At 37.9% G+C, this 72089-nt stretch overlaps 1 non-coding gene across 1 annotated transcript; it reads left to right on the plus strand.

Annotated features, from left to right (window-relative positions):
* Positions 1–21685: 21685 nt before the first annotated feature.
* Positions 21686–21789, plus strand: LOC112798977 (small nucleolar RNA R71). Its single transcript, XR_003200569.1, has one exon. It is a non-coding gene; the product is annotated as a small nucleolar RNA R71 (small nucleolar RNA).
* Positions 21790–72089: the final 50300 nt, after the last annotated feature.

The following is a 72089-nucleotide window of genomic DNA, read 5'->3' on the forward strand; positions in this document are numbered from 1 at the left end:
TATTTCTGTAGATCGCGCAGGTCACGCGTACTCGTTGGTCACACGTGCGCGTCATTCAGCGATTTTCCATGTCACGCGTACGCGTCGTCCACGCTTGCGTGTCATTCTTGCAGACTCCAATCCACGCGTATGCGTTAGGCACACGCACACGTCGCTACGACTTTCTCCATTCCACGCGCTCGCGTGAGCCACACGTGCGCGTTGATGCTCGCTGGTTATCTCATTAGTTTCTTGTGTTCCTTCTATTTTTGCAAGCTTCCTCTCTATTCTCTAAGCCATTCCTGCCCTGTAAAGCCTGAAACACTTAACAGACGGATCACGACATCGAATGGTATAAAGGAGCATTGAAATACACAAATTAAAGATCTCTAGGAAGTAAGTTTTCAACCATAGAACAAACTTAGGAAGGGATTGTAAAATCATGCAGTTCATATGAATAAGTGGGTAAAGACTTGATGAAACCACTCAATAAAACACAATATAAACCATGAAATAGTGGTTTATCACAATCCCACATCAAACATAGAAAATGTGTGTCCACAATTCAAAATCAATAACCGAGAGTATTAGTCCCGAGTCGTTCTCCCTAGGAGTTGCCTTAAGATGCACATCATTGGTTAGGAGTTCTTTTGTTGTTTTGGAGTTTAGTGCAAGAAATCAAACTAATAAAAGTGAATAACAATTAATCAAGATAAAAGCCTTGGCTAAGGGTGAGAATTGGAAGATCTATCATTATAGTTTCTATCAATTGTGACAACAATTGGTCATTACTTCACTTAGTTAACCTCTAACTATGGAGGAAAGTCAAGTGAAAATAATCAAATTGAGTCACAAGTCCTAGCCAAACCCTGGGGAAGTCTAGCTTTAGTGACATACAAATCAATTAGCAATTTCCAATTGAGTATCAACAAAGGACATTAACAATTCAAGTGTCTCCAATAACTCAACACCCAAGCCAAGAATGAAGAATCTACTCCATAGCTAAAGTTGACATTTTCTCAAACAATTGGTGAGCTATAGTGAAAGACATAGTGAAGTTGAGAAGAGAATTAGAATTCAAGCTATGTAATTCAAGCAATTAACAACAATAAAATAATTGACATCAATGAACATGAAATAACTCAATGCATTAATAGAAATCAAAGTAAGAAAATCCAAATCTAAGATCCAAAGTAACTTGAACAACAAGAACGCTAATTGGAGAGTAGGAGAATTAGATCTACAAATTGAATCAAAGTAAAATTAAATTGACAATTGATCTCACCAATGGATCTAAGAGGGAGAAACAATCTCCTCTGCTACTGATTCGGTTGATTCACGTGCAGGTAACATGGCAGCACCTAGGAGAGTTACTATCCAGGAAGCTAGAGCCCTAGATTTTACACTGCAACCGTATCAAGCGCATCTCCCAGCGGTGGCTGCAAATTTTGAACTAAAGACTGCGCTACTCAACTTGATGCCCAAATTTCATGGCTTACTTGCTCAAGAGCCTATCAAGCACCTTAGGGATTTCCAGACATCCTGTTCTACTGTTAAGCGTGATGGTACAGATGAAACTTCTATTCTGTTAAAAGCCTTCCCATTCTCTCTTGAGGAAAAGGCGAGAGAGTGGTACTACACTCAACCTGGAGCGACTGTTGCTAACTGGGATACGCTTAGAAGAGAATTTTTGGAAAAATACTTTCCAGCTGAAGTTACTGATAGATTGAGGAAAGAAATTTCCATGATTATTCAAAGCGAATCTGAGACTCTCTACGAATATTGGGAGTGCTTCAAAAATCTTTTGGAAGCATGTCCCCACCACATGATTGACAAGTTGGTGTTGCTCGGCTACTTCACACAGGGCATGAAGCCTCAAGATAAGACCACATTGGAAGGTGCTAGCAATGGGTCTATGAAAAAGTACAAGACCACTGATGAAGCATGGCAACTGATGAATGTCTGCAACTCCAATAGGAAGACAACACTGTGGCAGCCACTCGTAACTTCTATGACCGCCCAAATCAAGGATACAATCAAGGTGGCAGCTATAACCATGGATGGCAGGACAATTCCAACCAAGGTTGGAGAGATAATTCTAACCATGGTTGGAGGGACAATCATAACAGAAGAGGCAGAGATAACAATGAAAACCAGAGGTGGAATAACAATAACAACATCGACAGCAGAATTAAAATCAGGCCTATAGAGTACCTCATCTAAAGCAGCCCCTAGCATCTCAGCAGACCCCTCAGATCACTTATCCATCTTCATCTTCTAATGATGAGTTATTATAATCTATTGATCGGAGATAGCAGGCCATGGAAAACAACCTTGCTTCTACTCTAAATGGTCTAAACTCTACCTTGCAAGCTCTTGTCTCACAGATTGGATCACTAAATAACTCCAACAACCAGTCTTTGAGCTCCAGTGGAATCCCCTCTCAACTATTACCCAATCCCAAGGGTGGCATCAATGCCATCGCCTTAAGGTCTGTAACCACACTACAAAGGAGGAATCCTGAGGAGCCAAGCCCGCTAGAACACGCCCCAGCTGAAGACATGGTTGAGGTAGAGGACGTTGAAGAAGAAGATGAAGCACAAGGCATGGCTGAAGAAGAAGCAGCCCAACCAAGGAATGTAGAACCCCAGCAAGTTGAAGCTGTAAGAAATGCCACTCCTATCCCATTTTCACACCTTGCTAAGAAATCCAGAAAGCAGATGGAACTTGATCCCAAAATGGTAAAAATCTTCAAAAAGGTTGAGGTAACCGTTCCTCTATTTGATGTTATTCAGCAAGTACCTAAATACGCAAAGTTTCTAAAAGATTTGTGCATACATAAAGATAAAATTAATGAATTAGAAACTATTCCTTTAGGTAGTTCTATATCTGCTTTAATGGGAAATATACCCGAAAAATGTAGTGATCCAGGTCCATGTATGGTTAACTGTACCATTGGAGGCGTAAATTTTTCTAACTGCATGTGTTATTTAGGAGTGTGCGTGAGTATTATGCCTTTGTCTATATATAATGCTTTAAGGCTCCCTCCCTTAAAAAGGTCGGCAGCTCATTTTATGTTAGCAGATAAAAGCATTATTACAGTGGTTGGAATTGCTGAAGATGTGTTAGTGAGCATTAAGGGGCTCACATTTTCCATTGACTTCTATATCTTGGAGATGCCCCAAAATGACTCAGGAACACCATCATCAATCCTGCTTGGAAGACCATTTTTGAAGACTTCGAAGTTCAAGCTGGATGCCTTTTGGGGAACCTATTCTTTTGAGATAGATGGCAGAACAATGAACTTCAATCTGGATGAAGCTATGAAGAATCCCCCGGAAGATCACTCCATATTCCAATTTGACATCATTGATGAAATTATAGCTGCAATTGATGCCAGGGCATCTTGGCCAGTTTCACTGACCCTTTCTTTACTATTTTAGGGTAGTTTCATGCATTTTCTTAGTAAATAAGCAAGTTTTAGATAAAAATACACTTACATATTGATTCAAGCAAACATTGTGAACTTTACATGATTTTCTGAGAATTATGCAGGAATTGAATGATAAAATGGATAATGCATGATCTCATGACTTGGAACAGAGATTTGATGCACTTTATTTGCTTGATTTCAGGATAAAGGAAGCAAGGAAGAGCCATGTTAGCAGCCACGTTAATCTAATTAACGTGACCACTAACGTGGAATGGGAATAAGCTTGCAGCGTTAATGGAAAAAGTGATTGCCAATAACGCCTTCGAAGCCATCATAGCCCACGTTAGTTGCCACGTTAATTACATTAACGTGGTAGCTAACGTGGAGGAAAAGGGGAGCTCCAACGTTAGTGGTAAAAGTGAATACCACTAACGTTCCAAAAGGGCACACTTAGCCACGTTAAGAGTCACGTTAATCCAATTAACGTGAACTCTAACGTGGGAGGAGAAAGCAATCGCCAACGTTAGTGACACTCACCTTTGTCACTAACGTTGGACTAAGCCAATATTGCCCACGTTAGTGGTCACGTTAAGACCACTAACGTGAAGGGTAACGTGGAGCAAGGAATGATAGGCCAACGTTAGTGACACTCACCTTTGTCACTAACGTTGGAGATGGTAATCACCACCACGTTAGTGGTCACGTTAATGCAATTAACGTGAGGCACTAACATGGGAAGAAGGGGCGTTTGAAGCGTTAGTGACAAAGGTGAGTGTCACTAACATCCTCGAAGCTTGGGCATGCCCACGTTAAGGGCCACGTTAGTTACACTAACGTGGATCACTAACGTGGGGAAGAGAAGCAAAGAGCAACATTATTGGTAAAAGTGAATGCCAATAATGTTTGCGAAGGACTAAGAGGCAACGTTATTGGTAAATGTGAATTCCAATAACGTTTGTGAAGGACAAAGAGGCAATGTTAGTGGTCACGTTAGTGAAAAAGGTTATCGTCACTAACGTTCTCGAACCCACATTTTCACTTAACATTAACACCACTAACGTCCTAACTAACGTCCACCTATGCCTGACTCACACTCTTTCTGCAAGCAAAGCTGAGCCCACTAAAGATTGTAACTGCTTCAACTCAAGATCAAAGGCCCATATCCAAGACTTGAAGAGCTAACTAGAAGATCAAGAAGAGTAGTATATATAGGAGTAGTTTTGAACTAGAAAGGGAGCTGGGCATTTTGGAGAACTACACTCTGTATATTTACTTTTCCTGCAATTTCTAGTTTACTTTAGAATGTACTCTTCTCTATCATCTTCCATTTCCAGAGCTATGAACAACTAAACACCTTTTCATTGGGTTAGGGAGCTCTGTTGTAATTTGATGGATCAATTATAGTTTTCATTCTTCTTCCTTTTCCTTTTCTCTTGATTTACTAGAAAGCTTTCGATCTTAAAGCAATTGGTTAGTTGTCTTGGAAAAGAAACTCTCCATAATTGGATCTCCTCTGAGCCTTGGAAAAGGAATGAGGAGATCATTCTAGAAATGCTTTCTCATGTTGGACCAAATTGGGGTTTGGACGGATACAGTGACATATAATCCTCCCAATACTTTGATTTGGAAATACATGTAGTATAATCAGTGACCATATTTCATCTCTTCCCATGAGCAATTAAATCAAGGAATTGGGCAATTTTTCAAGCTTAAAGAGATTGGGTTGTCAAGGAATTGGGATCCAATCACCTAAGATTGCCAAGGAGATCAATGAATGCATTAATTGAGGGAGAGATGAGAATGAACCTGATCCAGAGAATGCAACATCTCCTAAGCTCAATGAATCCCCCATTTCTGATCTTACCCATTCTCTTTACATTCTGCCATTTACTTTTATGTTCATCTCCCCAAATCCTCATTTAAGATTTTGCAATTTACTCTCTGCAATTTACTTTCCCGCCATTTAATTTTCTACAACTCTCAACTCAATTTCTGCTCAGCTCAACTAGAACATTCCTCTAACTAAAGTTGCTTGACCAATCAATCCCTGTGGGATTCGACCTCACTCTATTGTGAGTTTTTACTTGACGAAAATTCGGTATACTTGCCGAAGGGAAATTTATTGAGAGACAAGTTTCTGTGCATCAGCAATTCACCAGGAAGAAATGGAAGAGAAGCACATGGAGCAAGATTCAAGTGTGGGGACACCCGCTGAACCTAATGAAGATTCTTTTCCATTTTCACCAGCCCCAGATGATACAGAGCCAAGCAATGAGCAGAAAATAGAATTAAAGCCCCTTCCTCCACACCTCAAGTATGCTTACCTTTAGGACAAGTAGAAGTTTCCAGTTATCATTGCAAGGGAGCTCACTTCCCAACAAGAAGAACAACTGCTTAGTGTATTGAGGACGCATAAGAAAGCAATTGGATGGAGCTTGGCGCATATAGTAGGCATCAGCCCTCATGTTTGTGAACACCGAATATTCTTAGAAGAATGAGCAAAGCATGTCCGTCAACCTCAAAGAAGATTGAATCCAACCATCTTAGAAGTTGTCAAGAAGGAAGTAACCAGACTACTTGAAGCAGAAATCATTTACACCATTTCAGATAGCGAATGGGTCAGCCCATTACAAGTGGTGCCCAAGAAGTCTGGAGTCACAACAATAAGAAATGAGCATGGAGAACTTCTGACTACCAGAGTGCAGAACTCATGGAGAGTTTTCATTGACTACAGGCGTCTCAACCAAGCCACTCGCAAGGATCATTACCCCTTGCCATTCATTGATCAGAAGCTTGATCGCCTGTTAGGTAAATCTCATTACTACTTTCTAGATGGTTATACAGGTTATTTTCAAATCCATATAGCTCCTGAAGATCAGGAAAAGACTACTTTTATATGTCCTTTTGGGACTTATGCTTATAAGAGAATGCCCTTTGGCTTATGCAATGCACTAGCTACTTTCCAAAGGTGTATGATGAGTCTTTTCTCTGATCTCATTGAGAACTGTATGGAAGTTTTTATGGATGACTTTAGCGTATATGTGGTGGACGAAATTGTGATCCATATTCTCTTCAAGTTGTTTGTCTTTGTATGAAATCATTATTATGGCACTGGTTGAATTCACAACTCCGTTCAACTAACCAGCAAGTGTACTGGGTCGTCCAATTAATAAACCTTACGTGAGTAAGGGTCGAATCCACAGAGATTGTTGGTATGAAGCAAGCTATGGTCACCTTGCAAATCTCAGTCAGGCAGATTAAAATTGTTTATGGGTTTTCGAAAATTGTAAGTTAAGGAATTAAACAATAAAAGGGATAGAACACTTATGCAGATTCATTGGTGGGAATTTCAGATAAGCGGATGGAGATGCTGTAGAGCTCTCAGACGCCTGCCCTCCTACTGCTTCTACTCAATCCTTCTTACTCTTTTCCATGGCAAGCTTTGTATAGGGGTTCACCATCAACTGTGGCTACTTTCTTCCTCTCGGGGAAATACCCTGTGCGGCTGTCACTCGCACAGCTAACCAGTCTGGAGGCATCACCCATGGCTAATGGCTACATCCCATCCTCGCAGTGAAAACTAATGCACGCACTCTGTCACAGTACTGCTAATCACCGGTTGGTTCCCGCTCCTACTGGAATAGAATCCCTCTTTTGCGTCTGTCACTAATGCCCAGCAGGTTAAAGTTTGAAGCACGTCACAGTCATTCATTACCGGAATCCTACTCGGAATACCACAGACAAGGTGAGACTTTCCGGATTCCCAGGATCCTACTCGGAATACCACAGACAAGGTGAGACTTTCTGGATCCTCATGAATGCCGCCATCTATCTAGCTTATACCACGAAGATTCTGTTGGGGAATCTAAGAGATACGCATTCAAGCTCTGTTGCATGTAGAACGGAAGTGGTTGTCAATCACGCGCGTTCATAAGTGAGAATGATAATGAGGGTAATCTGACTCATAACATTCATCATGTTCTTGGGTACGAATGAATATCTTGGAATAAGAATAAGATAGAAACCGAATAAAAGATAATAGAATTTCATTAATACTTGAGGTACAGCAGAGCTCCACACCCTTAATCTATGGTGTGCAGAAACTCCACCGTTGAAAATACATAAGCAAAGAGTTCAGGCATGGCCGAATGGCCAGCCCTCTCTAACGTGATCAATGATCCCCTAAGATGAAGAATAAAACAAAACTGAGATCAAAGATGTCTAATACAATAGATAAATGTCCTATATATACTAGACTAGCTACTAGGGTTTACATGAGTAAGTAATTGATGCATAAATCCACTTCCGGGGCCCACTTGGTGTATGCTTGGGCTGAGCTTGATCATTCCACGAGCTAAGGCATTTCTTGGCGTCAAACTCCAGGTTATGACGTGTTTTGGGCGTTCAACTCCGGATCATGACGTTTTTCTGGCGTTTAACTCCAGACAGCAGCGTGTACTTGGCGTTCAATGCCAAGTTACGTCGTCATTATTCGAATAAAGTATGGACTATTATATATTGCTGGAAAGCCCTGGATGTCTACTTTCCAACGCCGTTGAGAGCGCGCCAATTGGAGTTCTGTAGCTCCAGAAAATCCATTTCGAGTGCAGGGAGGTCAGATTCCAACAGCATCAGCAGTCCTTTTGTCAGCCTTCTTCAGAGTTTTGCTCAAATCCCTCAATTTCAGCCAGAATTTACCTGAAATCACAGAAAAACACACAAACTCATAGTAAAGTCCAGAAATGTGAATTTAGCATAAAAACTAATGAAAACATCCCTAAACGTAGCTCAAACTTACTAAAAACTATATAAAAACAATGCCAAAAAGCATATAAATTATCCGCTCATCACAACACCAAACTTAAATTGTTGCTTGTCCCCAAGCAACTGAAAATCAAATAGGATAAAAAGAAGAGAATATACTATAAAATCCAAAATATCAATGAATATTAATTTAATTACATGAGCGGGACTTGTAGCTTTTTGCTTCTGAACAGTTTTGGCATCTCACTTTTTCCTTTGTAGTTTAGAGTGATTGGCTTCTCTAGGAACTTAGAATTTCAGATAGTGTTATTGACTTTCCTAGTTAGGCATGTTGATTCTTGAACACAGCTACTTTATGAGTCTTAGCCGTGGCCCTAAGCACTTTGTTTTCCAGTATTACCACCGGATACACAAATGCCACAGACACATAACTGGGTGAACCTTTTCAGATTGTGACTCAGCTTTGCTAAAGTCCCCAGTTAGTGGTGTCCAGAGCTCTTAAGCACACTCTCAACCTCCCACTTGAAATTGCTGAATTTGTTGAGCCCTGCATTGTACGAAGACACTGGGGATTCCTACAGAGACAGCCATGGTAGGTTAATCTTTCATGGGTAGTTGAATTCTACTCCAATTTCTACTTGCCAACCCTGCAGTCTGTCTATGTCCGTCAGAAGCAAGTCCCCATTACAGAAGAGGCCATTCAACGAGCTTTAGATCTTTTCCCTACTCCAGAAGAACTGGACGCATTTCAAGAAGTCGCACTCAAGCGCCAGACATACCAATTTGACTGGGACGCCATTCTCAAAGTTATCGCACAACCTGGCAGCAGATGGATTTATAGATACCATCATTCCCGACCTAAGGGAATATCGGCTTCCGCACTTACCTTGGAGGCTCGCGTATGGGCACAAATTATGTCCCATTACATCTTTCTGAGCACTCATGAGTCCTCCTTCACTACAGACATGGCCATTCTACTACGGTGCATCCTTACAGACCAGCCTTTAAACTTACCAAGCCACATTCGGAGTGCTATGGGACATGTATAAATTGCGGGCAACTTACCTTTTCCCGCATTGATTTCAGATCTTGTCTCAGCAGTCGAAGTTTCCTATAGAGCTGGGGACACCAAAGCCATGCTTCCAGGGGATGATCAATATGTTCCTAACGGCAAATATATCAGACCGCCAACAACCACTACCAGCCAGCCTGCAGAACAAGCTGCAGACATTCCTCCTTCTACACCACAAGAAACTTCAACAACTCAGCTGCTCCATCATATACTGGAGAGGTTGGACCGGCAAGAATAGAAAGTGAAGCTACGAGAGCGCAACAACCAGTGCTGATTCAAATACCTCAAGGAGCTACTTATAGGAAACCACAGACCTAACAAAGACCCAAACACTTCGGACTCCACTTTATTTACTAGTACAGGGAGCCTTGACGGTCCCAACTGTGGAGATACTTGATGAATAAGCATTGCTCGATGGTCTAGAATTCCTCTCATAAAAATAAGGACTACTTCGTTGTAAGCATAGTTCTAAACCAACAAACAATTCTCGCATAAAAAATTTGAGTTGTCACAAGTACAAACCCCAAATAAGAATTAACCGAAGTATTTCAACTCCGAGTCGTCTCACAAGGAATTGCAATAAAATGCTCAATTATTGGCTTTGAGGATGTAAGGGGGTTTGATTTTCTATTTTTGACAAGAAAGGTAAATAACAAGAAAGTAAATGAACAATGAACTAACAAAAGAAATAGAAAAGTACTCTTGGCTAGACATAGGTAATTGAGATCACCATCCTTGTCTACAAATCATATATTGATAATTATGAGAGGCCAACCTATTAAGTCTACTTCCAAAAGCCTTAAGTATGCAATATCTACTCCTAGGCTTGAAGTACATCAAATAGGCTTGATCACATCAACCCATAAGGTCTAACCTCACTACTAATTAACCTAGTAGTAGGCTAGTGTCAATGGCTATCAAATTGATCACCAAGGGTTCTCAAATCACCAATTCATTGAGACCCAATGACTCAAGGTCACTCAATTTCCTTAGCCTAGGCCAAGATTAAAGGAAACTACTCAAACACTAGTAAAAGTAATTTAACAAACACCTAGAGTGCAAGAAAAGTAAACATCACAAAATTCTAGAATTAGTGAAACCCATGACTACCACAAGCAAGAAATCAACAATAGGAAATGAAGTAAACATCAAGAGACATAGAAATATAAAATTGCATTAGAAGAAATCAAGATCCAACAATTGTTCATCAACATAAGAGAAGGAAAAATAAGAAATTAACAAGAGAAACTAAGATGATTAAGACAGTAGAACACTGAAATATAAAGAGAATTGAAATCAAAACAAGAATTGAAAGAGAAATTTGAGAGTGATTAACCTAACTTTACCTTAATTTCTATCCTAAATCTAGAGAGAGGAGAGAGCCTCTCTCTCTCTAGAATTCTACTCTAAAACATGATGAAAACTAAACTATGTCTACTTGGTTCATTTCCCCTTCAATCATTGGGTTCAATAGCATCAGAAATGAGTTGGATTGGGCCCAAAATGAGCTACAAATCGCTGGCCACGATTTCACTTTAGTGAACCACGCTGATCCATCGGCGTGCACGCATACAGTGCGCATGCGCGTCCCTAGACGTCAGGCAACTATGGCAAAATTTATATCATTTTGAAGCTCCGGATGTTAGCTTTATAACGCAACTAGAGCCGACTCATTTGGATCTCTGTAGCTCAAGTTATTGTCGATTGAGTGCGAAGAGGTCAGGCTTGACAGCTTTACGGTTCCTTCATTTCTTCATGAGTTCTCCCACTTTGCATGCTTTTCTCCTCACTCCTTCCATCAAATACTTGCCTTATGAACATGAAATCACTCAACAAATATATCAAGGCATCGAATGGAATTAAAGTGAATTAAAATCACCAATTTTAGCACCTAAAAAGCATGTTTTCACATTTAAGCACAAATCAAGGGAGAATTGTAAAACCATGCTATTTCATTGAATAAATGTGAGAAAAGATGATAAAATCCCCCATATTAAGCACAAGATAAACCACAAAATCGGGGTTTATCAAATCTCCCGATACTTAAACCGAGCATGTCCTCATGCTAAGAATAAAGAAGGATAAGAAAAGGGTTATGAACATTTATTCAATGCAAATAAACTATATGCATCTATCTATATGAATGTAACTGAATGCAAAATGATTCTACCTACTTGGTTAGAAGTAAATCAATCCACAATAGCACATATGCACATGTAGGGCTAAGTAGTATGATGATTCATGAATCCTATCAATTTGGATATCAGAATAAAGCACAAATATACTTGCCAAAAGAAAATCTCATGAAACCCAGGAACAAGGAATTGAGTATCGAACCCTCACCGGAAGTATATCCGCTCTAGTCGCTCTAGTGTATAGGGTTGATCACTCAATTCTCTTCTACTCTTGCTTTCCAAGATTTGTTTTTCATCTAACAATCAACAATTGTTCAATGCATGCATATATTCATCATGAGGACTTATTCATAGGTTGTAATGGGGCTAGGGTAAAGGTAGGGATGCATATGGTCAAGTGAGCTTGAAATTTTGATCTTTGATTAACCTAAGCTCTCACCAAACATATATAACAACCTATACAATTCTAATACACAACCTAGCTACCCATGATTCCCACTTTTTCACATACCCATACATTCTCTTTAATTCACCACACATATGCATTGATTTTTATTGAACTTTACCTTGGGGCATTTTTTGTCCCCTTTTTATTTCTTTTTTCTCTTTTTTTCTTTTTCTATATATATATATATATGTTTTTTTTTCTTTATCATCATTTTTTCTCATTTTTTTGTTTTTTTTCAAAAGTATATACAAACGTATCAATGCATATGGTTTTACATATAGTGCATGAATATGTACCCAATTCCCAATATTTTCAACAAAAATACAAAAATTATAGTTTTACCTCAACCAATGTCCCAAATTTCCCATACCCAAATGATACACACCCTCACTAGCCTAAGCTAATCAAAGATCTAAATTAAGGACATTTATTATTTTTCACTTAGGGGTAGTGATGTGTTAAAATTAAGAACAAAAGGGATTAAATAGGATCAAATTTGGCTAACAATGGTTGATGAAAGGTAGGCTATTTGGGTAAGTGAGCTAAATGAAATGATGGCCTCAATCATATAAATGCATGTATACATGGAATAATGGACATAAAGAATCAAACAAATCAAAGATTACAATCATAGAAAGAGAACAATGCACACAAGAATGAAAATAAGTGGTTATAAGATGTAACCACACAATTTGGCTCAAAACTCACATGCTGGTGTTCTTAGCTCAAAAACCGTGTCCCAAAATAAATTCTCCAAACAAGTTTGTCACAAAAAATTTTTCAAATTGGTAGGGTGCCGCAAAAACAATTTTCTTGGAAAAGAAATCATCACCCTAACCAAGTAGTCCTAACGTAAAAAGAAATGGTGAAATATGTACAAATTCTAACTAACATACAACCTATCATGCAATGCAACAACTAACTAATCAAAGACAAAAATTAAGAATTGGTGTTGAAAGAAAGAAATTGTTACCCATGGAGATCGGTCGAACAACCTCCGCACACTTAGAAATTTGCACCGTCCTCGGTGCATGCAAAGAAGAGCAATGTGTATGGGTTGCTACAATTGATGAGCTCCATCAAAAGGTTGTACGGGTGAACTTGTTTGTTGCCCTATTTAGAAGTCTTTCCAATCCTTTCCTTCTTGGTGACCAACCTAAAAGGAAAGAGAAAGAAGGATAATTAAGCCTACATCAAAGGTATTAAAGCAAGTAGAACATAGGCGAGGGCTAATGCCAAATGAGAGTAAGGTTCTCACCACATGTTAGCTACGCATGTAAGTGAGAAAACAATATAAGCTAAGGCATATCAACTAATACTTGATGCAAGAGTAAAGTCAAAGCATATGTACATGACATGAAGAGCATGTTGCATCAAGCTTAATCAACAATTGACACAAATAAGTCAAATAAGATTAGTCAAAGCATTTGGTCCCATCCTAACTCAATGATGATGAGGTACAAAAACAAGGGATCACGAGTCAGGAAGGACTAAAGCACTAATCTTGTGTGTAGAGCAAATTTAATGCCAAACAAGTCATGAAGCACCAAGAGTAACCAAGAAATTCTCAACAATTGAGTAAGAGCATTCAACACCATTATTAAAATAAGAAACTTAGAAAATAGAAGGGAAAACAAGTTACAAAAATAAAATTAAAATGCAATGAATGAAAACAAGCAAATGCAATAAAAGAAAATGGAAGAATTGAATTTTTTTTACATTAGTTTATTTATTTATTTATTTTTATTTTATTTTAATTATTATTTTTTTTAGAAAGATATTTTTTTTCAAGAGAGAAAGAAGAAAAAGAAAAAAAAAAGAAAAAGGAAAAAAATAGAAAGAAAGAAGAAGAAAAGAAGAAAGAAGGAGAAAGGAGGAAGGAGAAAAATAGGGAGCAAATCCGCGCGCGTGCACCATGCGTGCTTATGCGCGGATGCAGCAGGGACAATCTGCGCGCGCGCCATGAGTGCTTATGCGTGGATCGCCTGGCAAAAATTGGGCATAAAGTGGGCACAACTCTCGGGTTTTAGTACTAGGAGTTATTAAATCACACCGGCGCGCGCGCGCACAGCGTGCTTGCGCGCCGATGCCCTTTTTTTTAAATCACAAAAACAGAATTTAACCCTCTCCTAACCAATAAATATTCTAAAGCAACCAAAATTCAAATTTAACAACAAATCTTTTTGGTTTTTCAAAAATTTTCAAATAAACTAAAAGCAAAACTTACACTTCAAGTAACCTACTTAATCAACAATCTAAACTAATCAAAACACACTACTACAACCTATCATCGAAACAGAATGTATAAGAGTACAGAAAAGAAGAAAACTACCTATAATGGCAACTTCAATCACTTATTTAACCAAATCTAAAAGAGTGTGGAAAGAGTTTACCATGGTGGGGTGTCTCCTACCTAGCACTTTTAGTTTAAGTCCTTAAGTTGGACATTTGGAAGGTTCCTTGTTATGGTGGCTTATGCTTATACTCATCTTGGAACCTCCACCAATGCTTGGACTTCAAGTAAGCTCCAAAATTCAAAACCAATAGCACCAAGCTTTGATGAGTTCCACACAAGCTAAGGGCTTCCAAAATTGATCTTCATCTATTCCCGGGTCCCAAATCTTATTTCTACACCCATCTTCAAGTTGATTATCACAATTCCAATTGGGTGAGAAGGCTTGTGAATTCTCAATTAGGCCTCTAAACATTCTCCTAGACCCATGCAATTTGGTTCTACACCAACCATTGCTATTCAACTTTGAGCATGCAACCATCATGAACTTAGAGTCATGTTTCCAACCACTACACAACTCTCTCTTACTCCTAACTCCACAAAGAGCTCTAAGTTGCCCATCATTTTCAATCAAACTATATTCAAGTGGGAAGGTAAAGATTAGAGATAAGAATTTTACCCACTTGAATGTTGTGTAGGATGGTGACTTAGGAAAGGGGACGTCCCTACACTTAGACAATGCGAGGTCTACTCCCTTGTGCTCTTTCTTGACTACCTCCATCTCCTTGCAACTTTCCTCAACTTCAACCTCTTCCTCTTGGTGGCTTGCTTCCAATTCAATTTTTTCTTCATTGCTCACCAAAGGCATGAGAGGTTGTGCATCTTCTTCATTGTCCTCAAATTCAAGCCCAATGGGAGAGGATTCAATTGTAGATAGGAACTCCTCAATAATTGAATCCATCTCTTGATCAACCTCTTCAAAGTCTTCAATCAAGTTATGCTTTGAAGGTTGTACACCCTCTTCAACGTCAATATCAAGCTTCTTGGAAGAGGTCTCTCTAAGGCTACTGGTGCACGAAATTGTGATCATCAACAATGGAGCCAAAGACTTGGAGCTCTCAAACATGAATCACACTTTGTCACAACTTCGCACAACTAACCAGCAAGTGCACTGGGTCATCCAAGTAATACCTTACATGAGTAAGGGTCGATCCCACGGAGATTGTCGGTATGAAGCAAGCTATGGTCATCTTGTAAATCTCATTCAGGTGGATAATAATGGTTATAATGGTTTTCAAAAATAAAGATAAATAAAGCATAAAATAAAGATAGAGATACTTATGTAAATCATTGGTGGGAATTTCAGATAAGTGTATGCAGATATTTTGTCCCTTCTGAATCTCTGCTTTCCTACTGCCTTCTTCCAATCATTCTTACTCCTTTCTATGGCAAGCTATATGTAGGGCATCACCGTTGTCAATGGCTACTTCCCATCCTCTCAGTGAAAATGGTCCAAATGCTCTGTCACAGCACGGCTAATCATCTGTTGGTTCTCGATCATGTCAGAATAGAATCTAGTAATTTTTTTGCGTCTGTCACTACGCCCAACACTCGCGAGTTTGAAGCTCATCACAATCATCCCATCTCAGATTCTATTCGAAATACCACAGACAAGGTTTAGACTTTCCGGATCTTAGGAATGACCACCAATAATTCTAGCTTATACCACGAAGATTCTGATTAAGGAATCCAAGAGATAAACACTCTAGCTCTCGCTTGTAAAATGGAAGTGGTTGTCAGGTATGCGTTCATAAGGACGGATGATGATGAGTGTCATGGATCATCACATCCATCAGATTGAAGTACGAGTGATATCTTAGAACAAGAATAAGCTTGAATTGAATAGAAGAATAATAGTAATTGCATTAATACTCGAGGAACAGCAGAGCTCCACACCTTAATCTATGATGTGTAGAAACTCCACCGTTGAAAATACATAAGTGATAGAGGTCCAGGCATGGCCGAGAGGCCAGCCTCCAAAACGTGATCAAAGGATCAAAAGATAATCCAAAGATAAGACCAAGATGTCTAATACAATAGTAAAAAGTTCTATTTATACTAAACTAGTTACTAGGGTTTACAGAAATAAGTCTAAGTGCAGAAATTCACTTCTAGGGCCCACTTTGGTGTGTGCTTGGGCTGAGCTTGAGCTTTACATGTGCAGAGGCTTCTTTTGGAGTTAAATTCCAAGTTGTAACGTGTTTTTGGCGTTTAACTCTGGTTTGTGACGTGTTTCTGGCGTTTTACTACATAATGCAGCATGGAACTGGCGTTGAATACCAGTTTGTATCATCTAAACTTGAATAAAGTATGAACTATTCTATATTACTGGAAATCCTTGGATGTCTAATTTCCAAGGCAATTGAGAGCGCACCATTTTGAGTTCTGTAGCTCCAGAAAATCCATTCCGAGTGCAGGGAGGTCAGAATCCAACAGCATCAGCAGTCCTTTTTCAGCCTGAATCAGATTTTTGCTCAGATCCCTTAATTTCAGCTAGAAAATACCTGAAATCATAGAAAAATACACAAACTCATAGTAAAGTCCAGAAATATGAATTATGCATAAAAACTAATAAAAACATCCCTAAAAGTATCTAGATCCTACTAAAAACTACCTAAAAATAATGCCAAAAAGCGTATATATTATCCGTTCATCACAACACCAAATTTAAATTGTTGCTTGTCCCCAAGCAACTGAAAATCAAATAGGCTAAAAAGAAGAGAATATACTATAAATCCCAAAATATCAATGAATATTAGTTCTAACTAGATGAGCGGGACCTGTAGGTTTTTGCTTCTGAACAATTTTGGCATCTCAATTTATCCTTTGAAGTTTAGAATGATTGGCATCTCTAGGAATTTAGAGTTCAGATAGTGTTATTGATTCTCCTAGTTAAGTATGTTGATTCTTGAACACAGCTACTTTATGAGTCTTGGCCGTGGCCCTAAGCACTTTGTTTTCCAGTATTACCACCGGATACGTAAATGCCACAGACACATGACTGGGTAAACCTTTTCAGATTGTGACTCAGCTTTGCTAAAGTCCCCAGTTAGAGGTGTCCAGAGCTCTTAAGCACACTCTTTTTGCTTTGGATCACGACTTTAACCACTCAGTCTCAAGCTTTTCACTTGGACCTTCATGCCACAAGCACATGGTTAGGGACAGCTTGATTTAGCCGCTTAGGCCTAGATTTTATTTCCTTGGGCCCTCCTATCCATTGATGCTCAAAGCCTTGGACCCTTGCCTTTTGTTTTAGGGGCTATTGGCTTTTTCTGCTTGCTTTTTCTTTTTCTTTCTTAAAATTTTTTGCCACTTTTTTTTCGCAAGCTTTGTTCTTCACTGCTTTTTCTTACTTCAAGAATCAATTTTATGATTTTTCAAATCATCAATAACATTTCTCTTCTTCATCATTCTTTCAAGAGCCAACAATTTTAACATTCATAAACAACAAGATCAAAAAATATGCACTGTTCAAGCATTCATTCAGAAAACAAAAAGTATTGTCACTACATCAATATAATTAAACTAATTTCAAGGATGAATTTGAAACTCATGTACTTCTTGTTCTTTTGAATTAAAAAAATTTCTCATTTAAGAAAGGTGAAGGATTCATGGAATTATTCATAGCCTTAAGACATAGACACTAGACACTAATGATCATGTAATAAAGAAACAAACATAGACAAACATGAAGCTTAAAAAACCAAAAAAAAACAGAGAGATAAGAACAAGGAAGTAAAGGAGTGAGTCCACCTTAGTGATGGTGGCGCCTTCTCCTTGAAGGACTAATGGTGTTCTTGAGCTCCTCTATGTCTCTTCCTGGACTTTGTTGCTCCTCCCTCATAGCTCTTTGATCTTCTCTAATCTCATTGAGAATGATGGAGTGCTCTTAATTGGTTCATGTCATGACTCAATGCTTCTAGAGAAGGATTGAGTTGTTCCCAATAGTTGTTTGAAGGAAAATGCATCCCTTGAGGCATCTCAGGGATTTCTTGATAATGAGCTTCCTCGTGACTCTCTTGAGATCTATGAATGGGCTCTCTTGTTTGCTCCATCCTTTTCTTAGTGATGAGCTTATCCTCTTCAATGAGGATGTCTCCTTCTATGACAACTTCAGCTAAGTAGCATAGATGGCAAATGAGATGAGGAAAAGCTAGCCTTGCCAAGGTGGTTGGCTTTTCGGCTACTTTGTAGAGTTCTAGAGAGATGACTTCATGAACTTCTACTTCCTCTCCAATCATGATGCTATGGATCATGATGGCCCGATCCACAGTTACTTCGGATCGGTTACTAGTAGGGATGATGGAGCGTTGGATGAACTCCAACCATCCTCTAGCCACAGGCTTAATGTCCAGTCTTCTTAATTGAACCAGCTTACCCTTTGAGTCTCTTTTCCATTGAGCTCCTTCCATACATATGTCCATGAGGACTTGGTCAAACCTTTGATCAAAGTTGACCCTTCTAGTGTAGGGGCGTGCATCTTCTTGCATCATAGGCAAGTTGAATGCCAACCTTATATTTTTCGGACCGAAATCTAAGCATTTCCCCAGAACCATTGTAAGATAATTTTTTGGATTCGGGTTCATACTTTGATCATGGTTCCTAGTGATCCATGCATTGGCATAGAACTCTTGAACCATTAATATTCCAGCTTGTTGAATGGGGTTGGTAAGAACTTCCCAACCTCTTCTTTAGATCTCATGTGGATCTCCGGATACTCATTTTTCTTGAGTATGAAAGGGACCTCAGGGATCACCTTCTTCTTGGCCACAACTTCATAGAAGTGGTCTTGATGGGCTTTTGAGATGAATCTCTCCATCTCCCATGACTCGGAGGTGGAAGCTTTTGTCTTTCCTTTCTTCTTTCTAGAGGTTTCTCCGGCCTTAGGTGCCATCAATGGTTATGGAAAAACAATAAAAGCTATGCTTTTACCATACCAAACTTAGAATATTGCTCGTCCTTGAGCAAAAGAAGAAATAATAGATGAAGAAGAAGAAGAGATGGAGGAGAGGGAGAGTGATGTAGGTTTCGGCCAAAGGGGAGAAGAGAGGGTGGTGTTGTGTGAAAATGAAGAAGGATGGGGGGTTTATATAGTGGAGGGAGAGGGGTAAAAGTTCGGTCATTTAGGGTGGGTTTGGGTGGGAAAGAGATTTTGAATTTGAAGGTAGGTGGGGTTTATGGGAAAGAGTGGATGGATGTGAGTGGTGAAGAGGTGATGAGGAAGAGTGATTGAGGTGATTGGTGAATGATGTTTGGGGAAGAGTGTTATAAAAAAGTGTGAGAGAGAGGGAGAATGTAGGTGGGGATCCTATAGGGTCCACAGATCCTGAGGTGATCCTGTGGGGTCCACAAATCCTGAGGTGTCAAGAATTTCTCATCCCTACACCCTTTAGGCGTGTAAAATGCCCTCTGTATGCAATCTTGGCATTTAACACCAGACTGATACTTGTTTCTGGCGTTGAACGCTAGCTTTATACTTGTTTCTGGCGTTAAACGCCACTTTGCTGCTTGTTTCTGGCATTTAACGCCAGCTTTCCTCAGGGTGCAATTCTAGCGTTTAAACGCCAGAGTGTTGCTTGTTCCTGGTGTTCAATGCCAGCTTCATGCTCTTTTCTGGCGTTAAACGCTAGCCAGATGCCCCTTACTGGCGTTTAAACGCCAGTAAGCTCTTCCTCCAGGGTGTGCTTTTTCTTCTGCTATTTTTGATTCTGTTTTTAATTTTTGCAATTGTTTTGTGACTCTACATGATCATAAACCTAATAAAACATAAAAGAATAATAGAAATATAGATAAATAAAAATTGGGTTGCCTCCCAATAAGTGCTTCTTTAATGTCAATAGCTTGACAGTGAGCTCTCATGGAGCTTCACAAAGGTTCAGAGCATTGTTGGGACCTCCCAACACCAAACTTAGAGTTTGAATGTGGGGGTTCAACACCAAACTTAGAGTTTGGCTGTGGCCTCCTAACACCAAACTTAGAGTTTGACTGTAGGGGCTTTGTTTGACTCTGTATTGAGAGAAGCGTATCGTGCCTCTTTTCTATGGTTGTAGAGAAAGATCCTTGAGCTTTAAACACAAGGTAGTCCCCATTCAATTAAAGGACTAACTCTCCTCTGTCAACATCAATCACAGCTTCTGTTGTGGCTAGGAAGGGTCTTCCAAGGATGATGCATTCATCCTCATCCTTCCCAGTGTTTAAGATTATGAAATCAGCAGGATTGTAAAGGCCTTTAACCTTTACCAACACGTCCTCTACCAATCCATAAGCTTGTTTTATTGACTTGTCTGCCATCTCTAATGAGATTCTTACAGCTTGTACCTCAAAGATCCCCAGCTTCTCCATTACAGAGAGTGGCATAAGATTTATACCTGACCCCAGGTCACACAGAGCCTTCTCAAAGGTCATGGTGCCTATGGTACATGATATTAAGAATTTACCAAGATCTTGCTTCTTTTGAGGTAGAGTTTATTGAACCCTTGTATTTAGTTCACTAATGAGCAAGGGAGATTCATGTTCCCAAGTCTTATTATCAAACAACTTGGCATTCAGCTTCATGATGGCTCCTAGATATTGAGCAACATGCTCTTCAGTTACATCTTCATCCTCTTCAGAGGAAGAATAGTTCTCAGAGCTCATGAATGGCAGAAGGAAGTTTAATGGAATCTCTATGGTCTCTATATGAGCCTCAGATTCCTTAGGTTCCTCAGTTTGGAACTCTTTTTTGTTCAGAGGACGTCCCAAGAGGTCTTCCTCACTAGGATTCACGTCCTTCTCCTCCTTTGTGCATTCGGCCATGTTGATTATATCAATGGCCTTGCACTCTCTTTTTGGATTCTCTTCTGTATTGCTTGGGAGAGTACTAGGAGGAGTTTCAATAATTTTCTTACTCAGCTGGCCCACTTGTGCCTCCAAATTTCTAATGGAGGACCTTGTTTCACTCATGAAACTTAAAGTGGCCTTAGATAGATCAGAGACTATGTTTGCTAAGCTAGAGGGGCTCTGCTCAGAATTCTCTATCTGTTGCTGAGAAGATGATGGAAAATGCTTGCTATTGCTAAACTTGTTTCTTCCACCATTATTAAAGCCTTGTTGAGGCTTTTGTTGATCCTTCCATGAGAAATTTGGATGATTTCTCCATGAGGAATTATAGGTGTTCCCATAGGGTTCACCCATGTAATTCACCTTTGCCATTACAGGGTTCTCAGGATCATAAGCTTCTTCTTCAGAAGATGCTTCTTTAGTACTGATGGATGCATTTTGCCATCCATTCAGACTTTGAGAAATCATGTTGACTTGCTGAGTCAACATTTTGTTCTGAGCCAATATGGCATTGAGAGCATCAATTTTAAGAACTCTCTTCCTCTGAGGCGTCCCATTACTCACAGGATTCCTCTTAGAGGTGTACATGAATTGGTTATTTGCAACCATGTCAATGAGTTCTTGAGCTTCTGCAGGCATTTTCTTTAGGTGAATGGATCCACCTGCAGAATGGTCCAGTGACATCTTAGAAAGCTCAGATAGACCACCATAGAATATATCTAAAATGGTCCACTCTGAAAGCATGCCAGAAGGACACTTTTTGGTCAACTGCTTGTATCTTTCCCAAGCTTCATAGAGGGATTCACCATCTTTTTGCTTGAAGGTCTGAACATCCACTCTAAGCTTGCTCAGCTTTTGAGGAGGAACGAACTTGGCCAAGAAGGCCGTGACCAGCTTATCCTGAGAGTCCAGCCATGTCTAGCCCTGTCTCTTACAACAAAAGGGAAAAGCATGAGCCTGTAGACTTCAGGATCTACTCCATTAGTCTTAACAGTATCACAAATATGTTAGAATTCAGTTAAGAACTGATAGGGATCTTCTGATGGAAGTCCATGAAACTTGCAGTTCTGTTGCATTAGAGCAACTAGTTGAGGTTTCAGCTCAAAATTATTTGCTCCAATGGCAGGGATTGAGATGCTTCTTCCATAAAAATTGGAAGTAGGTGTAGTATAATCACCAAGCATCCTCCTTGCATTATTGTTGGGTTCGGCCATGTCTCCTTCTTTTTCGAAATTCTCTGTAAGGTTTTCTCTGGATTGTTGTGCTTTAGCTTCTCTTAGCTTCTTCTTCAGAGTCCTTTCAGGTTCAGGATCTGCTTCAACAAGAATGTCCTTGTCCTTGCTCCTGCTCATATGAAAAAGAAGAGAACAGAAAAGAAGAAGAATCCTCTATGTCACAATATAGAGATTCCTTTATGTGAGTAGAAGAAGAAAAGAATAGAAGAAGGATGAGAAAAATTTGAACACAGAGGAGAAGAGAGGGTTCGAATTTTTTTAGATGAAGAGAAGAGTTAGTAAATGAATAAATAAATAGAAGGAGGTGAGATAGAGGAGTTTTCAAAAATTGTTTTTGAAAAATGGTTAGTGATTTTCGAAAATTAAATCAAAATTAAAATTTGAAACAATTAGTTAATTAAAAGAGATTTTTGAAAAAGAGTGAGGAATTTTCGAAAATTAGAGAGAGAAAAGTAGTTAGGTAGTTTTGAAAAAGATAAGAAATAGTGAAACAAACAAAAAGTTAGTTAGTTAGTTGAAAAAGATTTGAAATTCAATTTTGAAAAGATAAGGAGTTAGAAAAGATTTTTGAAATTAATTTTGAAAAAGATATGATTTGAAAAGATATGATTGAAATTTGTTTTGAAAAAGATTTGAAAAGGAAATTATAAAAAGATTTGATTTTTAAAATTAAAATGGATTACTTGACTAACAAGAAACTAAAAGATATGATTCTAGAATTTAAAGATTGAACCTTTCTTAACAAGAAAGTAACAAACTTCAAACTTTTGAATCAATCACATTAATTGTTAGTAAAATTTTTGAAAATTATGAAATAAAATTAAGAAAGAGATTTTAAAAATCAATTTTAAAAATATTTTCGAAAATATAAAAGAAAAATGAAAAAGATTTGATTTTTGAAAAAGTTTTGAAAAAGATAAGATTTTTAAAATTGAAATCTTGACTTGACTAACAAGAAACAACTTATTTTAAAAAATTTGACTAAGTCAACCCAAAGATTTCGAAATTTTGAGTAAAATAAGGAAAATATATTTTTTAATTTTTGAATTTTTAACGAAGAGAGAGAAAAACACAAATATGACCCAAAACATGAAAGTTTTGGATCAAAACCAATGATGCGTGCAAGAACACTATGAATGTCAAGATGAAAACCAAGAACACTTTGAAGATCAAGATGAACATCAAGACTTATTTTTTAAAAATTTTCAAGACAAGAAAAACATGCAAGACACCAAACTTAGAAATTTTTAATGTTTAGACTCTAATAATTCAAAAAGGCATATGAAGAACAACAAAAGACACAAAACAAGAAAATATGAAGATCAAACAAGAAGACTTACCAAGAACAACTTGAAGATCATGAAGAACACATGCATGAATTTTCGAAAATTTTTTGAAAATTAAAAAGATGCAATTGACACTAAACTTAAAACTTGACTCTAGACTCAAACAAGAAACAAAAAATATTTTTTTTGATTTTATTATTTTATAAATTGTTTTGTATTTTTCGAAAATTATATATTTTGAAAAACGAAAACAAAGAAAAAAAATTTTTTTGAAAATTTTTTTGAAAACTTTTTGGAAAAAAAAATAAGAAGAAAATTACCTAATCTGAGCAACAAGATGAACCGTCAGTTGTCCAAACTCAAACAATCACTGGTAATGGCACCAACAACTTGGTGCACGAAATTATGATCATCAACAATGGTGCCAAAGACTTGGAGCTCTCAAACATGAATCACACTTTGTCACAACTTTGCACAACTAACCAGCAAGTGTATTGGGTCGTCCAAGTAATACCTTACGTGAGTAAGGGTCGATCCCACGGAGATTGTCGGTATGAAGCAAGCTATGGTCATCTTGTAAATCTCAATCAGGTGGATAATAATGGTTATAATGGTTTTCGAAAATAAAGATAATTAAAGCATAAAATAAAGATAGAGATACTTATGTAAATCATTGGTGGGAATTTCAGATAAGTGTATGGAGATGCTTTGTCCCTTCTGAATCTCTGCTTTCCTACTGCCTTCCTCCAATCATTCTTACTCCTTCCTATGGCAAGCTGTATGTAGGGCGTCACCGTTGTCAATGGCTACTTCCCATCCTCTCAGTGAAAATGGTCCAAATGCTCTGTCACAGCACGACTAATCATCTGTCGGTTCTCGATCATGTCGGAAGAGAATCCAGTGATTCTTTTGTGTCTGTCACTACGCCCAACACCCGCGAGTTTGAAGCTCATCACAGTCATCCCATCTCAGATCCTACTCGGAAGACCACAGACATGGTTTAGACTTTCTGGATCTTAGGAATGACCGCCAATAATTCTAGCTTATACCACGAAGATTCTGATTAAGGAATCCAAGAGATACACACTCTAGCTCTTGCTTGTAGAACGGAAGTGGTTGTCAGGCACGCGTTCATAAGGATGGATGATAATGAGTGTCACGGATCATCACATCCATCAGATTGAAGTACAAGTGATATCTTAGAACAAGAATAAGCTTGAATTGAATAAAAGAATAATAGTAATTGCATTAATACTCGAGGAACAACAGAGCTCCACACCTTAATCTATGGTGTGTAGAAACTCCACCGTTGAAAATACATAAGTGATAGAGGTCCAGGCATGGCCGAGAGGCCAACCTCCAAAACATGATCAAAGGATCAAAAGATAATCCAAAGATAAGACCAAGATGTCTAATACAATAGTAAAAAGTTCTATTTATACTAAACTAGTTACTAGGGTTTACAGAAATAAGTCTAAGTGCAGAAATCCACTTCTGGGCCCACTTTGGTGTGTGCTTGGGCTGAGCTTGAGCTTTACACATGCAGAGGCTTCTCTTGGAGTTAAACACCAAGTTGTAACGTATTTTTGGCATTTAACTCTGATTTGTGACTTGTTTCTGGCGTTTTACTCCAGAATGCAGCATGAAACTGGCATTGAACGCCAGTTTGCGTCATCTAAACTTGCTGGAAAGCCCTGGATGTGTATTTTTTAACACAATTGAGAGTGCGCCATTTGGAGTTCTGTAGCTCCAGAAAAACTATTCCAAGTGCAAGGAGGTCAGAATCCAATAGCATCAGTAGTCCTTTTTCAGCCTGAATCAGATTTTTGCTTAGGTCCCTCAATTTCAGCCAGAAAATACCTGAAATCACAGAAAAATACACAAACTCATAGTAAAGTCCAGAAATGTGAATTTTGCATAAAAACTAATAAAAACATCTCTTAAAGTAGCTAGATCCTACTAAAAACTACCTAAAAACAATGCCAAAAAGCGTATAAATTATCCGCTCATCAGCTACATTCCCGTGGACTTCCAACATCTCCTAGGTCTTCAACCACTCCTTTCGGCTCAATTGTTTCATCTTCCTCCCCTTGTGAAAATTCTTTCTTCAACTCCTCTTCTTCACCTTGAAGCTCTAAACACACTCCCTCACTATGCTCCTTGGTTGCTTCTCCACATTCGTCAATGGGAGTGCCTTGGTTGCTTAGGCTTAGTCGGGAGGAGCCCATATTGCTAACGGCTTCCACTAGGCTAGCCATCTTGGATCCTAGCTCCTTAAACTCCTTTTCCATCCCCTCTTGTTGCCTTTGGATATGTGATTCAAGATCTCTCAATTCCTGCGTGGGGGCTTCATTGGGAGGTGATGGTGGAAGAGAAGGTTCATTGTTTGGGAGGAAGGTTTCATAATTGGAAGTTGGTTCATCTTGGTAAGGGTATGGAGGTGGTGTATATTGAGGTGGTTCTTGAGAGTAATTGTGTTGGAATGGTGGTGGTTCCATGTATGGTTCATATGGTTCATAAGGTGGTTGGTATGGTGGATAGGGATTAGGGTCATAATGAGGTGTTTGGTGGTAGGGGGCTTGTGAGTAAGGTGGTTCAAAATCATGTTGAGGGGTGGTTCATAGGCATGTGGTGGTGGTTGTTGACAATCACAATAAGGGTCACCACATCCATTAGATTGATATGCATTAGGATGAGAGTTATACCCATAAGAATCTGGAGGTTGTTGTTGCCAAGAAGGGTGATCAATCCTTTGAGGCTCCTCCCACCTTTGATTGTTCCATCCTTGATGCATATTGTCATTGCAGCTCCCATTTCCTACAACATAATTTGAGCCAAACTCACAGCCAAAGTGGTGAGAATTCATAATAGCAAGAGGAAACAAAAACTAACAAAAATGAGAAACAAAGTCCTAAACCTATCAAAAACCAACAAACAAGAAAAAGACAAACATATTCACATATTCACAATAGCCAATAATGTAACATCATTGCAACTCCCCAGCAATGGCGCCATTTTGATAAATGACAATTGCTCGATGGTCTAGAATTCCTCTCATAGAAATAAGGACTACTTTGTTGTAAGCATAGTTCTAAAGCAACAAACAATTCTCACATCAAAAATTTGAGTTGTCACAAGTACAAACCCCAAATAAGAATTAACCGAAGTATTTCAACTCCAGGTCGTCTCACAAGGAATTGCAATGAAATGCTCAATTATTGGCTATGAGGATGCAAGGGGGTTTGATTTTGTATTTTTGACAAGAAAAGTAAATAACAAGAAAGTAAATGAACAATGAACTAACAAAAGAAATAGAAAAGTACTATTGGCTAGACATAGGTAATTGAGATCACCATCCTTGTCTACAAACCATATATTGATAATTATGAGAGGCCAACCTATTAAGTCTACTTCCAAAAGCCTTAAGTACGTAATATCTACTCCTAGGCTTGAAGTACATCAAATAGGCTTGATCAAATCAACCCATATGGTCTAACCTTACTACTAATTAACCTAATAGTAGGCTAGTGTCAATGGCTATCAAATTGATCACCAAGGGTTCTCAAATCACCAATTCATTGAGACCCAATGACTCAAGGTCACTCAATTCCCTTAGCCTAGGCCAAGAGTAAAGGAAACCACTCAAACACTAGTGAAAGCATTTTAACAAACACCTAGAGTGCAAGAAAAGTAAACATTACAAAATGCTAGAATTAGTGAATCCTATGACTACCACAAGCAAGAAATCAACAATAGCAAATGAAGTAAACATCAAGAGACATAGAAATATAAAATTACATTAGAAGAAATCAAGATCCAACAATTGTTCATCAACATAAGAGAAGGAAAAATAAGAAATTAACAAGAGAAACTAAGATGATTAAGACAATAGAACACTAAAATATAAAGAGAATTGAAATCTAAACAAGAATTGAAAGAGAAATTTGAGAGTGATTAACCTAACTTTACCCTAATTTCTATCCTAAATCTAGAGAGAGGAGAGAGCCTCTCTCTTTAGAATTCTACCCTAAAACATGATGAAAACTAAACTATGACTACTTGGTTCATTCCCTCTTTAATCCTTGGGTTCAATAGCATCAGAAATGAGTTGGATTGGGCCCAAAATGAGCTACAAATCGCTGGCCACGATTTCACTTTAGTGAACCACACTGATCCATTAGCACGCACGTGTACAGTGCATGTGCGCATCCCTAGACGTCAGGCAACTATGACAAAATTTATATCATTTTGAAGCCCTGGATGTTAGCTTTCCAACACAACTAGAACCACCAGATTTGGACCTCTATAGCTCATGTTATAGTCAATTGAGTGCAAAGAGGTCAGACTTGACAGCTTTACGGTTCCTTCATTTCTTCATGAGTTCTCCCACTTTGCATGCTTTTCTCCTCACTCCTTCCATCCAATACTTGCCTTATGAATATGAAATCACTTAACAAACATATCAAGGCATCAAATGGAATTAAAGTGAATTAAAATCACCAATTTTAGGGCCTAAAAAGCATGTTTTCACATTTAAGCACAAATCAAGGGAGAATTGCAAAACCATGCTATTTCATTGAATAAATGTGAGAAAAGGTGATAAAATCCCCCAAATTAAGCACAAGATAAACCACAAAATCGAGGTTTATCAATACTGCTACCAGCCCACCTTTGTTCCTGACAGATGGCACCGATGTCGGTGCAAAGCCTTAAGTGTGGGGAGGTCAGTCAGTACCTGACTTCCGGAGGTAATTTCTTTTCCCTAACATCAATAAAGTAGGATATTTAGTCAGTTTTTCTTTAGGATAGAGTGTTTAGAAATAGGATTATTTGCATGCATGTTCTATTTAGTTGAAATATAATAAATTTCTTTTAAGACCCTATTTTTGAAAAATTTTACTAATTTAAATAAAAATTTAAATGTTAAACTTGTTTGTTTGAAGATTGTAAACTGGAACATGGTTTCTGAGCTAAAGAACACACAACCTGTGAGACTTGGAGCCTAAATACATGGTTACATTATTTAACCATAAATTTTTTATTCTTGTGTGTTTACTTCTCTATGATTGTAATTTGAATTTTGTTTTATCCTATATGTCCAATGTTTAATGTGTTATATGCATGCATATGATTGAGGCCATTATTTGTTAGCCTACCCTTTAAATTACCTTTGTTAGCCACTTTGAGCCTTTTTAATCCCATTTGTTCTACATTTTACCATATTACTAGCCTTAAGCGGAAAATAATTAAATATCTCAATTGAATCTTTGGTTAGCTTAAGATGAAAATTGTGTGTTAATTGAGTATGGGAAGGTTGTGGGAACAAGGGTTAATAAGGGAATGTGTCATGATAAAATAATGGGAATTTGGGTACCCACTCATATAAAACAGAAAATCAAAAATTCCATATGCATTAATATGTTGTTTCAGTTTTTATGTCTCTAAAAAAAATAAGGGGACAAAATTACCCCGATGTTAAGCTAATAAAAAATCAATGTATATGTGATAAAAATTAAAGAAAAGCTGATGCATGAGTAGGTAATGCAAAATGAAGAATTTTTGGGTAGCTAGGCATGATTCTAAAGTTATATAAACTATATGTATGTTAGGTGAAAGTTTAGGTTAATTAAAGATTCAATTCATAAAGCTCACTTAGCCATATATATATATTACCTTAGCCCCATTACAACCATGAAAAGACCTCATGATGCTTGCATTGGTACCTTGAATATTGTTGATTGGTTAGGTGATGAACAAAGTTTAAAAAGCATGATTAGAGAAGGATAGAGTGATTACCCTATACACTAGAGAGATTAGAGTACACACACACCATCAGTGAGGGTTCAATGCTTGATTCTATGTTCCCTGCTTTCACGAGCTGTCTTCTTACAAATTTACTTGCTTTTACTGTATGATTTGAATAGTGAGATTTGATCTATGTTTGTCTAAAGAGAACTTATTTGCTTTTAACCAAATAGACAAAATCATATAGTTGCGTTCATATATATAGGTTGCATTGCATTGCATGAGTCTTACATGTCCCTATTCATTCATATTTATCTCCTTCAACTAAGCATGAGGACATGCTAATGTTTAAGTGTGGAGAGGTTGATAAACCATTATTTTATGATTTATATTATGTTTAATTGAGTGGTTTTATCAAATCTTTCACCCACTTATTCATATGATTAGCATGATATTACAAGTCCTTCCCAAAATTGTTCTATGATTGAAAACTTGCTTCCTAAAGATCTTTTAATTGTATATTTTTATTCTCCTTTATACCATTCGATGTCGTGATCTGTGTGTTAAGTGTTTCAGGCTTCATAGGGCAGGAATGGCTTAGAGAATAGAGAGGAAGCTTGCAAAAATGGAAGAAACACAAGAAATTGAGGAGATGACCAGCAAGAAGCGACGCGGACGCATGGCTCACTCATCTGATGCACGAAAACTTGTCTCTCAACAAATCTCCCTTCGACAAGTATACCGAATTGTCGTTAAGTAAAAACTCACAATAGAGTGAGGTCGAATCCCCCAGGGATTGATTGGTCAAGCAACTTTAGTTGGAAGAGTATGCTAGTTGAGCTAAACAGAGTATAGTTTGAGAGTTGCAGAAAATTAAATGGCAGGAAAGTAAATGGCAGAAAATAAAGTGTAGAATCTTAAATGGGAATTTGAGGAAATGAGCATGGAAATAATGGCAGAAAGTAAAGAGAATGGGTAGATCAGAAATGGGGAATTCATTGGGCTCAGGAGATGTTGTATTCTCCGAATCAAATTTATTTTCATCACTTCCTCAATCAAAGCATCTATTGATCTCCTTGGTGATGCAAGAAAACTTGTCTCTCAACAAATTTTCCTTCGGCAAGTATACCAAATTGTCGTCAAGTAAAACTCACAATAGAGTGAGGTCGAATCCCACAAGGATTGATTGGTCAAGCAACTTTAGTTAGAAGAATATGCTAGTTGAGCTAAACAAAATTTAGATTGAGATGCAAAAATTTAAATGACTGGAAAGTAAATAACAGAAATTAAAGTGCAGAATCTTAAATGGGAATTTGGGGTAATGAGCATGAAATTTAATGGCAGAAAGTAAAGAGAATGGGTAAGATCAGAAATGGAGAAATCATTGGGTTCAGGATATGTTGCATTCTCCGGATCAAGTTCATTCTCATCTCTTCCTTAATCAATGCATTCATTGATCTCCTTGGCAATCTTAAGTTCATTCTGATCTTGTTCTTTTCATAACATTTTATTTTTGATTAACTTAAAGAGACAAGCATACAAGTAAGAGAGGTGAAAGTGAACACTCAAGACATCAAGCTAGCACACTTAACCTAAGCAATGAAACTTAAATGCAGAATTGGAATTCCTAAACTACTCATGGAAGCATGTTCTATTTCATACATGATTTTGCTTATTTAAAGCTTTGAAAAGGTAAACTAAGAAGGAACTTCACCACCTTTCACTTGTTGGCCTGCTCATGTTCTTCTGCTCCCTTGGGATTCTCCTTGATTACTTGAGTCTCCATTCCCCTTGTGCTTCCCCATCAGCTTTTTCCAGAAACCGGCATCCTCCATCTTCTTCTTTAATGCTTCCTTTTGTTGTTTCACCTTCCCCTCTTCTTGTTCTGTTAAGTTCTTGCGAACTGCCTCATAACTTGGGATTTTAAGGTGCAAGTGATGCATGTGCTCAGTCATATAGTTTAACCTTGCCTGAGTGTTGATGCTGAATTCTTCTCGATGCAATTGCCTTCCTTCATTGAGCACGCTGAATTCGTTGAATGCTTTCATCTGAGTCATCTGGCATTGATTGAGTTCCTGGAGGCATTTATCTTGGCTTTCTTGCCTTTCAGACACTTGACTGATGGCTTAAGTGAGCTGAGAGTAGTGCTCTTGTTGCTGCTCCATTAGCTGTTTCTGCCATTCCCTTTGTTGATTCATCTAATTTGTTAGCATTTCTTCTTGACGATCCATTCTCTGAGATTGAAATTGTAGTTGTTGTTCTTGTCCTTCCATGTATATTCTTGATAAATTGTCAATGGCTCCTCGGATGTGACCCAAATTGATGTTGGTTGGGTCATAATACCCTTCTTGATGATGTTCTGTTGGTTGGGTTTCTTCTTGGATAGGTTCTTCCTCTTGTGCTTCTTCTGATGACCTCTTCCTTAGATGGGGTCTTTTCTGCTGTTGAGCTGGAGTCACATGGGTTATGCGTTGGAGTGTAAGTGATCTCCCAAGACCTACCCAAGTTGGATTGCTGTCTTCAAAGACTACCTTGGCTTTCATGCATAATCTAAGGATGGTGCTGGGGTACCAAAGTCTAGCCCCTGAATCTTTCTTCTCGGCTGATTCTTGGATTCCTTCAGCTATAATTTCATGCACATTGATGCTTCCACCTTTTATTAAACAATGTACCATGGGAGCTCGAGCAATGTTAACCTCAGAATTGTTTACAACTGGAAGGATAGATCATCTCACAAGCTCAAACCATCCCTTGGCTTCTGGGATGAGGTCTCCTCTCCTGATGAAACGGGGTCTCTTATCCGAATACCTTTCCCAGTCAGATCCCACAATGCATATGTCACCTACAATTTCTTTCTTGGTACCCGAGCTCAACAAATTGTGGTGATTTCAGATGAAGAGTTCTAATTATAGCATTTGGGCTGAAATTTACCTCTATTCCTCTTACATAACTTTTGAAGGTGGGGGTTATGGTCTTGTCTTCTCTAACCACATTTGCATAAAATTCCCTGATGAGAGTTGCATTTACCCTTGCTTCCGGGTTAGTGAGCTTTTGCCAACCCCTTTTCTCAATCTTCTCCCGAATTTGTGGACATTCATCTTCATTGAACTGGAATGTAGATTCAGGCAGTATCTTCTTCTCCTTTATTCGTTTGAACTCGAGCTCATGGAAGGCTGTTTTGAATCTCTCGGCATCGAAGGATGGCTGCTCCATAGGTTCCTTTCCTCTTCGCCTTTTGGAACTTGATGATGCCATGTAGGATAGTTGATATATTGGTTAGTTCTCAAGATGACTAGGAGGGTGTGTGTGAAGCCTTTGGTGGAGGATATGCCCGAAAGGAGGGAGTGGGAAGGGTGAGAATAAATGTGTATGGAGAGGTTGTGTGAAGGGGTTTATATAGGAAGATGGCAATTGATTGAAGGGTGTGGATTGATAGTGTTGTTTGATAGTGGACGGTTGGGGTTTTGGATTGAATGAGCATCATCTCCTTTATGGGGGTCTTGGTTCGGTCTTCAAAATTATCTATTCCCAATGTTGCATGGCAACACTTCCAAAGACATTCCCCATGCAGACAAGTGTGAAATTCCCTTGGCCGAATCTCCCTTCTTCAATTGCCCCATCAAGTACCATCAATGTACTTTTTGATTCCCTATACACGAAGAAGAAGTTGCAAACGGTTTAGTTGAAATTTTTTGTGGGAGAATTTAAAGTGTGAGCTAACTAAAAAAAAAATTTTTTTTTTGATATGATCTTCATGAAGACAAGACAACTGACTCCCTTAATGCTCATATATGCACATTGGTGACACCAAACTTAGTTTGTGATCATGTGGTGTTCAAGGATTTACATCAAGATTCTCAGCCCAAATTGACATAATTTGTGTTCATGCCATCTTGATGTACCTTTAACACCAAACTTGTTATTCACTATATGTTGCATATAAGAATTTTGTTAAATGTTTGTCAAAGTTGCATGATCTTACTTTATTACTAACAATAAAGAATTTAAAATAAGAGATAATAATCATGGGTTGCCTCCCGTGAAGCGCTTCTTTAGCGTCATTAGCTTGACGTTTGACCCTTGTCAGGGTGGTTGGTGGTGCTTGAAATCCTCTCCTCTTGCAGTGAACCTATGTCCATTGGCTTTGTTGATAAGCTCCATATGCTCTAAGGACAAGATTTTTTTGATAGTGTACACAGGAGGCAGCTGAGATGGAATAGTGGGAAGGTGAGGTGGTATAGATGGAAAGTATGTAGAGATCACTTCATCACCTGGCAAGAAATTTTCTGTAGGAATTTTCTTATTTCTCCATCCCCTTGGAGCTTTCTTCTTTGTATCTCTTGATACTCTCTTGTTTTCTATAGATTCTTTCTCTAAGGACCTTTGTTGCTAGCTTTGCATGACTCTGGTTTGCTCAGCTTCCCTTGAGTTACCTTTGGATGAGGTTCTTCTTGAATACATGGCTTGCCAACCAGTGGGATTTCTAGTTGTGTTGTTTGTGCTTCACTGCTTGTTTCTTGCATCAGTGCTTCATTCTGCTCTTCTCTTAATTCTTTGTTCTCTTGACTTGATTCTTGTGAGAGGTTGAAAACATTGAAAGTAAGCTGCTCATCATGTATTCTCAGCACTAACTCTCCTCGCTCTACATCTATGAGTGCTCTGGCTGTGGCTAGGAATGGTCTTCCCAGAATGATGGGTAAATAGGATTCTCATCCATTTCCAGAACAACAAAATATGTGGGAAGATAGTAGCTCCCAACCTTCACAAGCACATTTTCAACCACTCCTATTGCTTGTTTTTGAATTTTGTCAACCAATCTGATAATCACATCAGTAGGAGTTAGTTCATTGATTTGGAGCTTCTTCATGAGGGAGAGAGGCATTAAGTTGATGCTTGCTCCCAAGTCGCAAAGCCCTTTGTCAATCATTGTTTCTCCTATGGCACAAGGGATGTGGAAGCTCCCTGGATCCTCCTTCTTTGTGGGTGGCCCAGGTTGAATGAAAGCACTGCAATCCCTATTCATCTTTATTGTTTGTCCACCCTTCAATGGACTTTTTCTGGCTAGTAGCTCCTTTATGTACTTGATGTAGAAAGGCATTTGTTGGAGGGCTTTAATGAATGGTATATTTACATCAAGAGATGCAAATATATCAAGGAACCTTGAATACATTCTCCCTGCTACACCACCTTTAAGCCTGTGGGGAAAAGGTGCATATGGGTTCAATACCTCCTTCTTCTTCAGCTCTTCCTTGGATGTAGGTTGAGTTATATAGCTTCCTTCCTCCTGGCCTTCTTTTTGATTATTTTGGAGGTGTTCTACTCCATTCATACTCCCCTCATCACTTGTGGTTATCATTTTGCATTTTTCCCATCTCACTTTCTTTGTTTCACCTCTTGGATTCTTCTCTATATCACTGGGGAAACCATCAGTGGGTTTGGGGATTTGTTGAGATAGATACCCTACTTGGGACTCCAATCTCTTGATGTCTTCTCCTTGGTTCTTGATGTTGGTTCACACTTCTTCCTTAAACACTTTGTTGTCTTGGACTTCTCTTCATAAGTTTTTAAGTAGAGCCTCAATCTTTGAGAGCCTATCCTCGGTTATTGATGGGGGGTTGAGATTAGGTGGTTGAGAAGATGGGTTAGATGGATGATGGTAATATCTCTGTGAGGTATTTTGATGAGTTTCATTGTTGTTGGAGTTGAGATTGTGGCGTCTCTGATCTTGCCCTTGGTCTTGTTGATTTTCCCATCCAAAGTTGGGGTGATTTCTCCATCCAGAGTTGTAAGTTTTGGAGTATGGATCATGGACTTGTCTAAGTGAGTTACCAACATAGTTGGCTTTCTCCCAGTCACCTTCTTCTCTTATGTTTACTCCTTCTTGAGCTGATGATGAGGTGATGGCTGCTGTAACTTGGTTCTCTTCCACCTTCTTGGTAAGATCTGCTAGCTGCTTGGTGATCATCTTGTTTTGAGCTAACAATGCATCCATGTGGTTCAGCTCCATCACTCCTCTAATGTTACTTCTTTCGGAGGCATAGAAGTAGTCATTTTCAACAACTGTTTCAATGACATCTATGGCTTCTTCAATGGTTTTCCTCTTGTTTAGAGAGCCTCCTGATGAATGATCCACAACCTTCTTTGACTCATATGAAAGACCTTCATAGAAGATGTGAAGTTGAACCCACTCATTAAACATCTCTGGTGGGCATCTTCTTGTTAAGTCTTTGAATCTCTCCCGTGCTTCATAAAGTGTCTCACCATCTTGTTGTCTAAAAGTTTGCACCTCAGCTCTCAGCATATTAATCCTTTGAGGAGGGTAAAATCTTGCCAAAAACTTGTTCACCACTTCTTCCCAATTAGTTAAGCTCTCCTTTGGGAAGGATTCAAGCCATTTGGATGCCTTGTCCCTGAGTGAAAAAAGGAACAAGAGAAACCTATAGACATCTGGATGGACTCCATTGGACTTCACAGTGTCACAAATCCTCAGGAAGGTGGTTAAATGCTGATTAGGATCTTCTTGAGCACCTCCTCCAAATGAGAAATTATTTTGCACAAGAGTGATGAGCTGGGGTTTTAGCTCGAAATTGTTGGCATGTATGGTGGGCTTCTGAATGCTGCTTCCACAGTTTCCTGGATTAGGATTGATATAGGATCCTAAAACTCTCCTTTCTTGCCCAGCACGGTTTGCATGGCCTTTTCTGGCATGATTATGAGCTTCTTCTTCATGATTGTTCTCCAAATTCTCTTCCATGTTGGGTTCAAAATACTCTTCCTCTTCTTCCTCAGCACCAATAATCCTTTTCCCTCTTGCTTCCCTTCTTAGTCTCCAAAGGGTTCTTTTAGGTTCTGAATCAAAGGATGTTGAAACTCCTTCTCTTCTCCCTATCATATAACAAACAGATTGCACAATAGAAGATAAAATGAAGAAACTATTCTTGTTAGAGTAATTGTTAGTGTCAGTGATGCAAATTATCAAACAGTTAGTGGGTTAGTGAGCAGAATTGTAATCAACAAAGAAAGAAAGAACGGAAAATTAAAGAGGGTGCAGGGGGTGAGGAAGAAATTAAAACAAACTTAAGGAAATTGATTAAATCAAATAAACAAAAAGAAAAATGCTCAATCTAGTGATCTTCAAACTTAATCATTGTTGATTCAAAATCAATCCCCGGCAACGGCGCCATAAACTTGATGCATGAAAACTTGTCTCTCAACAAATTTTCCTTCAGCAAGTATACCGAATTATCGTCAAGTAAAACTCACAATAGAGTGAGGTCGAATCCCACAAGAATTACTCTAAAAGGATTGAGTCATAACATGAACCAATTAAGGGTGGAACACCAAGAGCACTCCATCATTCTCAATGAGATTAGAGAAGATCAAAGAGCTATGAGGGAGGAGAAACAAAGGCAAGGAAGAGACATAGATGAGCTCAAGAACACCATTGGTCCTTCAAGGAGAAGGCGCCACCATCACTAAAGTGGACTCATTCCTTAACTTCCTTGTTCTTATCTCTCTGTTTTTCGGTTTATGAACTTCATGTTTGTCTATGTTTGTGTCTTTACTACATGATCATTAGTATTTAATAACTATGTCTTAAGGCTATGAATAATTCCATGAATCCTTCACCTTTCTTAAATGAAACATATTTTTAATACAAAAGAACAAGAAGTACATGAGTTTCGAATTCATCCTTGAAATTAGTTTAATTATATTGATGTGGAGACAATACTTTTTATTTTCTGAATGAATGCTTGAACAGTGCATATTTTTTATCTTGTTGTTTATGAACGTTAAAATTGTTGGCTCTTGAAAGAATGACGAAAAAGAGAAATGTTATTGATAATCTGAAAAATCATGAAATTGATTCTTGAAGCAAGAAAAAGCAGTGAATAACAAAAGCTTGCAAAAAAAAAAAAGTGGCGAAAAAAAATTTTTTTAAGAAAAAAACAAAAAAAGCAAGCAAAAAAAGCCAATAGCCCTTAAAACCAAAAGGTAAGGGTAAAAAGGATCCAAGGCTTTGAGCATCAATGGATAGGAGGGCCCAAAGAAATAAAATCCAGGCCTAAGTGGCTAAATCAAGCTGTCCCTAACCATGTGCTTGTGGCATGCAGGTCCAGGTAAAAAGCTTGAGACTGAGTGGTTAAAGTCGTGATCCAAAGCAAAAAAGAGTGTGCTTAAGAGCTCTGGACACCTCTAACTGGGGACTTTAGCAAAGCTGAGTTACAATTTGAAAAGGTTACCCAGTCATGTGTCTGTGGTATTTATGTATCCGGTGGATATACTGGAAAACAAAGTGCTTAGGGCCACAGCCAAGACTCATAAAAGTAGCTGTGTTCAAGAATCAACACACTTAACTAGGAGAATCAATAACACTATCTGAACTCTGAGTTCCTATGGATGCAAATCATTTTAAACTTCAAAGGATAAAGTGAGATGCAAACCTGTTTAGAAGCAAAAAGCTATAAGTCACGCTCATCTAATTAAGACTAATATTCATTGATATTTATACGCTTTTTGGCATTGTTTTTAGTTTTTAGTAGGATCTTGCTACTTTTAGGGATGTTTTTATTAGTTTTTATGCAAAATTCACATCTCTGGACTTTACTATGAGTGTGTGTATTTTTCTGTGATTTCAGGTATTTTCTGGCTGAAATTGAGGGACCTAAGCAAAAATTTGATAGGAGGCTGACAAAGGACTGCTGATGCTGTTGGATTCTGACCTCCCTGCACTCGAAATGGATTTTCTGGAGCTACAGAACTCCAAATGGCGCGCTCTCAATTGAGTTGGAAAGTAAACATCCAAGGCTTTCCTGCAATATATAATGGTACAAACTTTATTTGAGCGTAGACGATGCAAACTGGCGTCCAACGCCAATTTCATGCTGCATTCGGGAGTAAAACGCCACAAACACGTCACAAACCAGAGTTAAACGCCAAAAACACGTTACAACTTGGCGTTTAACCCCAAGAGAAGCCTCTGCATGTGTAAAGCTCAAGCTCAGCCCAAGCACACACCAAAGTGGGCCCCGGAAGTGGATTTCTGCACTTAGACTTATTTCTGTAAACACTAGTAGCTAGTCTAGTATAAATAGGATTTTTTACTATTGTATTAGACATCTCTAGATTATCTTTTGATCCTTTGATCACATTTTGGGGGGCTGGCCTCACGGCCATGCCTGGGCCATCACTTATGTATTTTCAACGGTGGAGTTTCTACACACCATAGATTAAGGTGTGGAGCTCTGCTGTACCTCAAGTATTAATGCAATTACTATTATTCATCTTTTCAATTCAGCTTATTCTTATTCTAAGATATTTGTTGCACATCAACATGATGAATGTGATCATCTGTGACACTCATCATCATTCTCACCTATGAATGTGTGCCTGACAACCACTTCCGTTCTACCTTAGAACGAGCGTATATCTCTTGGATTCCTTAATAAGAATCTTTGTGGTATAAGCTAGAATCCATTGGCAGCATTCTTGAGAATCCGAAAAGTCTAAACCTTGTCTGTGGTATTTCGAGTAGGATTCAAGGATTGAATGACTGTGACGAGCTTCAAACTCGCGAGTGTTGGGCGTAGTGACAGACGCAAAATAATCACTGGATTCTATTCCGACATGATCAAGAACCGACAAATGATTAGTCGTGCTGTGACAGAGCATTTGGACCATTTTCACTGAGAGGATGGGAAGTAGCCATTGACAACGGTGACGCCCTACATACAGCTTGCCATAGAAAGGAGTAAGAATAATTGGATGAAAGCAGTAGGAAAGCATAGATTCAGAAGGAACAAAGCATCTCCATACACTTATCTAAAATTCCCACCAATGATTTACATAAGTATCTCTATCTTTATTTTATGCTTTATTCATCTTTATTTTCGAAAACCATTATAACCATTTGAATCCGCCTAACTGAGATTTACAAGATGACCATAGCTTGCTTCATACCAACAATCTCCGTGGGATTGACCCTTACTCACATAAGGTATTACTTGGATGACCCAGTGCACTTGCTGGTTAGTTATGCGAAGTTGTGACAAAGTATGACTCACGTTTGAGAGCTCCAAGTCTATTGGCGCCATTGCTGATGATCACAATTTCGTGCACTAAGATTCCCATAATTATTTTCATCCCTTACAACCTCCTTTGTTTGTGCATCTTCCTTCTTTGTTGGTGCATCTTCCTCCTTTGTTTTTGCATCTTCCTCTTCTTCCATATGTGAGGGTGAAAAGTTCTCTAATTCACTGGAGTATGAACTCCTTTGATTGATTTCCTCACTTTCTTCCATAGGATCTTGCATTATATCTCTTGGGAAGGAATTTGCTTGTTCCTCATCCAGGGGCTTGATAATCAACTACACATATTTCTCTACATTTTTTTACACTCGTCCTTATATCATGTATGAATTCTTTCATGAGAAGCTCAAGAGCTGATGGTTCTTGACATGAATAAAAAGGAGATGATGGTTCTTGATAAGAGTAAAAAGAGAATGGTTCTTGGTATCAATAGGGAGATGGTGGCTCTTGATATGGATAAGAAGATGATGGTTCTTGATATGGATAGAGAGGTGGTGGTTCTTGATAAGAGTAAAAAGAGGATGGTTCTTACTATGAATAGGGAGATGGTAGCTCTTGATAGCTGGAACGTGGAACACTAAAGTTTCTTTGGTTTTGACTTTCACAACCAAAATTATGGTAGTTCTCCCATCCACAATAATATGAATCACTTGGGTGTGAGTAGTAACCCATGCGATCTCTCTCCATTATTTTTCTTAGCACAAAACACCAAAAAGAAGTAAATGCACCATGTGGTAAACAGAAAATCAAAGAAGAAAGAACATAATTTTTTTTGAAAAGGAATAAAAGTATTTTAGTGATTTAATCCAGATTAACAATTCTTACAAACTACTTTACTCATGAAAGATTCAATTCATGGCAAACTTTAATTGATTAAACCCAAATTCCTTAGTGATTTAATATCTTCTAACGTAATCAACCGTCAATTCCTTGGTCACTTAATTTAGATTAAAGGTTTAAGTCCAATTCTAGTTTATTAGCCATAAAAACACTAATTAGCCAAATATAAGATGATTATATGTCACATATCACGTTAAGTCCAGGCAATTAGTGATTTAGGAGGAGTTACTTTCAAGATGTTATTCAAGTGAGTTAACTTTTACAAGAATCAACAAGAATTCACGTAGAAAAAGAGCTATTTTTCAATATACTCAAATTCATGAGATGAAGAATGAAAGTAATCCTTGAAAATAAATCAGTCCATTGATTAAAAGTAGAATGATAATAGTATTAATTCATAGAATAAACAGAGCTCCTAACCTTAACAAGGGAGGTTTAGTTGCTCATGACTCAAAGAGAAAGCTAGGGTTTCAAAAGTGTGTAAAGTGTAGAATGAGGAAGAGAGAAGAGAAGAAGCCTGAAGGGCTAAATTTTTCTCCTTTTATATCTAACCTAATTGATTTGGAAATAAAATAAAATAATAAAATCTAAATTCTAAAAGATTGTGTTTCGTAAAAATAATAATCAAAATAAAATAAAATAAAAATAATTATTACTAAACTAAACTAACTAAGCCTTTTTCTTGCATTCCAAATATGCGCTAATGGTGCTAAATGCCAAGCTCGGCGTTTATTGCCACTGGGGTAGAGAAAAATTGTGGTTTTGATGTCTTCTTGGCGCTAAATGCCAGGCTTTGCGTTTAGCGCCACTAGCGTGTCGCGCATGTACATTTTATGAAGCTCCTGGCGCTAAATGCCTGGTCGGAGCATCTGGCACCAACCCAACAGTAGGCTTGGATGCGGTACGAGACACCTAGCGCCAAATGCTAGGTTACGGCATTTAGCGCCAGCTTGGCAGCATCAAATTCCTTCCTTTTTCTACAGAACTCTGCCAAACCCGCCCAGATTTTTTCTGAAATAAATAAAACCACAATACAGCTGAAAGTAGCATCCAAACAAGCTTCAAATGCTAAAAACTCAATAAAACGCAATAAATTCATTTCCAAATAATAAGAAAATAAAGAAAAGATGCTCACGCATCAACTTCCTCCAAATTGACAATATTGTTAAACCAAAAAAAATCAGTTGTGACTTCAATTCAAAGTTATTAGCATTCACAGTAGGGATGAGGATGCTACTACCACAGTTTTCAGGATTTGGGGTGGTATATGAGCCTAATGTTCTCCTAGCAAGTTGAGTATTATTACCACCAGTATTGATGTTGTGATTATTATTTGGATTCTCAACCATGTTGTGTTCATATTCTTCTTCACTTTCCTTAACAATTCTCTAGTTCCTGGCTTGCTTTCTTAACCTCTAAAGAGTTTGCATGATTTCTGGATCAAAGAGGAGAGGTTCTTCTTCTCTAGTTTCTTGCATAAACCCAAAAATAACAAAAGAAAAAAAAAGATTAAAATTCCTTTGGTCAAAGTGGATAAAACTTCAAGTGAGGCAATAACACAAACAGTTAAGTGACTAAAGAAAAAAAAAGAATTAAAGCAGTTAAATTACTAAAACAAAAGGAAATGTGTCAAATCTAGGTAATCAATCAACCGGTGGTTTATTAATCACCGTTAATCCCCGGAAACAGCGCCAAAAACTTTATTAGAATAAAATTGGCAAGTGTAGTGAGTAGCATCAAGTAATACCATGAAGTAATTAAAGGCAATATAAGAATATAAACAAAGAATTAGATAAATCAATGAAGTAAGTGAACTAGCAATTAATTAATTGAAAACAGGAATGAAATAACAATAAAGCTCATAAAAGATTAAGAATTAAAACGATGAATTAAGTGTAAGCAATAGTGAACAAATTAAGGAAATAAGATGATAAAGAATGTTAAGGATTGGAGATATCAAATCCTTCGGATTAATGAATTTCATCTCTATCTCAATCATGCAATTATAAATCTCAGGTAATCTTAGGTAATTGAATCTCAATTCCTTGGAAATTCAATTTCTCTTAACCTAATCCATCACCAATTTCTTGATCAATTGTTCATGAGAAGAGATGAAGTATGTTCTCTTATTAGAGCCTCACAATTCTCAAGATCTAGATAAGATTTGATTCAATGTCACTTATCAAATTCAAATCTAAGATTATAAAAATTGAGAGAAAGAGTTTTCAATCTTGATCTCTATGATTCACTCTTCCAAGTGATCATGAAATCCAAATTAGATCCAAACTATCTTCTGATAGATTTGTATCTTTGTGATGAAGAACAAAAACTCTTCCTAAAGAATCAATAAAGCATTAATTGAAGACAGAAAAGAAGAATAATCAATCCATTAGAAGTGATAGAGCTCCTTTTTGTAACAAAGAAAGATTTAGCTACTCATAGCTCAGAGAATTCTAAAATGAATATGAAAAGTGAGAGAAGGAAAAAGTGATGTGATGAAATTCAAATGTTATGGATCGCCCTTTTGAAAGAAACAATTGGGGTTTTTATACTCTAGTCTAAGTATCCTAAAATTCAAATTCAAAAATTCAATTCAAATTACAAATAAATCCAACTTTCTAACTAGCTTCACTCATGATCTTCCTTGCTTCAATTGGATCCTGAGCCTTGTGAGTTGTTGTGGGCTTGATTGGTTGGTCATGATGACTATTAGATGTAGCCAATGATTTTCACTTTAAGCATCAAAATATGGTGTGCCATAAGCTTTGCTAGAGACCAAAATGAAGCTCAAAAGTATGGTCTTAGAAGTGTGGCTTAAGGTTAGAATATGAGGCTCCGTACATAGCGTTGGAGACTGATAAACCCATATTTCATGAGTTCTTTTGTGCTTAATTTGAGTGATTTATATAATCCTTCACCTACTTATTCACATTAATTGCATGGTTTTACTTTCCCTTCCTTATTATGTCGTATTGTGAAAAACATGTTTCCTAAGCTTTAAAAATTAATTATTTTAATTACCTTTATTTCCATTCGATGCCGTGATTAGTGTGTTGAGTAGTTTCAGATTTTCTAAGGCAGAATGACTTAGAGGATGAAAAAGAAAACATACAAAAATGGAAGGAGAAAGCAAAACGGAGCTTTAAGGAAACTGGTGTTCACACGATCGCATGGACAAAGCGATCGCGTGCCAGAAGCGAAGATTCAGCGACGTAGCCGCATGACTGACGCAACCGCGTGGCAAGGAAAAGCTTCAAATGACGCGACCGCGTGACCCACACGGACGCGTGACAGAGGCCACGCACCAGAAAATTCCAGAATACGCCCCAGCGAGTTCTAAAGCCCTAAAAATCTGTTTGAAGCTGCTCAGAAGCTTCACATGCCTAGTTTGGGACCCCGGAGGCTATTGGCATTCCAAGCACTGGTGAAGATTTTTGGACGAATTTAAACATATGTCACCCTAACTGAAAGCTCCTCCAATGTCTAACTTAAGGACTTTAACTAAAAGTGCTAGGTGGGAGACAACCCACCATGGTATGGTCGCTTCTTTTTCAATTTATTTTTTGTTGATTGCTTTCATTTTTCCTTTTTCCTTTTAATTTATTAAACCTGGAATCATGCATAGCATTCATGTCAATCACTGCATTCTGCATTGTTCATGCATATATAAAAAAAAATTTTCGCTACGCGACACGACCGCATCAGCGACGCGTCCGCGTCGCTTGGAGAGAAAGGAAAATTAAAAGTGAACAGAGAGTCACGCAGGAGCGTGGCTGGAGGTGTGCTAATAGCACATATCGACCCACGCGACCGCATCGCTAACGCGTCCACGTCGAATGGGAAGTATGGCCTCCCACGCGACCGCGTGCCCCACGCGACTGCGTGCCCTGGGTTTTCGACGTAAAAGGTTGCACAATGAAATATTGTGCGAGAGTGGTGCTGGATTGGTGCTGGAGGCACAATCCTTATCACGCGACCGCGTGCCCCACGCGGCCGCGTCATCATCTTCTGAAGCACACTCACGCGATCGCGTGCCCCACGCGATCGCGTCACCCCAATTTTGGCAAATAAATTAATTTGAACAGAGAGTTGTGCTGGCGCGAGGCTGCACTCGTGCCAGCAGCGCAACACGGGTCACGCGACCGCGTGACTGACGCGATCGCGTCGTCTTACCTGACGCTCACCCACGTGAACGCGTGCCTTCCACGGCCGCGTCGCATGCGCCGCACAGCTCACCCTAAAATTGCCACATATCTTATCTTTCTCTCCTCCAAATCCTAATTTTTCTTTTCCTTTCTTATTTACTTCCTCTTCCCTTCTTTCCCTTCTCATTCTTCTTTTTCTTTTTATTTTATTTTTATTTATTTGCATATTTCATTCATTACATTTTAATTTTGCGCACATTTTTATTTTTCCATTGGTGTTAAAAAAAATTTTTTATTCAACTGTCGATTCTTTTCTTTAATTTATTTTGGTAACTTGTTTTACACTATGGGATGATATTAATTGTATGCCAATGCCAATCTTTTATGATACTTGCACTCCATTTGCATTGACATGAGCTTGTATTGATACTTCCACTACACACACTCCTCCCCTATGTTACAAATTTTATACCACTGGTATGCCATGGCTTCTATTGTTTTCTCACGTACATGCTGAAGCTTCCATGTAAATGAGACCATTATCGTTTGGCATTACCCAACCCATATTTCATTTATTTTCTATCTTTATTTTTAGGTTACTCTTCTTTCCTTTTTCTTTCAGGATGGCCACCAGGAAGGAAACGGAAAGAAGTTTACATGGGGAGACAAACAAGTCCATCTGCAAAATCTTGAAGAATAGCATCAGTTGGAACAACCCGCCCACCTGCACATCTCAGCATGCACCGAGGACGGTGCAATCTTTAAGTGTGGGGAGGTCGATACCGATCTCCATGGGTTAGTACTTTCTTGTCTCAAACACCAATGTTTAAATTTTCTTTGTAGATTAGTTGTTGCATTTGCATATTTGTTTGATCTTTGCATATTTTACCACTTGGTTAAAGTAATATTTTCTTTTTCAAGAAACCTTTTAGAGCATTTCACTAATTTGAATAAAATTTAATATTACACTTGCCTGAAGAAATATTATTTTGGAACATGGTTTAAAGCTTGAACACACAAAACCAGTGAGATTTTGAGCCTATTTGATTGGTTGCATTTTATCAACCAATATTTTATTTTTGGTGTGTGTTTTTCTCTCTAAAATTGTGATCTTTGTCTTGCTTGATTCTATATTTCCATTGTTTAATGTATGCATACACTTATATGATTGAGGCCTTGTTTCACTGAGCTTACATACCCATATGGCCTTAACCTTTTCATTATCTATTGCAAACCAATTTTGAGCCTATTTTACCCCTTCGATCTTTATTTTAGCACATCATTAACTCTAAGCGAAAAATAATAATGTCCTTAATTGAATCCTTGGTTAGCTTAGACTAGTGAGAATGCTTATGAATTAAGTGTGGGGAAGAGTGGGTTTGGAAACATCTGGTTTGAGAATTGAGTATGTTAGAATTTTCTGAAAATGTGAAAAAAATGTTTAGGACATGTTCATGCATTCAATAAATTAATCATATGCATTAAAATATATATATATATAAGAGCAAATAAGAAAAAGGGGACAAAATGCCCCAAAGTAAGTAGTGAAGGCAATGCATATGTATTGTACTTAAAATTAGAATGCATGAATATGTGGAAAACATGGTTAATGGATGGCAAGATGTTGTATTATGATTACATGGATTGTTTAAGTTAGGTGGGAAAGTTTCAGTTAATTAAGGATTCAAATTTTAGTCCACTTGGCCAAATACAATCCTACCTTGACCCTAACCCCATTACAACCCTTAAAAGACCTCTTGATTTGTGTATTGGTGCATTAAATTTTTGTTGATTGTTAGATGAAGAGCAAGCTATAGAAAGCAAGATTAGTAGAGAATTGAGAGAATTGACCCTAGACACTTGAAAGTTAGAATGATATACACTACCAAGGGTTCAGTGCTCAATTCTATGTTCCCTGCTTTCATGAGCTATCTTCTTCTTGCAAGTTATTTGTATTGTATTTTGTGATTTGAATTAGTGAAATCCAGTTCATATTTGTCTTGAAGAACTTATTTATTTTTAACCAAGTAGGTAGAAACATTTTGCATTTAGTTGCATTTAAATTAGGTTGCACTGCATGACATTCCATTACTTTAACCTTAATTATTTACCTTGCATTTAGCATGAGGACATGCTAGTGTTTAAGTGTGGGGAGGTTGATAAACCCATATTTCATGAGTTCTTTTGTGCTTAATTTGAGTGATTTATATAATCCTTCACCTACTTATTCACATTAATTGCATGGTTTTACTTTCCCTTCCTTATTATGTCGTATTGTGAAAAACATGTTTCCTAAGCTTTAAAAATTAATTATTTTAATTACCTTTATTTCCATTCGATGCCGTGATTAGTGTGTTGAGTAGTTTCAGATTTCCTAAGGCAGAATGACTTAGAGGATGGAAAAGGAAACATACAAAAATGGAAGGAGAAAGTAAAACGGAGCTTTAGGGAAACTGGTGTTCACGCGATCGCATGGAAGACGTGATCAAGTGCCAGAAGCGAAGATTCAACGATGTGGCCGCATGACTAACGCGATCGCGTGGCAAGGAAAAGCTCCGAATGACGCGACCGCGTGACCCACGCGGACGCGTGACAGAGGCCACGCACCAAAAAATTACAGAACACGCCCTAGCGAGTTCTAAAGCCCTTTTTGGCCCAAATCCAAGTCCAGAAAGCATAGACCAGAGGTTATGAAGTGAGGGAATGCATCCATTCAGAGAGAGCTCGCCAATTTCTAGTTTTCAATGAATTAGGTTTAGTTGAGAGAGAGATCCTCTCTCTCTCTTCGGATTTAGGACTTCTTCTTGTTTTGGGAGTAACTCTGGATCCAGGTTTAAATGTTCTTTTATTTTAGTTCTACAATTATTTATTCCAACATTTGAATTGATTATTATAATTTGATTTATGAATTATTCCATGTCACAGATTGTTATTTGAGTTAATGATAATTGAGGTATTTTCAGTTTATGATTGTTCTCTTTGATTTAAGTTACCATTGCTTCCCATCTAAGGATATTTTTATTATCTCAGCAATTTTACTTTTTCCCCTTTTGGTTCTGATTAAGAATTTAGTAACTCAACAGTTATTGAACTCAACGTAATTAATAATCATTATCTTGCTAATTGAGCTGCACCTAAATAATCCCAACCTTTTATTAGGAAATAATTGGGATTCATAGGTCAATTTAATTAGTCCCTTGACTTTCCTTGCTCTGGTAAAGGTTGACCAAGTGGAGTTTAGATTCAACTTTTATTATAGTTGAGAGAGATAACTAAGTTAGATCTCTAAATTCCCTTATCTTGCCAAAAGTTGTTTTACAGTTATTTATTTATTTTTAATTGCCATTTACTTTACTTGTCATTTAAATCACTTGCTTCTCACCTTCTAAACCCCGAATTCACAACCTTTATAGCCAATAATAAGAACATACTTCCTCGCAGTTCCTTGAGAAGACGACCCGAGGTTTGAATACTCGGTTAACAATTTCTGAAGGGGTTTGTTACTTGTGACACCCAAAACGTTTGTATGAAAGGACTTTTGAAGGTTTAGAAACTATACTTGCAATGAGGATTTATCCGCAATTTTCTAGACCACGCAAAAGCCCTCTCATCAGAGATGCCAATTCAAGCCTTGTTTGAGCTTGAACCATCGACGGCGTCTATAAGGGAAATGCTTCACAACATGATTTCCCTGTGGCATTGGAGATGCGACTTCTATCCAAGAATGATGAGCACAATTTTGAGTCCCTGGAGGTGCATCTCAATGGAGTTGGAGACGCCACAATATGGAGGGAGGAATGGCATTGGAGATGCCACTTTGTTGCACAATCTTGGCCTCCAGGGAATGGCGTTGGAGATGCCACATTTGATAAGGCATAATGGAATTGGAGATGCCACTAATAGTGAAGAAAGATGGCGTCTAAGGTGCCACATTGAAGGCCCCTGGAGTGTGAAGATTGTTGGCATTGGAGATGCCACTTCCCATGGCATTGGAGATGCCACTTTCATCTTCAAATAGAGGCTCTAGAGTGTGATGATTGTTGGTATTGGAGACGCCAAGTCCCATGGCGTTGGAGATGCTACTTTCATCTTCAAATGGAGGCCCTAGAGTGTGATGATTGTTGCCATTGGAGACACCATATGAGGGCGTTGGAGGCGCCATATGAGGGTGTTAGAGACGCCATATAAAAAGATTCTCACAGTTGGCTTTACTACTGACTCAACTCACCATAGAGGAGGTATCATTCATCTAAATAAATGAGTGTGAAGAAAGTTTTAGGATCTTGAAGGAAAAGATGATGATGGCACCAGTGTTAGTGTTGCCAAACCCTTATGAACCTTTTAAGGTTTACTTTGATGCTTCGCTGAATGGCTTAGGATCCGTATTAATACAAAATAAGAATGTGGTAGCCTACGCCTTGAGACAACTCAGACTGCATGAGCAGAATTATCCAACTCATGGCCTAAAGTTGAATGCTATAGTGTTTCCCCTCAAAATTTGGAGACATCATCTAGATAGAGTTAAGCATGAAATTTTCTCTTATCACAAAAGTTTGAAGTACATTTTTTATCAGAAGGTGCTCAATAGGGACAACAGGGATGGATGGAATTCTCAAAGGATTATAACGTTAAGCTGAGCTACCGTCCCAGAAAGACAAATATGGTTGCAGATGCCTTGAACAGGAAGAATGCAAGCCTATCGTGGATGTATATTAAAAAAGAGTAATTAAGAGCAACATTTGAAGGATTCATGCTAAGACTAAAAGAGACTTTGCAGGGAGTTTGTTTATCTTAGATGTAGCTGACACATGACTTCAAGGTAACTATTAAGTAGGCACAGACACAATAACCAGGGATGACCCATATTCTTCTATTATATATTAGCAAGGAAATTTTGGGAGAAGTACGATGCAATAACGAAGGACTATGGTGATATAAGGGCAAGATATGTGTACCAAAAGACGATAATCTGTGACAAGAGATACTAAAGAAAGCACATCATGACTGATTTTTTATCCACATGGGTATCACCAAGACATACCAAGACTTGAGTCAGATGTTCTGGCAGTCTGATATAAAAAAAGACATAGCCATCTTTGTATTGAAGTGCCTCACTTGTCAAAAGGTCAAGATTGAGCACTGATGAGTGGATAATTTATACGCTTTTTGGCATTATTTTTAGGTAGTTTTTAGTAGGATCTAGCTACTTTTGGGGATGTTTTTATTAGTTTTTATGCTAAATTCACATTTCTAGACTTTACTATGAGTTTGTGTGTTTTTCTATGATTTCAGGTATTTTCAGGCTGAAATTGAGGGATCTGAGCAAAACTCTGATAAGAAGGCTAACAAAGGACTATTGATGTTGTTGGATTCTGACCTTCCTGCACTCAAAATGGATTTTCTGGAGCTACTAAACTCCAAATGGTGCGCTCTCAACGGCGTTAGAAAGTAGACATCCAGAGCTTTCCAGCAATATTTAATAGTTCATACTTTATTCAAGATTATATGACACAAACTGGTGCTCAACGCCAGTTCCATGCTGCATTCTGGAGTCAAACGCCAGAAACACGTCACAAACCAGAGTTAAACGCCAAAAACACGTTACAACTTGCCGTTTAACTCCAAAAGAAGCCTCTGCACGTGTAAAGCTCAAACTCAGCCCAAGCACATACCAAGTGGGCCCCAGAAGTGGATTTCTGCATCAATTACTTATTTCTGTAAACCCTAGTAGATAGTCTAGTATAAATAGGACATTTTACTATTGTATTAGACATCTTTGGATTATTTTTGGATTACCTTATGATCCTTTGATCATGTTTATGGGGGCTGGCCATTCGGCCATGCCTGGACCATCACTTATGTATTTTCAATGGTGGAGTTTCTACACACCATAGATTAAGCGTGTGGAGCTCTGCTGTACCTCGAGTTTTAATGCAATTACTACTATTTTCTATTCAATTCAGCTTATTCTTATTCTAAGATATTCGTTGCACTTCAACATGATGAATGTGATGATGCGTGACACTCATCATCATTCTCACTTATGAACGCGTGACTGATAACCACTTCTGTTCTACCTCAGAACGAGCAAGTATCTCTTGGATTCCTTAATCAGAATCTTCGTGGTATACGGAAATTCTAAACCTTGTCTGTGGTATTCTGAGTAGGATTCAAGGATTGAATGGCTGTGACGAGCTTCAAACTCGCGATTGTTGGGCGTGATGACAAATGCAAAAGAATCAATGGATTCTATTCCGACATGATCGAGAACCGACAGATGATTAGCCGTGCTGTGACAAGAGCATTTGGACCTTTTTCACTGAGAGAATGGGAAGTAGCCATTGACAACGGTGATGCCCTACATACAGCTTGCCATGGAAAGAAGTATGAAGGATTGAAAGTAAGAAAGTAGTATGTTGCAGAGATTTAATAGGGACAAAGCATCTCTGATGAGCGGATATTTTATACGCTTTTTGGGGGTAATTTTATGTAGATTTTAGTATGTTTTAATTAGTTTTTAGTAGAATATCATTATTTTTTAGGAAAAAATGATATTTCTAGACTTTACTATGAGTTTGTGTATTTTTCTATGATTTCAGGTATTTTCTGACTGAAATTGAGGGAGCTGAGCAAAAGTCTGATTTAGGCTGAAAAAGGACTGCTGATGCTGTTGGATCCTGACCTCCCTGCACTCGGAATAAATTTTCTAGAGCTACAGAAGTCCAATTGACGCACTCTCAATGGTGTTGGAAAGTAGACATCCAGGGCTTTTCAGCAATATATAATAGTCCATACTTTGCGCAAAGATAGATGACGTAAACTGGCGTTCAACGCCAGTTCCATGTTGCAGTCTGGCGTCCAGCGCCAGAAACATGTTACAAGTTGGAGTTCAACGCCCAAAACACGTTACAACTTGGCGTTCAACTCCAGAAACAGCCCAAGCACGTGAGAGGCTTAAGTCTCAGCCCCAGCACACACCAAGTGGGCCTCAGAAGTGGATTTCTGCACCAATTATCTTAGTTTACTCATATTCTGTAAACCTAGGTTACTAGTTTACTATTTAAACAACTTTTAGAGACTTATTTTGTACCTCATGACATTTTGAGATCTGAACTACATACTCTTTGACGGCATGAGTCTCTAAACTCCATTGTTGGGGGTGAGGAGCTCTGCAGCGTCTCGATGAATTAATGCAATTACTTATATTTTTCCATTCACATATGCGTGTTCCTATCTAAGATGTTCATTCGCGCTTAATTATGGAGAAGGTGATGATCCATGACACTCATCACCTTCCTCAACCTATGAACGTGTGTCTGATAACCACCTCTGTTCTACATCAGATTGAATGAATATCTCTTAGATTCATTAATCATAATCTTCGTGGTATAAGCCGAAGTGATGGCGGCATTCATAAGAATCCGGAAAGTCTAACCTTGTCTGTGGTATTCCGAGTAGGATTCCGGGATTGAATGATTGTGACGAGCTTCAAACTCCTGAAGGCTGGCGTTAGTGACAGACGTAAAAGAATCATTGGATTCTATTCCAACCTGATTGAGAACCGATAGATGATTAGCCGTGCTGTGACAGAGCATCTGGACCATTTTCACTGAGAGGATGGGAAGTAACCATTGGCAACGGTGACACCCTACATAGAGCTTGCCATGGAAGGAACTTTGCAATTATGTTATTGAGTTGAATATTATATTGCAGGGATTCAGAGGACAAAGCATCTCCAAAACCCCAACATATTCTCCATTACTGCATTACAAGTAATTAATTCACACTCTTTTATTTTTCTAATAATTCAAACTGATAATTTTAATTGAAATCCTGACTAAGAATAATAAAATAAACATAGCTTGCTTCAAACTAATAATCTCCGTGGGATCGACCCTTACTCACGTAAGGTATTACTTGGATGACCCAGTACACTTGCTGGTTAGTTGTGCGGATTACAAAAGTATGATTGCAATTTTGTGCACCAAGTTTTTGGCGCCGTTGCCGGGGATTATTCGAGTTTGAACAACTAAAGGTTTATTTTGTTGCTTAGATTAGGAATAATTTATTTTTGTTGTTATAGAGTCATTAAATTCTGAGTCCTTTATTCCCTTTTCAAAAATTTTTCAAAAATATTATTTTTCTTTATCAATTTCTAATTTTTTTTCGTGAGTTTATTGTCTTGTTCTAAGTTTGGTGTCAATTACATGTTCTTGTTCTTCCTTGATCTTCAAAATGTTCTTGTCAATTTCTCTTGTTTGATCTTTTGTTTGTTTTGTTTTGTGTATTTTTCGTGTTTTTATGGTGCAATTTCAAATTATTAGTTTTCAAAAATAAATCTTTTTTATATACAATATTAAAACACGTTACATTTGTAAATCAGTTGGCTAGAGCGTTGGGTTATGTTCTTGGCAATTGGGTATCTTCCCTTTTTAAAACCTTTTCCAAAAATTTTTTTTCTTTGATTAAATCTTATACCAAACTTTAAGTTTGGTGTTTTCTTGTTAATCTCTTTTTAATTTTCGAAAATTTCATTGTGGTTTTCTAAAAATTTTAAGTTTGGTGTTCTTTCTTTTGCTCTTGGTGTTCTTGTGAATCTTCAAAGTGTTCTTGAGTCTTCTTTGTGTTTTGATCTTAAAATTTTTAAGTTTGGTGTTCCTTGGTGTTTTCCCTCCAAAATTTTCAAAAACAAGAAGCATTAGATCTAAAAATTTTAAGTCTTGTGTCTTTTATGTGTTTTTCTCTTTCATCATAAAATTCAAAATTCAAAAAAATATCTTTTCTAACTATTTTTAAGCCATATTTTCGATTTTTTTTATAAAAATTCAGATTTCAATTTCAAAATTTTTCAAGTCTTATCCTTTTAAGATTTAAAAAAAATTTATATTTTCCTTCTTAAAATCTTTTCAACTCATAAATATCTTTTTCAAATCTTCAGAATATCTTTTTCAAAACAAATTTATCTTTTTCAAATACCTTTTCATATCTTTTCAATCTTCAATTACATCTGTTTCCTATCATATTTATCTTTTACAAATCATATCTTCTATCTTATCTTTTCTCAAAATTTTCGAAAATATCCTAACCAATTTCTCTCTCCTCATTTTTTTGAAAATCTTCATAAAATATTTTCAAATTTTTATTTTTATTTTTATTTTCATTTTTATTTCATTTTTTTATTTATTTTATTTTATTTTATTTTATTTTATTTTATTATTTCGAAAATATATATAAAATTTTTTTTAATAAAATAAATAATATCAACATCCATATCATCTCCCTTGCTCCATCATGGAACTAAGTGGAAATGAACAGTCCAGAAGGACTCTGGGGTCATATGCTAACCCCACTACTGCTTCATATGGGAGTAGTATCTGTATACCCTCTATCGGAGTCAGTAGCTTTGAGTTGAATCCTCAGCTCATTATCACGGTGCAGCAAAGTTGCCAGTATTCCGGTCTTCCACAGGAAGAACCTACAGAGTTTCTGGCACAATTTTTACAAATTGCTGACACAGTACATGATAAGGAAGTAGATCAGGATGTCTACAGATTATTATTGTTTCCATTTGCTGTAAAGGACCAAGCTAAGAGGTGGTTAAATAACCAAACTAAGGACAGCATAAAGACATGGAAACAGCTGTCAGAAAAATTCCTGAATCACTATTTTCCTCCAAAACAGATGACACAGCTAAGGCTAATCATCCAAGGCTTTAAACAAGGAGATAATGAATCCCTTTATGATGCCTGGGAGAGATACAGAGAGATGCTAAGAAAATGCCCCTCTGAAATGTTTTCAGAGTGGGTGCAATTAGACATCTTCTACTATGGGCTTACAGAAAAAGCTCAGATTTCTCTAGACCACTCAGCTGGTGGATCTATACACATGAGGAAGACAATAGAAGAAGTTCAAGAGCTCATTGATATATTTGCCAGAAATCAGCATCCGTACCTAAGCAGGGAATCTTCCATCAACAAAGAGGTTAAAACAGTAACTACTGAACTCAGTCCTGCAGATCAAGCTGCTGAATTCAATCAGCAATTAGATTTTCTAACAAAACAGTTAGCCGAATTCAAGGAGATACTACTAGAAACAAGAATGGCTAATATGAATATGGAAATACAGTTAAAGCAGACAGAACAGCACTTATCAAAACAAATAACAGAAGAATTCCAAGCAGTTCAATTAAGGAGTGGGAAAACATTAAATACCTCACTTCAAGGTAGCAGGAAGCCAAGAAATGAGCAAACCACCCAAAATCCATCTGAGGACAATCAGAGCCCCGAAAGGAATGACTCTGGCGCCCAAACGCCAGAAAATGGGGGGAAAGCTGGCGCTGAATGCCCAGACCATGCTCAGTCCTGGTGTTCAATGCCAGAAATAAGCAATGAATTGGCGTTGAACGCCCAAAGGAAGCACAGTTCTGGCGTTCAAACGCCAGAAACAGGTAAGGAGCTGGCGTCTAACGCCACTCCAGCTTCCACCCCTAGCATTCGAACGCCAGTGGGAGATCAGACACATACAAGTGCTGATAACAAGCCCTCTAAAAAGGCTTCTCAGCCCACACCTGTAGGCAATAAACCTACAGCAACTAAGGTTGAGGAATATAAAGCCAAAATGCCTTATCCTCAGAAACTCTGCCAAGCGAAACAGGATAAGCAATTTGCCCACTTTGTAGACTATCTCAGGACTCTTGAAATAAAGATTCCATTTGCAGAGGCACTTGAGCAAATACCCTCTTATGCAAAGTTCATGAAAGAGATCTTAAGTCATAAGAAGGATTGGAGGGAAACTGAGAAAGTTTACCTCCCTGAAGAATGCAGTGCAGTCATTCTGAAAAGCTTACCTGAGAAGCTTAAATATCCGGGAAGCTTTATGATACCATGCACATTAGAAGGTACTTGTACCAAGCAAGCTCTATGTGATCTTGGGGCAAGTATTAATCTAATACCTGCAGCTACTATCAGAAAGCTTGGGTTGACTCATGAAGTTAAACCAACTCGGATATGTCTCCAACTTGCTGATGGCTCCATTAAATACCCATCAGGCATGATTGAAGACATGATTGTCAAGGTTGGGCCATTTGCCTTTCCCACTGACTTTGTGGTGCTGGAAATGGAGGAGCACAAGAGTGCAACCCTCATTCTAGGAAGACCTTTCCTAGCAACTGGCTGAACCCTCATTGATGTTCAAAAAGGGGAAGTAACCCTGAGAGTCAATGAGGATGAGTTCAAGTTGAATGTTGTCAAAGCCATGCAGCATCCAGACACCCAAAATGACTGCATGAGCATTGATATTATTGACTCTCTGGTAAAAGAGGTCAATATGGCTGAGAGTCTCGAATCAGAGCTAGAGGATATCTTTATAGATGTTCAGCCTGATCTGGAGGAACTAAAGAGAATAGTAGAACCTTTGAAAATCCCTCAGGAAAAGGAGAAACCTCCCAAACTCGAGCTCAAACCATTACCACCATCCCTGAAATATGCATTTTTGGGAGAAGGTGACACCTTTCCTGTAATCATAAGCTCTACCTTAGAGCCACAGGAAGAGGAAGCACTAATTCATGTGCTAAGGACACACAAGACAGCTCTTGGGTGGTCCATCAGTGATCTCAAGGGCATTAGCCCAGCCAGATGCATGCACAAGATCTTACTGGAGGGTGACGCCAAGCCAGTGGTTCAACCACAAAGGCGGCTGAATCCAGCCATGAAGGAGGTGGTGCAGAAAGAGGTCACTAAGTTACTAGAGGCTGGGATTATTTATCCTATTTCTGATAGCCCCTGGGTAAGCCCTGTCTAAGTCGTCCCTAAGAAAGGTGGCATGACAGTGGTTCATAATGAAAAAAATGAACTGGTTCCTACAAGAACAGTTACAGGGTGGCGTATGTGTATTGATTATAGAAGGCTCAATACAGCTACGAAAAAGGATCATTTTCCTTTACCATTCATAGACCAGATGCTAGAAAGACTAGCAGGTCATGAATACTACTGCTTCCTGGATGGATATTCAGGTTATAATCAAATTACAGTAGATCCAAAAGATCAAGAGAAAACGGCATTCACATGTCCATCCGGAGTATTTGCATATAAAAGGATGCCATTTGGCTTGTGCAATGCACCTGCAACCTTTCAAAGGTGTATGCTCTCAATTTTCTCTGATATGGTGGAAAAATTTCTGGAAGTCTTCATGGATGACTTTTCAGTATTTAGAAACTCATTCAGCTCCTGTCTTGACCATCTAGGACTTGTTCTAAAGAGATTCCAAGAGACCACCCTAGTTTTAAACTGGGAGAAATGTCACTTTATGGTGACTGAAGGAATTGTCCTTGGGCACAAAATCTTGAACAGTGGAATAGAGGTGGATCAAGCTAAGGTAGATGTAATTGAAAAATTACCACCACCAGCCAATGTTAAGGCAATCAGAAGCTTTCTGGGGCATGTAGGATTCTATAGGAGGTTTATAAAGGATTTTTCAAAAATTGCCAAACCTCTAAGTAATCTGCTAGCTGCTGACACGCCATTTATCTTTGATAAGGAGTGTCTGCAGGCGTTTGAGACTCTGAAAGCTAAGCTGGTCACAGCACCAGTCATCTCTATACCAGACTGGACATTACCATTTGAATTAATGTGTGATGCCAGTGACCATGCAATTGGTGCAGTGTTGGGATAGAGACATGACAAGCTTCTGCACGTCATTTACTATGGCAGTCGTGTTTTAAATGACGCATAGAAGAATTACACAACCACAGAAAAAGAGCTGCTTGCAGTGGTTTACGCTATTGACAAGTTTAGATCCTATTTAGTAGGATCAAAAGTGATTGTGTACACTGATCATGCTGCTCTTAAATATCTACTCACAAAGCAGGATTCAAAACCCAGACTTATCAGATGGGTGTTGCTTCTGCAAGAGTTTGATATAGAAATAAGAGACAGAAAAGGGACAAAAAACAAGTAGCAGATCACCTGTCCCGAATAGAACCAGTAGAAGGGGCGTCCCTCCCTCTTACTGAGATCTCTGAAACCTTTCTGGATGAGCAACTCTTTGCCATCCAGGAAGTGCCATGGTTTGCAGACATTGCAAACTACAAGGCAGTAAGGTTCATACCCAAAGAGTACAGTAGGCAGCAATCAAAGAAGTTGATCACGGATGCAAAGTACTATCTTTGGGATGAACCATATCTCTTCAAGAGATGTGCAGACGGAGTAATCTGTAGATGTGTGCCTAAAGAAGAAGCGCAGAGGATCCTATGGCACTGCCATGGATCACAGTATGGAGGACATTTTGGAAGTGAGCGAACAAACACAAGAGTCCTCCAATGTGGCTTCTACTGGCCTACTCTCTATAAAGATTCCCGAGTGTTTGTGCTTAATTGCGATAGTTGCCAAAGATCTGGCAATCTGCCTCACAGTTATGCCATGCCTCAACAAGGGATCTTGGAGATTGAGTTGTTTGATGTATGGGGTATTGACTTCATGGGACCTTTCCCACCATCACACTCAAACACTTATATTCTGGTGGCGGTGGATTATGTATCCAAATGGGTAGAAGCTATTGCTACACCCACTAATGACACTAAGACAGTGTTAAAATTCCTCCAGAAACACATTTTCAGCAGATTTGGCACCCCTAGAGTACTAATCAGTGATGGGGGCACTCATTTCTGCAATAAACAGCTCTATTCTGCTTTGGTTCGTTATGGAGTTAGCCACAGGGTGGCCACTCCATATCACCCACAGACTAATGGGCAAGCTGAAGTCTCAAATAGAGAACTCAAAAGAATCCTGGAACAGACTGTAATTAACCGTAGAAGGGATTGGGCAAGAAGCTTGGATGATGCTCTGTGGGCATACAGAACAGCATTCAAGACCCCTATAGGGACCTCTCCATACCAACTTGTGTATGGAAAGGCATGTCACTTGCCAGTGGAACTGGAACATAAGGCCTACTGGGCAACCAAATTCCTGAACCTTGATGCCAAGTTAGCTGGAGAAAAACGATTGCTCCAGTTAAATGAGCTAAAGGAATTTAGACTCAATGCTTTCGAGAATGAAAAAATATACAAAGAGAAAGCAAAAAGATGGCATGATAAGAAATTGTCATCCAGAGTCTTTGAGCCAAGGCAGAAAGTTATGCTATTTAATTCTAGGCTCAGATTATTCCCCGGGAAATTGAAGTCCCGGTGGAGAAGTCCATATGTGATTACAAGCGTGTCACCATATGGATACGTAGAGCTTCAGGATAATGATTCTAATAAAAAGTTCATTGTTAATGGACAGAGAGTCAAACATTATCTTGAAGGCAATTTTGAGCAAGAATGCTCAAAACTGAGGCTTGATTAAAGCTCAGTAATAGTCCAGCTAATGACAATAAAGAAGCGCTTGTTGGGAGGCAACCCAGCCATTTACAAAGTATTTGTTAATTAATTGATTTTTTTTTACAGGTATATGTCAGGTATCTTCAAGGTAAAATAGCAATTGCTTGAATTCACAAAGTTACAAGGGAATTTGGAAGCTCACTGGCATGAAAAAAAAAATAGTAAGAAACATTTTGGGCGTTGAACGCCCAAAAGAAGCACCCACTGGGCGTTCAACGCCAGTGAGGGTAGCCATCTGGGCGTTAAACGCCAGAAAGGAGCATCTTCTGGACGTTGAATTCCAGAAAGAAGCACCTTCTGGGCGTTTAACACCAAATTGACAGCGTCCTGGGAGTTCAGAAAAACGCCCAGTAACAAAGGACTTCCCGGCGTTCAACGCCAGAAAGAAGCAACAGCTGGGCGTTGAACGCCCAGGAGAAGCAGCAATTGGGCGTTAAACGCCCAAAACATGTAGCGTTTGGGCGTTTAACGCTAGGATTGTGGGGAGGAGGTAATTTCGTTTTCAATTCAAATTTTTTCCAATTTTCATGTTTCAATTCATGATTTCTTGCATAAACATGTTACACACTCTCATCTTTCAACTTCAATTTCAAAATTTTTTTAATCCTAAACATTTTTCTTGATTTTTCTTTAATTTCTTTTCAAAACTTTTTCAAAACTCATCTATCTTTTTGAACTCTTTTCAAATCTTTTTAATTTCTTATCATATCTTTTTCAACTCAAAATATCTTTTGAATTTCGAATTTGCCTCTCCTACTATTCCTCTCCTTTCCTTTCTTTTGCTTGAGGACAAGCAAACCTCTAAGTTTGGTGTGATTCGCCATGATCACTGAGCTAAAACTCATCAAGATCATGGCACCTAAGGGAATAGGAAGAGCAAGGATGTGACTTAAAGAAACTGAAGCGTCAGAAATTATCTCTTGAAGGACCAAGCACCCCACAGACTAGAGAAACATCCACTTCCCAAAATAAAGGTCGTTGAGTTCTAATCTTTGCCTTAACTCTGTGATAACTGTTCTTATTAGGAATTTACCTTAGAAGTTATATATTAGTAGTAGTAATTAGTATCTCTACTTTGATTTTAATTAAGTTATAATTTATTTTTCTCATCATCATCAAACATGAATAAGATAGTAGATTTTTAGAATAAAGAGGCAATATTTTTTTTTTCAAGTTCTTAATAAGAAAAATTCTAATTATTTATATGTGGTGGCAATACTTTTTGTCTTCTGAATGAATGCTTGAACAGTGCATATTTTTTATCTTGTTGTTTATGAATGTTAAAATTGTTGGCTCTTGAAAGAATGATCAAAAAGAGAAATGTTATTGGTGATCTGAAAAATCAAAAAAATTGATTCTTGAAGTAAGAAAAAGCAGTGAAAAAGCAAAAGCTTGTGCAAAAAAATAAATAAAAATAAAATAAAATAGAAAGAAAAAGAAAAAGCAAGCAGAAAAAGCCAATAGCCCTTAAAACTAAAAGGCAGTGGTAAAAAGGATCCAAGGCTTTGAGCATCAATGGATAGGAGGGCCCAAGGAAATAAATCCAGGCCTAAGCGGCTAAATCAAGCTGTCCCTAACCATGTGCTTGTGGCATGCAGGTCTAAGCGAAAAGCTTGAGACTGAGTGGTTAAAGTCGTGATCCAAAGCAAAAAGAGTGTGCTTAAGAGCTCTGGACACCTCTAACTAGGGACTTTAGCAAAGCTGAGTCACAATCTGAAAAGGTTCACCCAGTCATGTGTCTGTGGCATTTATGTATCCGGTGGTAATACTGGAAAACAAAATGCTTAGGGTCACGGCCAAGACTCATAAAAGTAGCTGTGTTCAAGAATCAACATGCTAAACTAGGAGAATCAATCACACTATCTAAATTCTAAGTTCCTATGGATGCCAACCATTCTGAATTTCAAAGGATAAAGTGAGATGCCGAAACTGTTCAGAGACAAAAAGCTACTAGTCCCGCTCATCTAATTAGAATCTAGGCTTCACTTAAAACTCTGAGATATTATTGCTTCTTGACTTCTTTTTTTCCTCTTTTATTTATCTAGTTGCTTGGGGGTAAGCAACGGTTTAAGTTTGGTGTTGTGATGAGCGGATATTTTATACGCTTTTTGGGGGTAATTTCATGTAGATTTTAGTATGTTTTAATTAGTTTTTAGTAGAATATCATTAGTTTTTAGGCAAAAATCATATTTATGGACTTTACTATGAGTTTGTGTATTTTTCGGTGATTTCAGGTATTTTCTGACTGAAATTGAGGGAGCTGAGAAAAAATCTGACTTAGGCTGAAAAAGGACTACTGATGCTGTTGGATCCTGACCTCCCTGCACTCGGAATGGATTTTCTGGAGCTACAAGAGTTCCATTGACGCGCTCTCAATTGGGTTGGAAAGTAGACATCCAGGGCTTTCCAGCAATATATAATATTCCATACTTTGCGCAAAGATAGACGACGTAACCTGGCGTTCAATGCCAGTTCCATGTTGCAGTCTGGCGTCCAGCGCCAGAAACAGGTTACAAGTTGGAGTTCAACGCCCAAAACACGTTACAACCTGGTGTTCAACTCCAGAAACAGCCCAAGCACGTGAGAGGCTTAAGTCTCAGCCCCAGCACACACCAAGTGGGCCCCAGAAGTGGATTTCTGCACCAATTATCTTAGTTTACTCATATTCTGTAAACCTAGGTTACTAGTTTACTATTTAAACAACTTTTAGAGACTTATTTTGTACCTCATGACATTTTGAGATCTGAACTACATACTCTTTGATGGCATGAGTCTCTAAACTCCATTGTTGGGGGTGAGGAGCTCTGCAGCGTCTCGATGAATTAATGCAATTACTTATATTTTTCCATTCACATATGCGTGTTCCTATCTAAGATGTTCATTCGCGCTTAATTATGGAGAAGGTGATGATCCGTGACACTCATCACCTTCCTCAACCCATGAACATGTGTCTGACAACCACCTCCGTTCTTCATCAGATTGAATGAATATCTCTTAGATTCCTTAATCAGAATCTTCATGGTATAAGCCGGAGTGATGGCGGCATTCATGAGAATCCGAAAAGTCTAACCTTGTCTGTGGTATTCCGAGTAGGATTCCGGGATTGAATGACTGTGACGAGCTTCAAACTCCTAAAGGCTGGGCGTTAGTGATAGACGCAAAAGAATCATTGGATTCTATTCCAACCTGATTGAGAACCGACAGATGATTAGCCGTGCTGTGACAGAGCATCTGGACCATTTTCACTGAGAGGATGGGAAGTAGCCATTGACAACGGTGACACCCTACATAGAGCTTGCCATGGAAGGAACTTTTCAATTATGTTATTGAGTTGAATATTATATTGCAGGGATTCAGAGGACAAAGCATCTCCAAAACCCCAACATATTCTCCATTACTGCATTACAAGTAATTAATTCATGCTCTTTTATTTTTCTAATAATTCAAACTGATAATTTTAATTGAAATCCTGACTAAGAATAATAAAATAAACATAGCTTTCTTCAAACCAATAATCTCCGTGGGATCAACCCTTACTCACGTAAGGTATTACTTGGACGACCCAGTGCACTTGCTGGTTAGTTGTGCGGATTGCAAAAGTGTGATTGCAATTTCGTGCACTAATCTCCAAACACTTATCTGAAATTCCCGCCAATGATTTACATAAGTAACTCTTTCTTTATTTTATGCTTTATTTATTATTAATTTTGAAACCTTTATAACCATTTGAATCCGCCTAACTGAGATTTACAAGATGACCATAGCTTGCTTCATACCAACAATCTCTGTAGGATCGACCTTTACTCACGTAAGGTATTACTTGGACGACCCAGTGCACTTGCAGGTTAGTTGTGTGGAGTTGTGACAAAGTGTGATTCACGTTTGAGAGCACCAAGTTATTGGAGCCATTGTTGATGATCACAATTTCGTGCACCAAGTTTTTGGCGCCGTTGCCGGGGATTGTTTGAGTTTGGACAACTGACGGTTCATCTTGTTGCTCAGATTAGGTAATTTTCTTTTTGTTTTATTTTCAAAAAATTTTCAAAAATCTTTCAAAAAAATTTTTCTTCTGCTTTCGAAAAAATTATTCTAAATTTTTAAGAATGAGTTCTAGTGTTTCCTAAAGCATGTTGAAGCTTGGCTGGCTGAAAATTCATATGTAACATAATTGGATTGAGACTTCTCCTTATCAGTATATGAAGTTGGATGAAGTATCAGTTGTTGTATGTCTGATTTATATGCTAAAGCTTGGCTGGCCATTGGCCATGTCTAGTGTTTTGGATAGAAGCTTTCACAAAAAGCTTGGCTGGCTATTAAGCCTTGTCTAATTCCTGGACCGGAGCTTTAGACTAACATTGCAAAGATTCCTGAAATTCTTATTAAAAATTTTGAATTTCTTATTTTCTTTTTCCTATATGTTTTCAAAAAAAATACAAAAAAATCAATAAAATAAAAAAACCAAAAATATTTTGTGTTTCTTGTTTGAGTCTTGTGCCATGTTTTAAGTTTGGTGTCAATTGCAGGTTTCTCTTTTTCTTGCAATTTTTTAAAATTCATGCATGGTGTTCTTCATGATCTTCAAGTTGTTTTTGGTAAGTCTTCTTGTTTGATCTTGATATTTTCTTGTTTTGTGTTTTTTTGTTGTTTTCCATATGCATTTTTGCATTCATAGTGTCTAAGCATTAAAAATTTCTAAGTTGGTGTCTTGCATGTTTTTCTTTTCTTGAAAATTTTCAAAAATAAGTCTTGATGTTCATCTTGATCTTCAAAGTGTTTTTGGTGTTCATCATTGACATTCATAGTGTTCTTGCATGCATCATGTGTTTTGATCCAAAATTTTCATGTTTTGGGTCATTTTTGTATTTTTCTCTCTCATCATTAAAAATTCAAAAAATAAAAAATATATATTTTCCTTATTTTTCTCATAAATTTCGAAAATTTGAGTTGACTTAGTCAAAAAAAATTTTAAAAACTTAGCTATTGCTTATAAGTCAAGTCAAATTTTCAATTTTTAAAATCCTATCTTTTCAAAATCTTTTTCAAAAATCAAATCTTTTTTCATTTTTTTTATTGTTTTTGAACATTTTTAAAATTTATTTTCAAAATCTTTTTCTTATCTTTATTTCAAAATTTCGAAAACTTTACTAACAATTAATGTGATTGATTCAAAAATTTGAAGTTTGTTACTTTCTTGTTAAGAAAGGTTCAATCTTTAAATTCTAGAATCATATCTTTTAGTTTCTTGTTAGTCAAGTAATCAATTTTAAATTTTGAAATTAAATCTTTTTCAAAATATCATTTTCAATCATATCTTTTAAAAATATCTTTTTTTTTTTCAAATCATATCTTTTTCAAAATCAATTTCAAAATATCTTTTCTAACTTCTTATCTTTTTAAAATTGATTTTTAAATCTTTTTCAACTAACTAATTGACTTTTTGTTTGTTTCTTATCTTTTTCAAAACCACCTAACTACTTTCCTCTCTCTAATTTTCGAAAATTACCTCCCTCTTTTTCAAAATTCTTTTAATTAACTAATTGTTTCAAATTTTAATTTTAATTTTATTTCTTCCTTTAATTTTCGAAAATCACTAACCTTTTTTCAAAATTACTTTTTTTCGAAAACTTCTCTCTCTCTTCTTCTTCTTTTATTTAATTATTTAATTACTAACACTCTTTTCTTCATCTCAAGAATTCGAACCTATCTTCCCCCTTGTGTTTGGATTCTTAACTCTTTTCTTTCTTCTATTCCTTTCTTCTTCTACTAACATAAAAGAATCTCTATACTATGACATAGAGGATTCCTCTTCCTTTTCTGTTCTCTTCTTTTTCATATGAGCAGGAACAAGGAAAAAGGCATTCTTGTTGAAGTTGATCCTGAACCTGAAAAGACTATGAAGAAGAAACTGAGAGAAGCTAAAATACAACAATCTAGAGACAACCTTACTGAAATTTTCGAACAAGAAAAGGATATGGCAGCTGAACCCAACAATAATAATGCAAGGAGGATGCTTGATGACTATACTACACCTACTTCCAAATTTGATGGAAGAAGCATGCCAATCCCTACCATTGGAGCAAACAATTTTGAGCTGAAACCTCAGCTAGTTGCTCTAATGCAACAGAACTGCAAGTTCTATGGACTTTTATCAGAGGATCCCTATCAGTTTTTAACTGAATTCTTACAAATCTGTGAGACTGTTAAGACTAATGGAGTAGATCCTGAAGTCTACAGGCTCATGCTTTTCCCTTTTGCTGTAAGAGACAGAGCTAGAACATGGTTGGATTCACAACTTAAAGATAGCCTGGACTCTTGGGATAAGCTGGTCATGGCCTTCTTGGCTAAGTTCTTTCCTCCTCAAAAGCTAAGCAAGCTTAGAGTGGATGTTCAGACCTTCAAACAAAAAAATGGTGAATCCCTCTCTGAAGCTTGGGAAAGATACAAACAGATGACCAAAAGGTGTCCTTCTGACATGCTTTCAGAGTGGACCATTTTGGATATATTCTATTATGGTCTATCTGAGTTCTCTAAGATGTCACTGGACCATTCTGCAGGTGGATCCATTCACCTAAAGAAAATGCCTGCAGAAGCTCAAGAACTCATTGACATGGTTGCAAATAACCAGTTCATGTACACTTCTGAGAGGAATTCCGTGAATAATGGGACGCCTTAGAGGAAGAGAGTTCTTGAAATTGATGCTCTGAATGCCATATTGACTCAGAACAAAATATTGACTCAGCAAGTCAACATGATTTTTCAAAGTCTGAATGGATGGCAAAATGCATCCAATAGTACTAAAGAGACATCTTCTGAAGAAGAAGCTTATGATCCTGAGAACCCTACAATGGCAGAGGTAAATTACATGGGTGAACCTTATGGAAACACCTATAATTCCTCATGGAGAAATCATCCAAATTTCTCATGGAAGGATCAACAAAAGCCTCAACAAGGCTTTAATAATGCTGGAAGAAACAAGCTCAGCAATAGCAAGCCTTTTCCATTATCTTCTCAGCAACAGATAGAGAATCCTGAGCAGAGCACTTCTAGCTTAGCAAATATAGTCTCTGATCTATCCAAGGCCATTTTAAGTTTCATGAGTGAAACAAGGTCCTCCATCAGAAATCTGGAGGCACAAGTGGGCCAGCTGAGTAAGAAAATCACTGAAACTCCTCTTAGTACTCTCCCAAGCAATACTGAAGAGAATCCAAAAAGAGAGTGCAAGGCCATTGACATAATCAACATGGCCGAACCTAGAGAGGAAGGAGAGGACATGAATCCCAATGAGGAAGACCTCATGGGACGTATCTCAAGCAAGAAGGAGTTCCCTATTGAGGTCCCAAAGGAATTTGAAGGTCATATGGAGACTATAGAGATCCCATTAAACCTCCTTCTGCCATTCATGAGCTCTGAAGACTATTCTTCCTCTAAAGAGGATGAAGATGTAACTGGAGAGCAAGTTGCCCAATATCTAAGAGCCATCATAAAACTGAATGCCAAGTTGTTTGGTAACGAGACTTGGGAAGGTGAACTTCCCTTGCTCATTAGTGAACTAGATACATAGGTTCAGCAAACGTTACCTCAAAAGAAACAAGATCCTGGTAAATTCTTAATACCCTGTACCATAGGCACCATGACCATTGAGAAGGCTCTGTGTGACCTAGGGTCAAGCATAAATCTTATGCCACTCTCTGTAATGGAGAAGCTGGGGATCATTGAGGTACAACCTGCCACATTCTCATTAGAGATGGCAGACAGATCACAAAGACAAGCTTATGGATTAGTAGAGGACATGTTAGTGAAGGTTAAATGCCTCTACATCCCTGCTGATTTTATAATCTTAGACACTAGGAAGGAGGAAGATGAATGCATCATCCTTGGAAGACCCTTCCTAGCCACAACAGGAGCTGTGATTGATGTTGACAGAGGAGAGCTAGTCCTTCAATTGAATGGGGACTACCTTGTGTTTAAAGCTCAAGGATATTCCTCTACAACCATGGAGAGGAAGCATGAAAAGCTTCTCTCAATACAGAGTCAAACAGAGCCCCCATAATCAAACTCTAAGTTTGTTGTTGGGAGGCCACAACCAAACTCTAAGTTTGGTGTTGAATCCCCACATCCAAACTCTAAGTTTGGTGTTGGGAGTCCACAACATTGACTCGATCACCTGTGAGGCTCCATGAGAGCCCATTGTCAAGCTATTGACATTAAAGAAGCGCTTATTGGGAGGCAACCCAATTTTTATTCAGCTAATTTTATTTTTATTTTATTGTTCTTTTATGTTTTATTAGGTTCATGATCATGTGGAGTCACAAAACAAATACTAAAATTAAAAACAGAATCACAAATAGCAGAAGAAAAAGCACACCCTGGAGGAAGAGCCTACTGGCGTTTAAACGCCAGTAAGGAGCATCTTTCTGGCGTTCAACCCCAGAACAGAGCGTCTTTCTGGCGTTGAACGCCAGAAACAAGCAGCATTCTGGCGTTCAAATGCCAGGATTACACCCTGAGGAAATCTGGCGTTCAACACCAGAAGCAAGCATGGAACTGGCGTTCAAAGCCAGAAACATGCTACAGACTGGCGCTGAACTCCCAAAACAAGCATAGAACTAGTGTTTAACACCAGAAACAAGCATCAATCTGGTGTTAAACGCTAGGATTGCATGCAGAGGGCGTTTTACACGCCTCATTGGTGCAGGGATGATAAATCTTTGACACCTCAGGATCTGTAGACCCTACAGGATCACCTTAGGATCTGTAGACCCCACAAGATCCCTACCTACCTCAACTTACCTTCTCCCTTCTTTCACACAATCCAATAACACTCTTCCCAAAACACCCTTCACTAATCACCTCAATCTCTCTCTTCCCATCACCTCTTTACCACTCACATCCATCCATTATTCCCCATAAACCCCACCTACCCTCAAATTCAAAATCTCTTTCCCACCTAAATCCACCCTAAATGACCGAACCCACTACCCTCTCCCTTCACTATATAAACCCCTCCATCCTTCTTCTTTTTCACACAACACAACCCTCTCTTCTCCCCCTTGGCTGAATATACACCTCTCTCCCTCTCCTCCATATATTCTTCTTCTTCTTCTATTCTTTCTTCTTTTTCTCGAGGGCGAGTAACATTCTAAGTTTGGTGTGGTAAAAGCATAGCTTTTTTGTTTTTCCATAACCATTTATGGCACCTAAGGCCAGAGAAACCTCAAGAAAGAGGAAAGGAAAGGCAATTGCTTCCTCCTTTGAGTCATGGGAGATGGAGAGATTCATCTCAAGGGTCCATAGCTCAGTAGTAGAGCATTTGACTGCACATCAAGAGAGCCCACTCATGGACCTCAACAAGAGCATGAGGAATTCCCTCATCAAGAAATCCCTGAGATACCTCAGGGGATACATTTTTCTCCAAACAATTATTGGGAGCAACTAAGGATAGGAGCACTAAAATTACTAGGGATCAAGCAAAAAAGCCAAGGAAGAGACATAGAGGAGCTCAAAAGCACCATTGGTTATTCAAGAGGAAGACGCCACCCATACTAAGGTGGACTCATTCCTTAACTTCCTTGTTCTTATCTATGTTTTTCGATTTTTATGCTATAAGTTTGTCTATGTTTGTGTCTCTACTACATGATCATTAGTATTTAGTAACTATGTCTTAAGGCTATGAATAACTCCATGAATTCTTCACCTCTCTTAAATGAAAAAATGTTTCTAATACAAAAGAACAAGAAGTACATGAGTTTCGAATTCATCCTTGAATTTAATTTAATTATATTCATGTGGTGACAATACTTTTTGTTTTTTGAATGAATGCTTGAATAGTGCATATTTTTTTATCTTGTTGTTTATAAATGTTAAAATTGTTGGCTCTTGAAAGAATGATGAAAAAGAGAAATGTTGTTAATGATCTGAAAAATCATAAAATTGATTCTTGAAGCAAGAAAAAGCAGTGAAGAACACAGGCTTGCGAAAAAAAGAAAAAAGTGGCAAAAAAATATAAAAGAAAAAGAAAAAGCAAGCAGAAAAAGCTAATAGCCCTTAAAACCAAAAGGCAAGGGTAAAAAGGATCCAAGACTTTGAGAATCAGTGGATAGGAGGGCCCAAGGAAATAAAATCCAGGCCTAAGCGGCTAAATCAAGCTGTCCCTAACCATGTGCTTGTGGCATGCAGGTCCAAGTGAAAAGCTTGAGACTGAGTGGTTAAAGTCGTTATCCAAAGCAAAAAGAGTGTGCTTAAGAGCTCTGGACACCTCTAACTGGGGACTTTAGCAAAGCTGAGTCACAATCTGAAAAGGTTCACCCAGTCCTGTGTCTGTGGCATTTATGTATCCGGTGGTAATACTGGAAAACAAAGTGCTTAGGGCCACGGCCAAGACTCATAAAAGTAGTTGTGTTCAAGAATCAACATACTTAACTTGGAGAATCAATTAACACTATCTTAACTCTGAGTTCCTATAGAAACCAATCATTCTGAACTTCAAAGGAAAAAGTGAGATGCCAAAACTATTCAGAAGCAAAAAGCTACAAGTGCCGCTCATCTAATTAGAACTAATATTCATTGATATTTCGGGATTTATAGTATATTCTCTTCTTTTTATCCGATTTGATTTTCAGTTGATTGGGGACAAGCAACAATTTAAGTTTGGTGTTGTGATGAGCGGATAATTTATACGCTTTTTGGCATTGTTTTTAGGTAGTTTTTAGTAGGATCTAGCTAATTTTGGGGATATTTTAATTAATTTTTATGCTAAATTCATATTTCTGGACTTTACTATGAGTTTGTGTGTTTTTCTGTGATTTCAGGTATTTTCTGGCTGAAATTGAGGGATCTGAGCAAAACTCTGAAAAGAAGGCTGACAAAGGACTGCTGATGCTGTTGGATTCTAACTTTTCTGCACTCAAAATTGATTTTCTGGAGCTACAGTACTCCAAATGGCACGCTCTTAATGGCGTTGGAAAGTAGACATCCAGAGATTTCCAGCAATATATAATAGTCCATACTTTTTTCAAGATTATACGACGCAAACTAGCGCTCAACGCTAGTTCCATGCTGTATTCTGGAGTCAAACGCCAGAAACACGTCACAAACCAGAGTTAAACGCCAAAAACACGTTACAACTTGGCATTTAACTCCAAAAGAAGCCTCTGCATGTGTAACGCTCAAGCTCAGCCCAAGCACACACCAAGTGGGCCCCGGAAGTGGATTTTTGCATCAATTACTTATTTCTGTAAACCCTAGTAGCTAGTCTAGTATAAATAGGATATTTTACTATTGTATTAGACATCTTTGGATTATTTTTGGATTACCTTATGATCCTTTGATCATGTTTATGGGGGCTGGCCATTCGGCCATGCCTGGACCATCACTTATGTATTTTCAATGGTGGAGTTTCTACACACCATAGATTAAGGGTGTCGAGCTCTGCTGTACCTCGAGTTTTAATGCAATTTCTACTATTTTCTATTCAATTCAGCTTATTCTTGTTCTAAGATATTCGTTGCACTTCAACATGATGAATGTGATGATCCGTGACATTCATCATCATTCTCACTTATGAACGCGTGACTGATAACCACTTCCGTTCTACCTTAGACCGAGCGAGTATCCCTTGGATTCCTTAATCAGAGTCTTCGTGGTATAAGCTCGAATTATTGGCGGCCACTCTTGAGGATCCGGAAAGTCTAAACCTTGTCTATGGTATTCCGAGTAGGATTCAGGGATTGAATGGTTGTGACGAGCTTCAAACTCGTGATTGTTGGGCGTGATGACAAACGCAAAAGAATCAATGGATTCTATTCCGCCATGATCGAGAACCGACAGATGATTAGTCGTGCTGTGACAAGAGCATTTGGACCTTTTTCACTGAGAGAATGGGAAGTTCAACCTCCCCACACTTAAAAATTAGCATGTCCTCATGCTAAACTCAAGGAGAGCAAATAAATGAGTAGGGAAAGGCAAGACTTATGCAATGCAACCTATGAATGTGAATGCAACTACATGCAAAGATGATTCTACCTACTTGGTGAAAAAGTAAATAAATCTTTCAAGAACAAATATGAATCAAATTCCACTAATTCAAATCATACCGTGAAAACAAGTAAACTTGTAAGAAGATGGCTCATAAAAGCAGGGAACATAGAATCAAACATTGAATCCTCACTGGTAGTGTATATCACTCTAGTCTCTCAAGTGTCTTGGGTCAATCACTCTACTCTTCCCTAGTCATGCTTTCTAAACTTTGTTCTTCATCTAACCAATCAACAAATATTTAGCATATCAATGCAAACATCATGAGGTCTTTTAGGGTTGTGATGGGGCTGAGGTAAAGGTAAGGATATATGTATGGCCAAGTGAGCTTTATAAAGTGAATCCTTGATTAGTCTAAAATCTCACCTAACATACACATATAAATTAAAATGCTTTACCTAGCTACCCAAATTTTTTCCACTTTTGTTTTACATGCTCATGTATCAAACTTATTTTTGAATTTTGTCCCATGTGCATTGATTCTTTTTATTTTGCATTTGGGGTATATATTTTTTTCTTTTTGTATCCCCTTATTTAATTAAATTTTTTTTATTTATTTTTTTCAATGCACATAGTATATATATATATATATTTGATTTTACATGAGTATGCTTCCCAAACCTTGAAATAACTTATTCAATTTAATTCTATACTTTTTCCTATCATCCCATGTTTCCATAAAATTCTCCGCACTTAAATTATACACAATTTCTATCTTAAGCTAACCAAAGATTCACTTGGGATTTTTAATTTGTTTTTCTTCTTAAGGCTAGTAATGTGATTATAGAACAAGAGGGGATTAAAAGCTCAAGGGGCTAACAAAGGTGATGTAAAAAGGTAGGCTTATTTAGGATAAGTGAGTTAATAATCAAGTATGGCCTCAATCATATGCAAGCATGTAAATACACTAAATATTGGACATATAGAATGGAACAAAGAAAAGATTGCAATTCTAGAGGAGAAAACACACAAGAATAAATATTATGGTTAAATAATGTAACCATACAATTAAGCTCAAATCTCACAGGTTGTGTGTTCTTTGGCTCAAAAACCATGTTCCAAATACAACTTCAAACAAATTTAACACATAAAAAATTTTAATTTTTAATTTAAATTAGTGAAATATTATAAATAAAGTCTTGAAAAGAAATTATTACTTCAACCAAGTAGTAACTAAATGTATAAAATCAAACAAACATGCAATCAAATATGCAAATGCAATAATGAATAAACAAAGAAAATAAAACAATGGTGTTGAAAAGAAGAAAATAGCTAACCCATGGAGATCGGTATCGACCTCCCCACACTTAAAGATTGCACCGTCCTCGGTGCATGCTAAGATGTGCAGGTGGACGGGTTGTTCCAACTGATGCATCTCTCCAAAGATTGTGCAGATGGAC

Source organism: Arachis hypogaea, chromosome 4, assembly GCF_003086295.3.
Source record: "Arachis hypogaea cultivar Tifrunner chromosome 4, arahy.Tifrunner.gnm2.J5K5, whole genome shotgun sequence".
NCBI lineage: Eukaryota > Viridiplantae > Streptophyta > Magnoliopsida > Fabales > Fabaceae > Arachis > Arachis hypogaea.